Source organism: Marmota flaviventris, chromosome 2, assembly GCF_047511675.1.
Source record: "Marmota flaviventris isolate mMarFla1 chromosome 2, mMarFla1.hap1, whole genome shotgun sequence".
Lineage (NCBI taxonomy): Eukaryota > Metazoa > Chordata > Mammalia > Rodentia > Sciuridae > Marmota > Marmota flaviventris.
Window position 1 is genome coordinate 199451100 of NC_092499.1, and position 66314 is coordinate 199517413.

Sequence of the window (66314 nt, forward strand, 5' to 3'; positions counted from 1 at the left end):
AAAAGTAACAATAAATGTTAATGAGGATGTGGGGAAAATGCTCACTCATACATCGTTGGTGGGACTGCAAATTTGTGCAACCCCTCTGGGGCGCAGTATAGAGATTCCTCAGAACACTTGGAACGGAACCACCCTCTGACCCAGTTATCCCTCTCCTCACAGAACCAATGCCAAAAAACCAAGGCCAAATGACTTCTCTAATATGCAGATGCTAACACACAATAAGGAGGTGGGGTGGGAAAGAACAGAAGGACTTTGGATTGGACAAAGGGGAATGGAGGGAAGAAGGAAAAATAGGAATAGGAAAGATGGTAGAAAGGATCGGACATTACTATCCTATGTTCATATGTGAACACAAGACCAACGCGACTCCACATCACATACAACCAGAAGAATGGAAGTTGTACTCCATGTGTGTATAATATGTCAAAACCCACTCCACCACCATGTATAACTAAAAATAGCAAATAAAACATGTTAAATTCAACAAAAAGGGAAGACTGAGGGAAATATTTGCAATACATATGACAAACCAAAAGTCATTTTCCCTAATATACAAATTGAAGAGAAAATGACAAACATTTCAATCGAAAAGATCTGCACAAGCAGTTCTCAGAGAGTAAATGCAAATAGTCAGTAAATAGAAATACTTCAAGTGTGCTGAGAATAGATTTTAAGTGTTCCCAACACAAAAAATAAGTATGTGGGGCGATGGATATGGCAGTTACCTTGATTTTGTGATTTCACAATGTATGCATGTACCAAAATATTACGTATATACTGTGCACAATATAATACTTTGATACATGTATACATTGTATAATCACTAAATATAAATTCATATATATAAATTTTTTTCAATTATAAAAATATTTTATGAATCAAGATGATCAATATCACTAGAATGAACAGAAAGAAACCTAAAAAGAACATTAAGGCATAGCTAGAGTGAAAGAGGACATAAAAATGACCAAAATGTTTGAGAAAGTGCCAGATAGAATACCTAGAAACCAAACCTGTAACTGCAGTGAAGCAAAAACAAAGAAACTATTTGACTAACAAAGGATTGCTCAAGAAAACAGCAGTGGAAGCCTGAAGACTGCAGAATATTGGGCTCTTAGAAAACAACTGCTAACTTGGCTCAGAATACAGAGTGAAGCCCTCTCTCTCTCTCTCTTTTTAAGAATAGGAACAAACAAAAGTTATTTCAGACAGCAAAAAATGGGAGTGCTAACCACCCACAAGTCCTCACCAAAGGGACTTCTAAAGAAAGTCCTTTAGGGAGAAGAAAAAATCATTCCAGAAAAAAGTCAAAGGTGCAAGAAAGTGTACTGAATTGGTTCAAACTCTTTGGGAAACAGTTTGCCATCAGCTCAAGAAGTTGAAGAGACACACACCCTGTGACCCAGCTACTCCAATCCCAGGTACATAACCTACGGGAATCCCTGTCCCTGTACCCCTGCGAGCACAAGCAAAATATTCATAGCATCTTTTTAAAATATTTTTATTTTTTTAATTGTAGTTGGACAATACCTTTGCTTTATTTATTTATTTATTTATTCTTATGTGGTGCTGAGGATCAAACCCAGGGCCTCGCATGCGCTAGGCGAGCTCTCTACTCTTGAGCCCCAACCCCAGCCCTACAGCATCTTATTCTTAATAGTTGCAAATTGGAAACAATCCAGACAGTCAAATAGATAGACTGCATAGAGTCATAGAGCAGATGATACAACAACAAAAATCAATGACTTACAGCTACATGGATCAGTGTGGATGGAACTCATAACATTGAACACAAAAAGCTATGCCCAGAAGAACACTTTCCAAATGGCTCCTATTATATAAAACACAAGCATATGACGTTAAAAAAGGAACATTTTAAAAATACATACTTCAATTCTAAAAATATAGAAAAGAAGAGCAAGACTTTGTTATCATCAGCTTCCTCGGGAGGATGGGAAGGGTTGTGACTGGGAAGGAACAAGCCAGGGACTTCTAATGTTCCAGATCTTGTTTTACTTGACCTCAGTTAATGAGTGGTCACTTCACAGTAGTTTGTTAGATCAAACACTAATGTTTAATGCATATTTTATTTTTATATCTTTTTCATAATACTTTTGCAAAAAGAAAAAGCATCTTTTCCTGTTTTCTTTCATTTGCACAAATGGAACTAGTCAGTCCGGAAGCCATCAGATGGGACAGATCAAGGTAGGCATCTGCCCCAAGGGGAAAGAAGCCATGGTGCCCCCGTGTGGGCGTCAGAGCCATGATAGGAGAAGGGCATCTCTGTAGAAGGCTGCTGGAACCTGAGTTAGGTAGGAGACTGCCCAGTGGAGGGGTGGGGAGCAGCACAGTTTGGTAAGAAAGGCATCCACCTCAGTGGGCTGGGGAAGGTGCTCGTGCAGGGAAACAGCCCAGGGAGGAATCCAAGCCCTGGAGCCACCTCAGGAAGTTGTTCCCATGGACAGAGGCTTGGCTGTGGGCTTGGTTGTGAAGGAGGAAGTCCATGTGAGAGTTCAAGACCCTGGACATGGTTAAAAAAAAAAAAAAAACTTGAGCAGGGTGACAAGGGGTGTCCATTCTGAGGCCGACAGACATAAAGAGTCAGAGTCCAAGGAGACTGAGGAGGACATCCAGAGGTTAGAGTGGCCTGCCATGAGAAGTCACAGCCAATGAGGAGAGGTTCCCCAAGAATCGGTCTGCCTGAGACGGAGCAGATTGAAGAGGTACCAATGTGTAGGAGCAACCCAACGTGGCTGTCGGAGCCCAGGTAAGGTGCGGTGGGCATCTGCAGGGCAAGTGTCCCAATGTTCAGTCGTCTGAAACAGGGTGGTTTTATATTTTCTCAGAAAAAAAAAATATATATATATATATATGGTATATACACACACACATATACATAAACATCATTTTTTAATTCAAAAGGGAGCGATAATGATGGGATATATCATTGATCATAGTTGCTCATTCCATCCTTCCTTTTTTAAAATTTTTTATTGTTGGTTGTTCAAAACATTACATAGTTCTTGACATATCATATTTCACACTTTGATTCAAGTGGGTTATGAATCCATCCTTCCTTTAAGGAGATTAGGTCCCTGCCCGTTGCCTTGTGATTTCCAGAATCTCTTGATGTAAGCCAGGTGGGTCTCTGCCAGCTCCACTGTTGCTTGCCCTCTGCCATGTGAGGGAGCCAGGCAGGAGCTGCTCCTTCAGCCCCCTCCTGGAACAGAGAGGTGGACGACGGGAACCAAGATTTCTTGAACAAGAAAAATATTGTGGCAAGTCTTGGAGAGCTTAAAGCTACTTGTACCCCAAACAAAAGCAAAGCTAATAAAAGAGCAGTGGATGCTCATTATTTCTGGTAGTTATGTTCTCTAAAGTCACCAAATCAGCAAATACTGAGCCATTGCTCCTGGGAGAAAATACCAGGGTTAGCCTCCTTTAAGCCTCCAGTCACCTTTTCATAAACTGGTTGATGCACAACCTTGTTCTATGTGTGCTTCTGTTTGGTTGGTTCGTTTTATGGTACCAGGGGTTGGGGCAGTCTTCCACTGAGATACCCACCCCCAGCCCTTTCTATTCTTTATTTTGAGACAGGGTCCTGCAAAATTACTGAGGTTGGTCCAGAACCTGTGATTCTCCTGCCTCAGCCTCCCTGGCCCCAGGGGATCACAGGTGTGTGCCACCATGCTTGGCACATGCTTCTATTTAAAGAACTGTGTTTTTAAAATGTTGTTTTATAAACATTGAATCGTGACCAGCAGTACTATCACTTGTGGCTGAATGACGCTCATCTAACACATGTGTTTTCTTGGTAAGGCACATCACAGTCATCTTGCTCTTAGAAACACAAGTTAGCACTTCTGCACCACCCTTGGGGGCCATTTTGAACAGTGAAATCACCAATAAAAAACACAAAAATGTGAAAAGTGCAGCACTAACTAGGCTGTAAAAGGGCCCCTGGTTTAGAGTTTGAATTGAACCAAGGATTCACCTTCAGGTGGGAATGTGCGTGTTGGGTGACTCTGAGTGACGGATTTTAGCAAGTAGGTGAATTTGCAAGTACAGAATTCGAGAGTAAGAAGAACAGACCATAGAAAACTCAAGATTGTAGAAATGAATCCACATATGTCATAAATACCAATAATAAATGTCAATTAATAGGCAAAAATTGCCAGACAGCATTTTTTAAAAATGTAGATTGATGCTATTTAAAAGACAAAAGATATGTACTTGAGATGGCTGAATGCAAAAAGATGGGAAGAAAGCCTAAGCAAATGCGAATAAAAAGAAAAGTATAGTTAGATTAATATCAGGTAATAAAAAACTGATAAAGATCAATTTGAGAGAGAGAGAGATGGGGGATCTCTAGATAATAATGAAAGATTTAATTCACTGGGAATGCATTTATATTTACCTAAATCAATAGAATCAGGATATATGGTAAGCACTGAAGCAATTATAGGCATAATTCAAGAAATCCATGGTCATGTTGAGAGCCCTCAACATTCTCAATTATGGATAAGTCAAAAGGACAAAAAATTAGAGAGATTTAAAATATTTTAGCAACACATTATAGAGCTGTACAGGGAGTGCTCCAAACTCAGCATTTAGAGACTAGCTATTGGAATGTAGATAGCTGTGCAGCAGTTATTTAGAAGGTAAATTTCTTTAGAGAAGCTTACGCACATGCTCTGGCTGGGTTTAGGGAAAGATTTATCAGCCAGACCTATGGAGCTAGTTGTCCTTCTCGAGGTCTTCTGTTCAGGCTCAAAGCACATTCCTGGTTGACTGGCCATGCAGCAGATCACACTATGCCACTGGGACGAAGAGTTGTGAACAAGCTCTCAACCATGAAAACAGGGACTGGGATTGGGTGTTCTCCATGTTGGGGAGCAGTCAGTGGTTGCAGAATTTAGCAGAGTCTTAGTGGGGCCTCACCCGTAATTTCTGCCCATAATTTCTAAAAGCCGTAACCTGGAAATTCACACTGCTCTCCTAGTTCCTTTCAAGTGCAAAATGCTTCTCAGTTTACTACAAGGAGAAACCTCTGCCATCTGGAAAGTCTGGGCCAAAAGGTAGGTTCTGGATGGTATGGATTTTTAACAATGTCTAATCGTTCAACCCATGAACGCGGGCTATCTTTCCATTCACTCCTGTTCTTCAGTGTCTTACGTCAATGTTTTATAGTTTTCAGTACACAGATCTTTCACTGTTTTATTTAAAGTTACTCATCAATATGTTTTTGTGGCACTGTAAATGAGATTATTAATTTCTTTTTCAGATAGCTTATTGTTAATGTATAGAAACACTGCTGATCTTTGCATGTTGATTTTGTATCCTGTAACTTTACTGAATTCATCTATGAGTTCTTTTTTTAAAAGATATTTCTTTTTTAGGTGTAATTGGACACAATACCTTTATTTTATTTATTTATTTTTATGTGGTGCTGAGGATCAAACCCGGAGCCTCGCACATGCTAGGCGAGTGCTCTACCGCTGAGCCACAACCCCAGCCCCATCTATGAGTTCTAATAGCTTTTTTTGGTAGAATCTTTAGGGTTTTCTATAGAAGAATCATGTTATCAGCACACACATTATTTCAGTTCTTCCTTTGTTATTTGGATAATATTTATTTATTTATTTATTTCTACTAATTTCCATGGCTAGCACTTCCTGTAGCATGTTTTTAAAAAGGTGAGAGTAGGCATTTTTGTCTTATTCCTAATCTTAACAGAAAAGCTTCCAGCTGTTCACTGACGAGTGTGATCCTAGCTGTGACGTTGTGCTATGTAGACTACTGGGTTAAGGTACATTCCTTCTCTAACTAACCTATTGAGATCATAAAAAGATGCTGAATTTTATCAAATGCTTTTTCTACATCCACTGAGATTATCACATGGTTTTCCCCTGCATCCTATTAATATGGTGTATTACATTCATTGTTTTTTGTAGTGAATGATACATTTTTAAATTAATTTTTATTTTATAACTAACATGATATTTGTACTTATTTATGGTTATAATATTATAATTTGATATGTGTATACAATGTATAATGATCAAATCAGGTTGAGTAATTATCTCCTCTAATATCATTTCTATGTGTTGAGAAACTTCAAGGTCTTCCTTTCTAGTTATCTTCAAATGTTTAATTAATTGTAGTTATTAGTTGCCCTACTGTGCTCTAGAACATTAAAGCTACTAACTGTATTTTGATCCCATTATTCACTCTCCCTCCATCTTCTCTCCCCATACTCTTCCTTAACTCTAGTGACATCTAGTCTACATTCAACTTTAATGAGATCAACTTTATTTTACTGATTGATTGATTGATTGATTGTGCTGGGGATTGAATCCAAGGATGCTCTACCACTGAGCTACATCCTCAGCACTTCTTATTTTTTTTTATTTTGAGATGAGATTTCACCAAGTTGTGAAGCCTGGCCTCAAACTTGTGATCCTCTTGCCTCAGCCTCCTGAGTGGTTGAGATTATAGGCATGTACCACCTCACCCACTTGATCAACTTTTTTAGCTTCTACAAATGAATGAGAACATGTGGTATTTGTCTTTCTGCAGTTAGGTCCTTTCACTTAACATACCATCCTCCAGTTCTAGCCACGTTGTCACAAGTCACATGATTCATCTTTGTATGGCTGAATAATATTGGGTTGTGCATATATAACATATTTTTGTTTTAATTAGTTATACATGACAGTATTTTTATCCATTCACCTATCAAAGAATATCTTGGTTGATTCTAAAACTTGGCTATTGAGAATAGTGTGGCCATAACGTGGGTGTGCAGGTCTCTTTTTGATGTAATGACTTCATTTCCTGTGGACGTACACCCCATAGTGGCACTGCTGGGTCACCTGGTGGTTCTATTTGTTTTCTGAAGAATCTCCATGTTATTTCCACAATGGCTGCACTGATTTACATTCCCACCAACAGTGTGTAAAAGCTCTCCTTTTTCTATATCCTTACCAGAATTTGTTATTTTTGATATTTTTTTCACAATAACAGTGGATAATTCTTTCAATGTGTCACTGAATTTGCTTTCCTAATATTTTGTTGAGGATTTCTGTATCTATGTTCATCAGGCGCATTGGACTATGCTTTTTATTTTCTTCAAGTGTCTTCTCCTTGCTTTGGTATCAAGGTGATGCTGGCTTCATAAAATGAGTTTGAAAATACTCCTGCCATGTCAACTTCTTTGGAAGAGTTTGAGAAGGATTGGTCCGCGTTTCTCCTTTGCTGTGTTTAGTGGAATTCAGCTTTTGAGCCCTTGGGTTCTGGAATTTCCCTTAATGGGTTCTGGGATTTCCTTTGACTTGATCTTACTGGTTTAATCTCCTTATTCATTGTAGGACTATTCAGATTTTCTATTTCTTCATGATTCAGTCTTGATGTGTTTCTAGAAATTTACCTATTTCTTTTAGGTTATCCAAATTGTTAGCAAATTATTATTCAGTCTTTATCAAAGTTCCAAGGACACTTTTCTCAGAAATAGACAAAACAATCCTAAATTTTTTAAGTTGCCACAAAAGACCCAGTACAACAGAGACACAGCCACATCAACGTTTATTGCAGCACAATTCACAATAGCTGAACTGTGGAACCAACTTAGATGCCCTTCAGTGGATGAATGGATAAAGAAACTGTGATATAGATACATAATGGAATATTACTTAGGATTCAAAGAGAATAAAATCATGGCATTTGCAGGTAAATGTATGAAGCTGGAGAATATAATGCTAAGTGAAGATAGCCAATCCCCAAAAAATCAAAGGCCGAATGTTTTTCTCTGATACAAGGAGGCTGATTCATAGTAGGGTAGGGAGGGGAGCATGGGAGGATTAGATGAACTCTAGATAGGGCAGAGGGGTGGGAGGGGAAGGGAGGGGGCATGGGGTTAGAAATGATGGTGGAATGAGATGGACATTATTATCCAAAGTACATGTATGAAGAAGACACAAACGGTGTGACTCTACTTTGTATATAACCAGAGATATGAAAAATTGTGCTCTATATGTGGAATAAACATTCACACACACACACACACACACACTAAAAATTATAACCGGATACCCTCAATTGTTTGGAAGTCCTGTTCATCTGTGTCCCCCTCCATGTCCCCCCAGGAGCCCTGCTTCTACTAATAGACTGTGGGCTCATCTGACCGGTAATTCTCAAGACTCAGTGAATAGTGTTATCTAGGTTAAATTTCAAACCAAAAGTACAACTTGATCATGAGAACTTAAGAGACACAGGGCCTCTTGTCTGATCTCTCAGGGGACTGAAGAGATGGCACGGTTTCTGACTAGGGAACTCAAAAGCTGAAAGAGCCGTGGGTACTATTGGGCCAATCACTACTTCATTGTTATTTGTTTCCTGTTGAACATATATTAAGCACTGACCATACGCCAGTTACCATGATTTGCTACAATAGTTCAATTGATGCTCATGTCTAAGAGGCAGCTTTTGTTATTATTATTTCCCTTATGAAAAGTTGAGGCTTAGTGACAGGCCAGACCCCACGGGTGGGAGTGGCTGGATCTGGGACGTGAACTCAGGTCCAAGTGCAGGCATCAACTTTTCTACCATCCTGTATTGCTGAGTTAAATTTTCATCCTTTCTCATCTTAATTCCCACAGTAAAAGCAAAGTTTCCAGGTTAGTTATATTATTTTCATTTTCCATATGAGGAAACTAAGGATCCAAGATATGCTGTAGTTAAAGTGACCAAAGCCAAGATCACTGGTTTGGGGTTGTGATCACCACTAATGAAGAGTCCAGGAACTGTTGTAGAATTGAGGGAAGATAATTCTGGGGAGGAGGGAGCAAAGGTGGATACGGTGACATGTCTTCACTTTAGTCACCACATAATATGGCTTCAGGATGCTGGAAGATCTCTGCATAGCTTCCTCAAGATCTGATTCCATGTATAAATGAGGCACACAGAATAAATGGCATAAAGATCAGTCTCTCTCTCTCTCTCTCTCTCTCTCTCTCTCTCTCTCTCTCTGATTTTGAAATGTGTTCTCTCCAAGAGTTACTACAGTAAGATGCTGTTAGTTCTTCACATCTTAAAATAAAAAACACACTTAGATCTTGAAAAGACATATGGAAAATGAGGGTTTGAGTGAGCAGGAGAAGATTATCCACTTACCAGGTTGTCTAGGAGTATCATAGGAGCTAAGCCTTGGAATGCCCCAGAAGGAATAAGCGGGATATTTTTGTTAACTTATGGCCATCTGGGATCATTTTTACTTCTGAGATCCAAGACCCAGCAGGGTCTGCTCAGGCCTTCCAGAAAATCTCTTGCTTATTTCTGTCATCAGTGGAGAAGAAAAGGTGCTCACCAGTGTCAGGGGTTGCCCAAGGAATGACTGTGTGCAAATCAACGCCACAACTGTTCCAAACAAATCCTTTAATCACTCAGGTGTGGCCTTTCACCCAGGAGAAACAGAGTGGACAGGTGTCTGGGTAGGACGAGGCGCAGCACCGTGGCAGAGTATGAGACACCCGGGGAGAGTTCTGGAATGGAATGTCTAGGCCTGCCCCCGTCCCAACGGGCTCCTTTTTCTTATGTGAGAACTAAGGGATTCTGGGGGATCCCCTGGAAGGCTCCTCTGCACACTTTGTGCCTCCTCTGGATCATGCCTAACTCGGATCCCTCTTCTCTCACACATCTGTCTTTCTCTCCACAGCTCCACCTTCTCTTGGAGGAATGTAGCTCTCCTGCTTCTTCTCCCTCTCTCTTTGGAGCAGACTTCTGCATCGCAGTCCAACAAGATCAAAGGTGGGTTCAGAACAGCTGCCGCCATTTTCCTGTGAGAGGCATTCTTGGAGGCTGAGGTTGGGTGCAAAGCTAGTGTCGGCTGAGGTCATCCCTACTGTGGATTCTGAGCCATCACTCTAAGCTCTCCAGATCCTCCCCTGCCTGTTCTCCCCAAATTATTTCCCTAACTTTTCCCAAAATAAGTCTTCCAGGTTTTTTTTAAATTTATGAGTCACTGTGCATGAGCCTGAGAGGAGAGGATCAGTGAGGACATGGCTGCAGTCTTGGGGAAGAGAGAGTGAAGTCAGGGGTTGAGTCAAGGGAGTGCGGTAAAGAAGGAGAAAAGGTCGATTTTAAGGAGACTGGAGACAAAATTGGCCAAAAGCCATGATGGACAGGATGCTGGGGTGATGGGGGAGGATATGCACCCAGGGTAAGTTGTTGGGGACCACCCTGAGCAGGAGCTATGCACACACCGCGAAGTCCTGAATAAAGAGGTACTGGACTGGCATTGCACCCTGCAGGGCAAGGGGACTTGCCTCCGCTCAGATAGCGAGGTGTAGCTCTGGGATTGGACATTACCCAATTGGAGGGGGCTGCCCCTTGTTCCTTGGTAATCCTACACATTTGGCCCTTTTTTTGGATGAATGTTCTTTCGAACAGCCTCCCCAATGAAACCCAGGTTCAAGGCATGTCTCTTTATTGCCCGCCTTGCCTCCTTTGTGGGAGCTGGGTCAGAGGGGCCCCCGTCCCAGAACCCAAAGAAAAAGGTATTTCTCTGTCTTTGTGTGATTATTTCGTGCCAGCCCAGTTCTCCTGGAGTGACCCTGACTGATTTAGTCGTGTGTCGGGGCAGTAAGTGGCTAAGAAGAGCTGGCCAGGGAGGGAGGGGGTTCTATTCTATGTAAAGAACTCAAGCTGATAATCAGGAGAGGAGCCCAATGTCCAAAACCCAAGCAAAGGTTTAAATGGCTGCTGGAAGCCGGGGAACCAACTCTAGTGAGATGATTGGCTTTACCTCCTAATCCCAAGGTTTCCCTTTCTACTTCTCTTTACCCTTTTGAGGTCTCCATATTTAATTTGCCAAACTCTTTCTGTGCCCAAATCTTGAGCAATGGTCCCCAAGTGGTAGCTTATCCCATGGTTCCTACCAACTTGCCTTAGGATTACCCAGGGGGCTTTCTAAAAATTGGGGTCAGAGGCTGTTCCACTCCTCGGTTTATAGCCAAAGGACTTAAAAACAGCATACTACAGGGACGCAGCCACATCAATGTATATATAGCAGTTCAATTCACAATAGCTAAACTGTGGAACCAACCTAGGTGCCCCTCAATAGATGAATGGATAAAGAAAATGTGGTATGTATACTCAATAGAATATTACTCAGCTTTAAACAAGAGTGAAATTATGGCATTTGCCAGTAAATGGTTGGAGTTGGAGAAAACATGCTAAGCGAAATAAGCCAATCCCATAAAACCAAAGGCCGATAAATGTTTTCTCTAATATATGGATGCTAATTCACAATAAGGTGGGGGAGGGCACTAGGGAAGAATAGCGTTACCTTAGATTAGGTAGAGGGAAGTGATGGGAGGGGAAGGGAGGGGATGTGGGGATAGGAAAGACAGTAGAATGAAGCAGACATTATTGCTGTATGTACATATGTGACTGCATGACCAATGTGATTCTACAACATGTACACTCAGAAAAATGAGAAATTATATCCCATCTTTGTATGATATATCAAAGTGCATAAATGCATCCTACTGTCATGTGTAACTAATTCAAACAAATTAAAAAAACTTTTAAAAAATAGCTAAATTGTGGAATCAACCTAGATGCCCTTCAGTAGATGAATGGATAAAGACACTGTGGTACATATACACAATGGAATATTACTCAGCATTAAAAGGGAATAAAATCATGACATTTGCAGGTAAATGGATGGAGTGAAGAATATTATGCTAAGGGAAGTAAGCCAATTCCAAAAAACTAAATGCCAAATATTTTCTTTGATATGAGGATGCTGATCCATAATGGGGATGGGGGTGTCATGGGAGGAATAGAGGAACTTTAGATAGGGCAAAGGGGAGGAAGGGGAAGGGAGGGCACAGAGGGGTAGGAAAGACAGTGGAATGAGATGGACATCATTACCCAAGCACATGTATGAAGACACGAATGGTGTGACTCTACTTTGTGTACAGCTAGAGACGTGAAAAATCATGCTCTATGTGTGTAATATGAATTGAAATGCATTTTGCTGTCATATATGATAAATTAGATGAAATAATTCTTTTTTAAAAAAGGGAAAAAAATTAGGGTCAGTAGGCCTTACTTTCTAGAGATTCCGATTTCAGTCCAGAGTCCTTATTTACTTAAAGATACACAGAGAGTTTTGATGTACACTCCAGATCAGGAACCATGTACTCTTCTTAGCTTTGAGCCATCCTTGGAGGGTGCATTTAGAGAGATGTGATGGGTAAGACTAGCTGAAGAATGCTAAAAGTCTCAGTGGCCCATCCTTGGGGAAGATGTGGGGCTTCTGAGGTGAGTTCTGGGTTGAGAATCCTGGGCCTGTCACTGAGTCACTTAAGCATCCTTTTTGACCTCATTTTTTTTTTTTTTTTAGCTAGGAAATCAGGACGGTGGTATTAAAGTTAAATATGGTCCTTTGAATTCTAAACTTCTATAATTACAAGACCCAGTCCTGTCTAAAAAGATCATATGTCTCTGATTAGGTTCCACTAGAGACATGCTCCATCTCTAGCACTGTATTAGTGCCTGTTGCTGCAGAGCCCACTGTAGGTCATCAGTCTGGCCTGGTGCGCCGGGGTTTTCTGCTCTGATTCTCGTCAGGCTGAGACCAAAGTGTCAGACAGGGCTGCCGTTCTCAGCGGGGACTCAGGGTCCTCTCCCTAAGTGCACTGATTGTTAGCATAACCCTGCTCTTGCCATTTTAGGATGGAAGCTCCGATTTCCTGACTGGTTGTCAACTTCTAAAGGCCACCTTCATTTATTGGCACTTGACCTCCATTATGTTCAGAGCTAGCAATAGTAGGATGGCTCCTCCTCACAGTCTCAATCTCTGTGACCTCTTCACTCCCAACCTTCTTCTTTTAAAGGACCCAACTGACTGGGTCTGACCCACTTGGATAATCTCTGTCTCTTAAGGTCAACTAACTTTGAACTTCACCTACACATGCAGAATCCTTTCACGGCAGTGCCTGCATCAGTGTTTGATTCAGTAACCAGAGGACTGGAATCTTATGGGTGCAACTTTGGAAACCTGTCTATTGCAAGCACTTAAATCAGCATCCATACTTATCCCTAAAAAGGGAGTAAGCAACCACATATCTGTAGAACTCTTACCAGGCTCTGTGATCCGTGTATTAGGAACATCATCCCATTTAATTCTAACTGACCTGTACAGTAAGGATTGCCATTCTCTTTTTTTTTTTCTTTTTTTAAAAATTTTTATTGTTGGTTGTTCAAAACATTACATAGTTCTTGATATATCATATTTCACACTTTGATTCAAGTGGGTTATGAACTCCCATTTTTACCCCGTATACAGATTGCAGAATCACATCGGTTACACATCCATTGATTTACATATTGCCATACGAGTGTCTGTTGTGTTCTGCTGCCTTTCCTATCCTCTACTATCCCCCCTCCCCTCCCCTCCCCTCCCCTCCCCTCCCCTCTTCTCTCTCTACCCCCTCTACTGTAATTCATTTCTCCCCCTTGTATTTTTTTCCCTTTCCCCTCACTTCCTCTTGTATGTAATTTTGTATAACCCTGAGGGTCTCCTTCCATTTCCATGCAATTTCCCTTCTCTCTCCCTTTCCCTCCCACCTCTCATCCCTGTTTAATGTTAATCTTCTTCTCATGCTCTTCGTCCCTACTCTGTTCTTAGTTACTCTCCTTATATCAAAGAAGACATTTGGCATTTGTTTTTTAGGGATTGGCTAGCTTCACTTAGCATAATCTGCTCTAATGCCATCCATTTCTCACACTTCAGATAGAGCCCTAATATCCAGAGTATACAAAGAACTCAAAAAATTAGACAATAAGATAACAAATAACCCAATCAACAAATGGGCCAAGGACCTGAACAGACACTTCTCAGAGGAGGACATACAATCAATCAACAAGTACATGACAAAATGCTCACCATCTCTAGCAGTCAGAGAAATGCAAATCAAAACCACCCTAAGATACTATCTCACTCCAGTAAGATTGGCAGCCATTATGAAGTCAAACACCAACAAGTGCTGGCGAGGATGTGGGGAAAAGGGTACACTTGTGCATTGATGGTGGGACTGCAAATTGGTGCAGCCAATTTGGAAAGCAGTATGGAGATTTCTTGGAAAGCTGGGAATGGAACCACCATTTGACCCAGCTATTCCCCTTCTCGGTCTATTCCCTAAAGACCTAAAAAGAGCATGCTACAGGGACACTGCTACATCGATGTTCATAGCAGCACAATTAACAATAGCAAGACTGTGGAACCAACCTAGATGCCCTTCAATAGACGAATGGATAAAAAAAAATGTGGCATTTATACACAATGGAGTATTACTCTGCATTAAAAAATGACAAAGCCATTCTCATTTTACAGAGAGGACATTGATGACTCAGACAAAGGAAGAGACTGTCCCAAGATTATTTAGCTAGTTAGTGTTGCAATCAGTCTGCCAATGATGCTCCTCCCACTCCACCATTTCTTCCTGTCTTAGAAGTAGGTCAGAATTCCCACCATTGAACTCAGATTGGTCTTGAGTTCACAAGAAGTCAAGGGACCAAAGTCAGGACTCCTGACTCCTATTTCCATGATGTTTCCATGACTCTTTACTAATTTCTTTGATTGCCTCAGATGTTGGAGACAGAGGAGTTAAGCCTTAAAATATTAGGTTTCAAGAAGATTGGGAGCTCCTTAATTTAAAGCAAGGGCCTTTGTCCTTACTGAACCACCTGCCTTTGGGATCTAAGATGCTTTTCCTTCAGTTCTACCTGGGCACAAATTCCGGATTCACCTCCATCTAAATGGGCCAAATGTGGTGAGAGAGACAGCCATGGATCCTAAAAGTAAGCAGAATGAGAACTGGGAATTGAAGGTACAGGATAGGACTGGGACATTTTCATCATTTACCGTTGCCCTGGTAGGAGAAGAGCTTAAACTCCTGGAATGTGAATTTGGACGATTCTTTCTTGTAGTGAAACCTGGAGAGTGCCCCAGAGAGCGGCTCTTCTGTGACATCATGATGCCGGATTTATGCAAATCGGATTTCAACTGCCCAGATTACATGAAGTGCTGCACTTTTGCCTGTGGGAAGAAGTGCATGGATCCATATGAAGGTAGTGGCATTCAGGCTGGGGGCGGAGGTGACTTTTGAGGGTCCCCACTTCTGACTCCATTCAGAAATGGCTGAACAATTCCTTCTGATAGCAGGACAAAGAGTCCCAAGTTTGCATTTTTCTCACTATCCAATTTAACTCTCACCCTTAAGTGTAAGTCATGAGTCTAGGCATGGTGGCCATCAACTAGACAATACTGATGTTTGCCTTCTTGGGTCCAACATTCGATCTTTCATAAACAATTAATACTCTGGTGTGCTCACTGTGTGCTGAGAAACTGTGGTTGGCCCTGTGACAAAATCAAATCTCAGTTAACTTAGGTGCTGGGTTCCTTTCAGACTCTTGGTCTTTTCAAGGAGGTTTCTGGGAACTCATAAGTATTCCTATGCACATCTTATAAGAGTGTGTACATTTGACAGAGATTCATTCGTTCATCCATTCATTCATTCAACTGGTATTTATGGTCGGTGTCCTTTGGCCAAGACTACCAGGAACATACCTGGAGCTGAACAAGTTGGGTTCATTACTGATTACAGGGAGGGAGAATGTCCACTGTGGATAACCATGTGACATCTCAGTAAGCAACTGCTAGAATGTATTACAGGATTTGGTCTTTGGATGATTTGGGGGAGGGCTTTAGAATCTGTACTGTCAGGAAGTGGGGGCAAAGCTACGGCTTGGCTCCTCAGGGAATCTCATCCACAGAGGGAGCAGGCAGAGCGAGGGAGCTGAAACTGGCAGAGAAGCTCAAGTCACTGACGTTAGGTGGAACAGGGAAGTGTTTGGTATTTTATGAATTTCACAGATATCTTGCTTTCTGTCTCACGTTGTCATGATCTTAGAGTGACTTCATTTGATGCAGATGTCCCATGAGATGTTTTATGTCAACAGGGGAACACAACAGCTTACTGATGGGTTTTCAGACATCAGGGACTATTTTTTCCTTCCTATGTACCAGGTGCTTTGTTAGGCACTTTGGATACAGTTCCTGAACAGGTCCTGGCCTCTCAAAGCTCAAAGCAGTGGAGAAGATCAACTCCAAAGTATCTTCAGATGCCCTTCAAAATCACCTTTGCGAGAAAGAAGTGATGTTAGGAGAATTCAGTGGACAATAGTGGTCGTGGAGCTAGGGCCAGAACCTACTGTTTTTGAGTGTGGCTTTTTTCTGACTTGGATGATAACACCATCAACTATGAAAGTCGGGGGGATCCTATCCCTTCTTTTTATGTTCTTCTCTTTTATGTTCTACCTTTTATGCTCTTCCCTTTTTACACCCTGACCTCAGAACCCTGCATGCTACCCTTTAAAGGAGGAGACTGCAGGATGAGACTGCAGCGTTGGTATTATGACTTTAAAAAACATCAGTGTAGAACCTTTATCTATCATGGCTGCCAAGGGAACGCCAACAACTTCCTCAGGCTGGATGACTGCAAGAAGGCCTGCATGTTAATTGGTGAGACCCACATCCCAGAAACAGAATACCAGCATGGTTAGAACTCAGAGTTGGAGGTGGAACTACCTGGGTTCAAGCCATAGCTCCGTCACTTACTGGCTGGGAGGTCTTGGGCCAATTGCCTGCCTTGCTGAATCTATTTTCTTGTGTACAAAATGGGGATGGTAATAGTATTTATCGAATGGAGTTGTACCTCAAACGACATAGTACCCATAAAGTGCTCACAAATTTTGGCTCATGGGAACCAGGCCTACTTTCTTGGAGAAAGATATTTTCTCATCACATCAACCTATTGAGCATCACCTGGAGGACTCACCCAAGAGGGAGGCATAGACAGGCCAGCCTGGAGTCCCAGGGAGTAAGTGAGACACTGAAGGTAGAGAATAGGGTGCGGTGAAGGTGAGAGCTGTGGGTTCCTTCTTTAGTGGAGTGATCATCCGTGGTAATGTTGGGGGACAGAGTCCTACTGAGTTTATGACCTGGACTAAAACCCTGCTTTTCCCACTTAGTGCAGGGGTTTTGGCCTGTGGGAGCTTCAGTTTTCTCCTCTATAATATTGTTACAGTAGCCAACACCTCACCAAATTTTTGGCAGGATGACATATGTTCAAAGACACCAAACCTTGACATGGCAGCTTGTCCAGTGGCATGGGCCCACTAAATGGTACCAATTGAGAGAGATGGTGACCATTCATCAGGATGTGGCACAGTGTGATTTACAAGGCAGCACCAGAATTTCAACCTCACACCATCATCACCAACGCAGAGAGGTAGCTAGCTGCCTAAGAACCCATAATCAGTCAGGAGTAGAGTGCTTTCAATTCCCCACACCCCATGTGCCTGAATGGCCAATGCGATCTTGGGATCTGTCTGGATGGCATCAGAATCAAACATTCCCTGAGTGGGAGGATCTGAGGAATCAGGGTCTATGGACAAGGGCTTGGTCTTTTCTCCCCAGAGCAGCAAGAAGAGGCCATGGGAATGGGTTTGGGCTGGTTTACGGGAAACTTAGGTCTGTGCTCAGTGGTAACGTGTACCTCTAAGAGTTGAACGCACTATTGTCAGTCTGACAGGAGACAGAAGGAAAAAAAAAATCTACCCTCATAGACTTGGCCACCAGATGAGACCCACATAAAATCCTAAAGAATTGATTTAAATACCATCTAGGTCCTAATGACTACAAAGCTGTATCTCCAGCCCAAATCTGAGAGCTGCTGCCCCTCTAACAAGGTGTCACCTTCTCAGTTGGGGTGCTGCAACAGCCTGCCCCAGGGTTTCCCTGCTCGATATTCACCTTCTTTTTATAATCACTATCAGCACAGCGGCCACGACAGTCCTTTCAAAACATGAGCCATCATGACATCCTCTATTGAGAACACTACAATACTTCCCATTTCACTCAAAATAAAACCAAACCCCTTCAAAGGGCTTAACTTGATCTGTGTGAACCGGACATCATCAGCCCTATTTTATACAGAAGGATGCTGTCACTTATTTAGTGACCAGACTGAGACTTTATGTTGGGGCTTCAGATGCTGAGCTCAGCATTCTTTCTACCACATTCCAGAATGCAGTGAGAGAGTGGGCAGGGTAAAGTGATCCAAGTTCCAGGGATTCTGGTTTAGAAGAGAAAGAAAATCTGTTTGAAGGGTGGTGGGATGGTGGGGTCTGCAGGTACTCACATCTGCTCTTGTTTTAGTCAAGAAAGGACAGTGCCCACTCTTCCCTTACACCTCTCGAATGGAGTGTCCAAAGCCATGTAAGAGTGACATGGATTGCCTTATGACAGAAAAATGCTGTGACTCCAGGTGTGGTTTTGTTTGTGCCAACCTCTGGCAAGGTAAGGACCAGGGATGGTAAGGACTTTGAGAAGATATACCTCCCAAAGTCCACTGGGCATGGATCAAGGATGCCATGATACCCCATGAAATGGGAGTCTCTTGAACCTCAGCTGCCCCTTGGATTGACCTTGGAGGTATCTGAGGAGATTTCACCTTTCAATGCCCAACCAGTGCTCCCATGTTGACCTCCTGGCCTCTGGACACTATTGTGCTACTCTTCAAAGTCATTACCACACTTGGTAATCACTCTCCATTCTTCCCCAAGAAAATTTATTTGTTATGATCTCATTCTTCCATGACTTGCAAAGTGACAATGTCCATGGATTCACATACATACAGATTCTTAACCACTAAGTATATTCCTGATAATTCACATTCTATAAGAGGATCTGGGGAAAGACTGTTAGCAAATGCTTTGGGGGTAGAAGCCAACTCTCCCACTCCTAAGGCTGGAGGTACCAATTTCCCCACGTAGACCCAGGGATTAGTAGTGCCTGGAGATACCCGTGGTGTGGTTGCAAGAGGCAAAGCTTTTTCAACTGACTTCAACTTTTCAGAGGCTGTCTGTGCGACTTGGCCAACTCACTTCCCCCTATATGATTCTCAATTCCTATAATTCATAAGACAAGGATATTCTGGATCCACCCAAACCCATTAATTCCATAGGGAATACAGGAATCTTATCAGGTTGGACAAGTCTGGGATGATGCTCTTCAAGTTACTAGCCATGGAGAGTGCCTCCCCCACTCAGTGGTGGGAAGGGAAGAGGCTTGATTAGAACAAAATCCTTTATGGTTTTCCTAAGATTCCCCAAATGTGTGTCTAATTATGATGGAGTGTTTCAAGGTCAAGTGTCTTGTTTTTACTCCATAAAGTCAAACCAGGTTTTTGCCCACGTATGCCTCAGATGTGTAACAAGATTAGTAAACCAATGTGCCTGCAGGATAGCGATTGTCCAGAGGGAGAGAAGTGCTGTTCACGCTGTGGACTGATGTGCTTGGCACCCCGGAAATGAACAGTGAGTGGAAAATATTCTCATGGGAAGAGTAATTATGAATAAGCATAATGAAGAGCTCTTTTGTTGGTCTTGGACTAACTACCTTACCAGACTGTTATTAAGGGTAACAGTATTTATAGGGTTATTATATGTATCCTATCATGTAGGGTTTTCATATATAATAAATTTATATATAATCATATCATCATAAAATAATGATAAACTTGGCTCTTCTTTTCTCCAACTTCATGGCTTTGATATCTTGTCTTCTATTGTAGAACTTCTAAAATAATCTTGAAAATAAAGGCAGTGAGGGCCTAAGATTCAGCTCCTTGGCAGAGCATGTAGTTAGCATGCGCAAGGTCCTGCCATCGATCCCACCACCAAAAAAATAAGAATAAAAGCAATAGTGTCAGTTCCTTATTTTAAAGTCAGTGGCTACTGGTGTGGTGTGTGTGTGTGTGTGTGTGTGTGTGTGTGTGTGTGAAAGATAAATAGGTTTTATGGCACTTATCTCCTTTTTTAAGGTTTTTTTCTTCTCCATTTTCAGCTGCTACTAGAAACGACTGCTGAATTTTATCAAATACCTTTCAAGCATCTGCTCATATAATGACTGTTCTCTTCTAATTTGTTAGCATAACAACTTATTGAATTGTCATATGTTGAACCATCTTGCATTCTTAGAATAACTTTAATCATATTGCTAGTATATTTGCATTCATTTACTGTGGCTTTTTTGGCAAAGAGTTTGTTTAAAATTTTCACTTCTGGTCAAAATAAAAGTAAGTGTTCGTTTGTTTGTTGCTGTTTGGGTCTCGGTACTTTCAAAAAACTTGCATGGGCAAAAATCAACTCAGAGTGGATCAAAGATCTAGGAATTAGGCTAGAAACTTCGCAACTAAAAGAAAATGTAGAATCCAGACACCAACATATAGGTGTAGGAATCAACTTCCTTAATAAGACTCCTAAAACTCAATAAATAAAACCAAGAATCATTAAGTGGGATGGCATCAAATGAAAAAGCTTCTGCACAGCACAGGAAACAATTCAGAATAAGAATAAAAAGCCTAAGAATGGGAGGAAATCTTTGACAGCTAGTCTTTGGGCAGAAGATTAATAGCTAGAATATATAAAGAACATAAAAAACTCAACACCAAAAAACAAATAGCCCAATCAATGCATAGGCAAATGTACTACTCAGACATTTCTTAAAAGAAGAAATACAGATTGCCAAAGAATATATCAAGTGAGCAGAAAAAATGCAAATCCAAACTACACTGAGATTTCTTCTCATCCTAATTAGAATGGTAACAAATATAAATAATAAAAAAAACACCGGTGAGGATGCAAGGGAGACAGTACACTTAGACATTTTGGTAGGATTGCAAATTAGTACAATCACTGTGGACATCAGTATGGAGATTCCTCAAAAGACTAGAAGTAGAGGGGCTGGGGATGTGGCTCAAGCGGTAGCGCGCTTGCCTGGCATGTGTGCGGCCCAGGTTCGATCCTCAGCACCACATACAAACAAAGATGTTGTGTCTGCCGAAAACTAAAAAATAAATATTAAAAAATTCTCTCTCTCTCTCTCAAAAAAAAAAAAAAAAAAAGAAATAGAAACACCACATGACTCAGCAATCCCACTCCTTAGTATTTATCCAAAAGAACTAACATCAGAATCCTATATAGCCATTCCTGCACACCAAAGTTTACAGCAGCAAAATTCACAATAGCAAGTTATGGAACCGGCCTAGGTGTACGTCAACAGATGAATGGATTGAGAAAATGTGGTATGGATACACAACGGAGTTTCATAGAGCCACAAAGAATGAAATGGTGTCATTTGCTGGCAAATGGATGGGACTGGGGGACTTCATGATAAGTGAAAAAAGCCAGACTCAGAAAGTCAAGGGTTGAATATTTTCTCTCACATGCAGAAGCTAGAGAGAAGAAAAGAATTAAAAAAAAAAAAAGGATCTCACAAAAACAGTAGAATAAAGGAAGGGAAGGGAGCAAAGAGAACGGGGAGGAAATAGAGCATCAAGAGGAACAAACCATGTATGTGCATGTACAGATACATCACGATGATCCCACTGTTCTGCACAGTCATCATGCACCAGTTTTTAAAAATAGAAGGGAAATCAGTCAAGTTAGAGGAAGGGGATCGGGAGGTAGGGAAAGGGGAGGTACTAGAAAATGAAATTCTGTTATGTGCATGTATGAATGTCACAATGAACACCACCATTACACGTAATTATAATGCACCAATAAAAAGTTTTACAACTTGACCTATGATGTTTATTAAAGATTATAGTTGCTGACAACCAAAAAAAGAAACTTGGTTAGAAAACTTACATACTTTTTCTGAAATCTGAAAATTTTTGATAATACATAAGTTCTCCATTCTTTGAAGACTGAAGCCAGTATTCCACTCCCAAGCATCTAACCATGTTTCTTCCACAGTGGTCTATTGTAGCAATTTTTAAATACTTCACCTTACAATCTGTGCAGGTTCTCTACCTCCTCATCTGTGAATTTGAGTCTCATATTTTCCTAATCTCTATATAATTATTTTCACATCATTAAATTTGGTTAATGTTTCCACCCACCCATCTACCTGCCAACCATTCAGTCCTTTTATTCACCTGTCCATCCTCTCTCGGTGCATCCAGGTACCCATCCCCACTTACCATCCCTCTGTTGACGTACCTTTCAACGTATTCCTTTGCCCACCATCTATCACCCCTATATCCATCCTCTTACCCTTCTTTCTCATCTGACTTTTACCAACCTGGTTGTCTATTTTATGTCCAACCTTTAATCCATCTGCTTATTATTTACCTCTCTCTTCTTTCTCGTGTGAGCATGCACACACACACACACACACACACACAAACACTCCTTCATGTACATCAACATATTTATCCCACTACACTGATCTTCCCTCTGTCTGTCTATCCCACCATCCAATCAAACAACTTCCATCAACAGACCTACCCACCCGATCACTAACCCTATATCCAGTCCAACCCACTTCACCCATTCTTCCATCCACCCACAATCCTTGCATTCACGCACCCAGAGAGCCATGCTTTCCTCACCTCTTCCTACTCCTCTAACCAACCTCGTGATATGTTGTCCCCTGAGGGACACACATCCATCCTTCCTACACTGATCTCCTCCATCCACCTACCAACCCACTCACCTATCCACACACACACCCATCTCAACGTATCCTCCTCTATTCACGATAGGCTGTCTCCATTGGTGGACACACGTCTGCCTACCTTTCTACACACTGCCAATCCCCCACCTACTTCGCCCATCCCGCAGAATGCACTGAGTATTTATTCTGGGCACTAGGTTCTAGACACAGGCCCATTTAATGGACCTCAGAGCTTCTTACACATGCAACTTGGCGATTCAACTAGAGGCACGTGGAACAACACCGAAAGACCCTGACAGGAAATCAGCCCAGGAGACAGGTCTTGGTCCATTGAGAAAGCAGGAGAGGCCAGGTGGAGGCCAGGGTGCTCTGGCTCTCCCTGGAGCTCACATTCATGAAGTCAGAAATCATGCAGAAGTCAGACCGGGGCAGAGTTAGGGCCATGACCCTCAGTGAGGGTAGATGAAGGAAGAGCAAGGACCCAGGTGGGTCCCTACCCAGCTTTCTCCAAGAAAGTAGACGTTAGCAGGGGCCCAAACCATGAATCATTCCAAAACTCAAAGACACCCATTTCATGTTTAAAAAGTGAGACCCATGGGTTGGCCGGGAAATCAGATGAAACAGAATGTGATAGAAAAACCCAAAAGGGTTTTAATTTATTTTAAGAAAATTAAGAGAAGAAAGAAGCCTTGACTGGGGCCCCTGGGAGCCACTGGGAGATCTGTTGATGCTGATTCTTCAGCTTCTGTCTCTACTAATGATCTCATTCATTCCCTTGGACTCAGCATTCTTTACCTCCAAGTCCACAGTCAAATATCATATCCACACTTCATCAGAGATTCCCTGATGGCCTCTGGCAAGGACGTCCATGCTCAGCTCCCTCTGTCCTCGTCTCTGACACTCATGTGCGGATGACACTCAGCAGCACCCTCATTTCTCTGGCCCTTGTGATTCCAAACTGTAAGACAAAGCAGTGGCACCAGGTGGCCCCTCGGAGCCCTGCCACCTAGGTACTCCATGTGTTCCTCTCCCCTGGGCTGAGCTTGGTGGAAGCAGAAGGAGGGCAGCCCCGCCCAGGACATCTTGATGGCTCACCAGAAATCGCATTCCCTAGCCTCCTTCAGTGAGCCTGCAGAGTTGGTGGGATGGGATTCCCACGGGACCTTTGCTGTGCTCTCCTAGATTTTGTGGCCATAATAGTTACTCACTGATGATGAGGCTGGTTTTTTCTGACTTTTCTCTGTCACATAAGAGAGTTTTGAGAACAAGGGTTGGCACAATAAGGCAACTCCTAGTCAGGAAAGAAAATGGGAACCTACAGGTAACTCACTCTCTGAAGAGCGCCTCTCTCCCCGCCAGCAGCCTGGCTAAATGGCTGTGGGTGTGTAGCTGCAGCTCTCCAGCAGCCTCCGTCCAGTCGCTCAGTGCGCAGTCAGCAACTCTGCTGAGTCACTGAACCACAGTCTCGTTTTGTAGCTTCTCCTCCGACGAAAAGAGTTTGCATCAGATGTGACAGAGACTCCCAACAAGCCCCTGCTCTCCAAGCAACGCGCTGTGACCAGCACCATCTGGGGACTGTTATCAGCCTGAGCCTTGCCAACACCCCGCTCTGGGGCAACATCTTTACTCGTTGGCTTTAGTCAAACATGAATGACCCAAAGACAAGAGCAGAGGGAGGATGATGGGAAGACGCAGCGGGAGGGAGAACCGGACACCCAGGCCCTGGGGGGCCCTCAGAAAAGAAGAGAAAAAGCTAGGAACAGAGAGGCACAAAGAGACAGATAGCAAGAGATGAAAGGAGACATTGTCAGCGGGGAGCGGAAGGGGCCAGTGGCTGGTGTGTGTGTGTGTGGAACAGAAAGAGGCCAGGCACACTCCCAGAGTTTCCAAGATAAGACCTGGGAAGTGGCATTCACTCCGAAGGTAGCCTGGAAAGTGTGAGCCAAGCTCTGCCCACTCGCCCTGCTGGAGCGGAGGGCCCAGCCCAGCGCAGCCAGGGCTTAAGGATCACAGGAGACACTTCCCCCGAGCTCTGGGCTGTCCATGCCAGTCAGCCCCATCTCATGGCCTTGGGAACTCGGTGTTCCTGACAAGAAAGGGGGTGGCTGGCTTTTCTCCAGCTCTCGTCTCCAAGGTAGAGGCCCTGAAGGAACAGGCTGGCTACACAGCCAGCATTTCCATGTTCTGGAACCATCTCTCCTCAGAATGGAGCCTTGTGGACTTCTGAGAGTCCTGGTGCTCTTCATCCTCTTCGTGAATGTCCAGGGACCTGGTCTAAGTGACCGGTTCTTTCCCAGTAAGTATTGGGCCTCTGTCTTGCCCTGGGCAGAGGAGAGTTTGCTGGGAGGGGGGGACCAGGAACAGTCCTGAAGATCTGGGTTGCTTCCTCCATCTTAGCCATGGCCCTGGGCTGGGAGAGGAGGGAGAGGAGTCTCTTCTGTGAGGGCAGGATCCCAGACCTGGGCAGTTTGGGGCAGCGGGGTGGGGGGGGGGGGCATTAATGGATCTGGCAATTATGTGAGGGGTTATAGAAAGCTGGGCAGACTAAGGGTCCTTCTCCCACCCCCCAAGAAAATTAGATCCTTTTCTCAGGATATCACCTCAATCTTCTCCCGTTTTTTTCCAATGTAGTCCTATGAAGTGTCTTTGCATCCCCAAAGGGTTTTGACTTTGGAGTAAGAAGAATATCTGGGAGCCCCTTTCAATGTAAGACACTAATACTCCATGAGTATATAAGTAAAAATAATAATTGTTAGCATTTTCTGAACAATCAGAAAATAGAGATTTCTGAGTAGAGATTTAAAAAAAAAAAGCATTCTGGAGTCATACAGAGGGGTTAAATCCTGACAGCCATATAACCTCTATATAGATTCCATGTGCTCCAGTTTCCCGATCTGTGAAATGGGACTAATCATGGAACTGACCTCATAGAGCTGCTATGGAGGTTAAATGAGGTGATACGTTTTAAATACTTAAATGAGTGTGTGGCTTATGGCAAATGTCACTCAGATTGGAGCTTCACACTGGTCTCACTTCTTCCTCACAACTCCCTAAGGCCAAAAGACGTTACAAAGGAAGAGAGTAGCTTCAGGGAAAGTGACAGAACAGTGTTAGAATTCAAAGCCACACTGACTCCAGAGGGCCACCAATCACTGTATGATGTCTTCCCCCAGAGGAACTCGCACACCCCGGCTCGCAGCGAGGCACAAAAGACCAGACCAGCTTAAACCTGTGCCCGTCGTTGGCAATTTGCACCCCCCCACCCCGGGGCATTTGCAATGTCTGAAGACATTGGGTCGTCACAACAGGGAGGGGTGCCACCCACATCTAATAAATTGAAGCCAGGGATACTGCTAAATGTCACCTGAGCAGGACGACCCCACTCCCAACAAGAACTCCCCAGCCCAAATGTCACCAGTGGCTGAGAAATTCTGCCTTAGAGGGACTGGGGCAGGAAGTGGGACGAAGGACCAGGGTGGGAAGGTAGAGATGAGGAGTAGTCAACAGAGGGACTGTGTCGGTGGGGCTGGGAGACACCCAGGGGCCCCTTGAGGAAGACTCCTGGTGACAGAATGAGAGCAAACTTCCCGTCTGCCCAGAACGGGGTTGGAAGAGGGTGGGCAGTGACCCTCCAAGGCTCACACTTGCTCCTCCCCCAGAAAAATGTCCCAGAATCAGAGAGCAATGTGAATTCAGAGAGAGGGACCTGTGTACCAAAGACAGGCAGTGCCCGCACAACCAGAAGTGCTGCGTCTTCAACTGCGGGAAAAAGTGCATTGACCTCCAACAAGGTACCTTCAGAGCCGGGAACACTCCACCCACGCCCTCGCCCCCTGCCACCTGGCCTGGGTTGTCCCTGGTTCACGGAGGGCTGGTCTCCGGGCAGGACTGCTGGATGTGGGAGGACTGGGATTTAGATTTATTACTGCTCCTAACATGTTGTACAACATGAATAATGTCCTGATCCTGTCAGGTAATGTCTGGGCCTCAGTTTCCCCAGACAAATGATGGGTGCAGCAGTGAGACTCAATCAGCCGGCTTCTTGGCCACTTTTCACCCTTATGATTTTCTGAGTCCTCAGATGGTCCTTGTTGTCCTAATATATACCGATGCTCTTTGTTGTTGCAAGTGACAAGAATTTTCTTTCTCCCCCTTCCCCCTCCTCCAGTATTGAGCATTGAAGCTAGGGGCACTCCACCACTGAAATACGTTCCCAGCTCCCCCGTTCCTTTTCTGAGACACGGTCTTGCTAAATTGCACAGGTTGACCTCAAACTTGCGATCCTCCCACCTCAGCCTCCTCAGTTGCTGGGATTACAGGAGTGCGTCACCATCCCTGGCTGAATTAAGCAATTTTCTTCCCTGTTTTTGCTTCTGAACGACTACCTCTTGGCCTATATAAATCCAACTTTGCACCAGGAAACCTCCCCTGACTTCTCCAGACCAGAGGGGGTTTCCTTTCCATCTCCCTGGGCTCCAAAAAAGACTATGGAGGATTCTTTAGTCATTCATTTAGCTAATATTTACTGAGTGCCTCTAAGAGGTATTCCATTTTAGTCCATTTTCAAATCACTCTAATGAAATGCCTGAGGCAGGCTGACTTTATAAATAAAAGAGGTCTATTTAGCTCACAGTCTTGGAGGCTGAGTCCAAACATCATGGCACAGGCTCTAACAAGAACCCCATGGCAGGTGGGGGGCACCTAAAAGAGAGAGAGATCACATCACCAACAGAGGCCCAAATAAAGACTGAGCTCCCACAGTCCCTTCAAGGTCACATCCTCAATTGACCAAGGACCTACCACTAGGTCTCACCTCTTAAGGGTATCACCACCTCCTGATACCACTATCTTGGGGAACAAGACACCAACAAATGGACCCCCGGGGGCACACACTTAAACCATGTTCAAACCACAGCACCCATAATAGGATCTGACCTGCTCATGGTGGTCAGGGAGGATAGGAGGGGCTTCTCTGGACAGCAAGCCTGGAGTTGAGATCCAAATGAAGGGTGATGAGGGTGGGAGGGTTTTCCAGGTACAGGCAATGGCACACACAGAGACTCAGAAAGCAGGAAATGAACAAGATCACGGCTCACAGAGAAAAGATCCTAGGTGTGAAAAGATCCAGCAATTCAGGTCTGGGGGCCAGATTATAGTCTCATCCTGATCCTAAGAGCCATGGAAACGCCCTGAGTAAGGACAGTGACATCCCAGGTTTGTGGGGTGCCTGCAGAGTGGGATAGGGAAAGCAGAGGAGTGGGGCGTGCTAAAGGGACTCAGAGGAGAGAAAAGGGTGACTTGAACTAGGAGAAGCTGGGTGTAGAGATGTGCTGGGAAGACACTGGGAGGCACATGGGCCACATGCACGCACGACGCGCTGCCCAGACGCCTGCAGGTGAGAGCTTCGGAGTTACTCTCTGAGCCCCAGGTTGGACCAGATTTTTTATCTGGAGCAAATCAACAAATTTCCCTTTTATTCTGCCTCAATTTCTTCAGATAACAAAGATTACTTTGAGGATCAAATAAATGGATGCTCCCAAAGTGCTTAGAGCAATGATTGGCATCCTTATAAAAAGGGTCGATCTGAACATAGGCACACGCACAGGAAGAAGGCCACAGGAACATGGAGGCACATGGCAGCCACCCAACACCTACTGACTTAACTCACTTGTCTTTCTTGACTGGGAACCCCTACGCCATAGGGACTGTGCCTTGTCGTTGTCCCTTAAAGTGTTAGCACACAGGGCTAAAGTGCCCAAGGACACAGTTCAGGGCAGGAGGCATTTGGTTCCACCCCCAACATTCCATAAAGTTCTAAACTGTGCCAGGCCACCTGCTAGTCACTGGAATTCCAAGATGCAATCAGACTCAATCCCTGTTCAGCCCAGAAACTTACTGTGTCAGGAATGAGCCTGAAGATACGAACAGATGATAGGTGTACACACAAGATTCAGAAACAAGGTGAAGAGATGCCGACCGGGTGCAGGCACCTGGGATACAGAGTGGAGTCAGGAGGGACCCTAGTATGCTGAGTGAGGCTGAAGCATGTAGATCAAGGGGGCCTGAGGCAGGGGGAGAGGCCTGAGCCAGGAGTGGGAGCCAGAGGATGAAGGGCCTTGTAAGGGTGACGGGAAGAATTTGTCATGAAGTCAAGGTAGGTCTTACCTTGGCTTGGACTTCAGATCCATCAGTTCCTTCTCCCTGGCATGAAGGATTGGTTGGAGGAGCCAAGACTGGGGGCAGGGATAGCCTCCACTGGAGGATAGCTCAATAGCCCCGGTGTGAGATTCTGGGGCTTAAGTTCAAGGAACTGGTGAGAAGTGAGCTATTAGGTGGTAGAAACAAACAAGACTTAATGGCTCAGCTGTGAAGATTTGCCTTCATTGAATTCATAGTTTGGTTGGGACCTGTATTCTTGGCTAGGGTTGTTAAAACAAGGTAGCATGGGTGGATGGCCTAACCAACAGTACTGCCTTACAGTTCTGCCGGTTTGAAGGCCAAAGCCAAGTATCAGCAGGGCTGATTCCTTCTCAGGATTGTGGGGAAGAATTCTGCTCCATGCCTCTATTTTTCTGGCCATCTTTGGTGTTCCTTGGTTTGTAGACACATCACTCTGATCTCTGCTTCATGTTCCAGTGGTCTTTTTCCTGTGCATGTGCCTGTGTCCAGATCTACCCCTTTTTATAAGGATGCCAATCATATGGAGTAGGGTCCACCCTACTCCAATATGACATCATCTTAACTAATTATGTCTGCAACAATCCTGTCTCCGGGGACTCGGGCACCTGTTCTGGGATCTCTTTGCAAATGCATGTAATATGTCCACAGAGCCGGCTCCCACAGTGGGTTAGGGAAAAGGAGCAGTTCCAGTGTCATTCAGGGTGGTTGCGAAGGAGAACATGGCAGCTGTTTCATTCCAAGCTGAGCACTGCTGAGTTCTCAACTCTGAGGTCTCTCTGCAGACATCTGCACTCTGCCAAAAGAAAGCGGGCCCTGCATGGCTCTGTTCCGTCGTTGGTGGTACAGTAAGAACAATAACACCTGCTATGGCTTCGTGTATGGCGGCTGCCAGGGAAACAACAACAACTTCCAGACCAAGAGCATCTGCCAAAATGCCTGCCAACAAAAAACGTGAGTCCTGGGGCCCCGTTTCCCCTTGTCACTGGAGCCATGCCGGGAGGTCCGGGTGTTGATTGATCCATTCCAAGGGAGCTGTGTCCTTGGCAGACCAGTGCCCACAGAACCTGCTCCAATCAGGAGAGAAGACTGCACCTTGCAGAGGGGAGTTGGGGCTTCCTGGGAACCGAGGGTGGGGAGGGACACGGAGGCCAATCAAAGCCAGCAAATGCCAGGGGATTCAGGCAGCCTGAAGGAAGGACAGAGGTGGTGCAATTTCAGAAACCAACTAGAAAGGCCACAGAGCACCCACCTGGCACCGGTCACGCTGACCAGCCCGTCCTTCCCTGCCATGGGTTTTCTCATCAGAGGTCTTTGCCTCAATCCAATCTCATTCATTGTTCCTTGAAAGAAACTGACAGCTCCCAGTGCAAGCCCAGTGTGGATCTCCTCCTGTAGAAAGGTGTTAAACACAACCTCAAGTTCAAAGCCAGCTACGTTTTATACCTATGTCCTCAACAGGCTTGGATTCCTGAACGGATAAAGATGCATGGGGACAACCGCCAGGATTTGGCTCCAGCTCCAGGCTCTGTGCACCTGAGATGCTCCAGGTTGACCCCCACTGTTCCCCGCTCAGCTCAGCTCAGCCCCCCAACTGTTCCGCTCTGCTCAGGGCGGCAAGGCCTTAGAGCTTCCCAACTGTGAACCCCAGGATCTGCCTCCTCCCTCTTCCTCTGTGGCCACCTCTTTTTATGCATAATTCCTTCCTCGTGGATTCCATCTCTCTGCCTCACCCCATCATCTCTAACTTCCAGAAATTCCTGTTTGCTCCTATGCAGCTCCCAATTTGTTTTCAATAAAGTGCTTGGTTTCATCCTGTGCCTCTGAGGTGGAGTGATTCACATCTGTCTGGTATATTACACTTTGCAGACAATAAACCGAGGTTGTTGAAGCTTCCAGTGACCCCATCTGAGCAAGTGGGGACAATGAGAACCTTGAGAGTTGAGAGCTCCAGGGATATTGTTATCCTCCTCCATTTCTTAAAAATAATAATAATAATAATAAAACTCATAAGGCAAGGGTCCAGGGACATTGCCTTAACTTGAATGCCCCAGAAACTGACCTTGGGACAAGGGCGGGGTGCACATATCTGATCTAGGAGATGTCACAAGCACAAGTTGGGAAGGAGAGGAGTCGATCATGAGTTGGTTGCCACTGAGGGAAACGGTAACTCAATCCTGCCAGATGCCTTCCCAGGAATCCTGTGAACCACACAGAACATACCTCCAAAGTTTCATCTGTCGCTATTGCTGGGGAAGCTGAGGTGCTGATCCACGGATTCCCACTGGATTCCTGGAGCATCAGTTCCCTCACTCTACCCGGTAGTTCCACATGCAGCAAAGAAGCTCCTGAGGAGCCCGAGAAAACCCTGAGGAGAGAAGTAGGAACTCTGACATTTTGAAATGGGTGGCTCGGTGTGCCCCGGGTGTTATTTGCCACAAGCAGGAACACCACACCAATACACACTACCCCATGGATGAACCTAGAAAACCTTACGCTGTGGGACAGAAGCCCAGAATGACAGTTGAGTCCAATTATGTAGAGTATCCAGAATAGGTTAATCTATAGACATAGGAAGAGCTGCCAGGGGTTGGAGTAGGCAGGGAGGGGGGATAACTAAGGAGTGACTGTGCCGCAGTCTGGCTGGGCATAAAATAACCGGGCCACCACGCTGCCTTGTAGATTCAAACAGCAATTCTTTATTCCCGAAACTCTCACCAGCACTCTACACGCACATTCTGGGAAAATTCACCCTCCACCGGGCTCTGCATACCAAATACTCTCAGAACCCCGCGAGAACTCCACGGGAACTCCAGGAGCAGCGCCTGAGACAGCAGGATACGCCCTATTCCCAGCAGGATCCTCACTAAACCCGGATCCACCCTGGTCCTTGAGCAGGGTCACCTTTCTCAAACATTCATGCAATGTCACTGCAAATGACCTGGTCCAAGGCAAGCCCATGTCCACAATGGAGAGTCCTCCCTCTAAGCAACACGGGGTAGGCTGACAAGGAAATTGCCATGCATCATTCCTACTTGGCTATGGCTCTCAGCATGACTGCTCACAGGTCCAGGGTTTTAATTTAAAGTGACAAAAATGTTTTGGGATTAATGGAGAGAGTGGTCACACAACTTTGTGAGTGTGCTAAAAAAAAAAAAAAAGTCACTGGATTCTTCCCCTTGACATGGTCGATTTTACATGATGTGAATTCTACCTCGATTTAAAAAACAGATTAAGACAAAATGTTCTCTGGGACCGACTGTCTCGGAAGCTGCAGGTGAGACTGAAGGTCAGCCCAGAGCGTGCTGGGATGGAGCAAGGCCTTCCCCTCTGCAGTGCCTGCTCATGCTCTCTTCTTATGCTTCAAGACTTAGGTCAATGGGACAGTTCAGGAACTAGCAGTGGGACATTCTTCAGGCCCTCCAGCTGCACTGGTTTTCTGAAGGTACAAGTGCATGGTTTTCTTGAATCTCTTTCTCTAATTTGCATCTGACATTAGAAGGTCTCTGGGAGCTCTGGTCTTCTTTTCTGCTTTCAAAATCGCGTGACCTGGACAGACTTTCTCGGTGGACTCAGTTCAACTTGGAATTCATCTTTCCTCCCCACACTGACTCACAGCAATATCTTTGCTCCTTGACAACAGCTGAAGCAAAGGGGAAGCGGGCACAGCTGCAGACACCGGTAATCCCAGCAACGTGGGAGACAGCAGGTGTGTAAGGGGGTGGGGAGGCTGAGGCAGGAGGATCCCAGGTTCTAGGTCAAATTGGGCAATTAAGCAAGATCCTCTCAAAATAAAAAATGACAAGGGCTGGGGATGTAGCTCAGTGGTTAAGCACCCCTGGGTTTACTCCCCCAGGACTGCAAAGAAAAGAAAAAATGGACCCAAGAAAACAGAGAGGGGGAAAGAAGAGAAGTGACCCGGACAGTGAAAAAGAGTCGTTGAAAAGGGACGGGAGGGGGGGGGGGACAGGAGCAAGAAAAAAACACAAAGGGACACAGAGAAGAAAAAGAGAAACCGTGAGAAAAATAAAGCACTAATAGAAGTACCGGGAGAAGAGTAAAATCAGAAAGATGAGAATACCCTCAGCCTCCACATTGCCCCTGAGATAAGGAAGGTTCTGGAGCTGTCCACGCCTTCTGCTGGGGGCATCTGGAATGTCACTCCGACCCCTCCCCCTGGTGGAGAGAGCCTGGGATCGCGAGGCCTGGGGGAGGGAGTATGGCTGGCTGGCCTCCAGGCTTGTTTCTTAGAGTGTTGGGCTGAGCTGGGCCGCCAACGCTCAGAGGCAGTGCAGAGAGCAGCGTTCCTAGTTTGGGTGACATCGGCCAGCACTTCCTAAAATGGGACTCTTGGGACTTCTACTATTCCTGGTACCGTTCATCCTCCTGGGGGGTGTCCAGGAACCTGGGCTGGTTGAGGGGTTATTTTTCAGTAAGTATTGGGGACACAGTCCCTCTAACGTACAGAGAGAATTTGAAGGGGACAAAGGACAAAGAAGAGCATCACAGAGGAATGTTTTCCCCACTTCAGCCTGGACCCTGGGCAGGACAGAGGGGCAGTATTTGGAGTCTTTATTTCAGCCCCCTTCCTAGGGGGAACCCGACTGTAGCAGTTCCCCACCCCCACCCCCACTGCATCCCGAGGGGTTCTTCCTGTAGGTGCCTGGACCCCCTCCCATAAAGTGTACTTGAGGAACTAGATAGCCAAGGGACTTTCCCTTGAGGACACCATACTCCCTAGCAGCACTGCACTGACTTCCAAATTTCTCCACTGAAGCCCCAAATAAGTTTCCCCACTCCCCCACCCACACCCACAAAGGATCCTTGCCTTTGTGGTAAAGAATTATCTCCCAAAGTCCCTTGCAATATTGAAATACAAAGATTCCAGGATTAGTAGCTAAATATACTGAGCACTGGAAAAGCTGCGGTTGGCAGTGAGTTCTCAGGAGCCACATGCTACAGGTTCCAATCCTGCCTGCATCTTTAATAGTCGTGTAACCCTGGATGAGTTTATATAGCCTCCCTATACTTCAGATTCCTGCTTATTAGATGTGAATATTAATAGTACTTACCGAGGTATTTGGAATGAGGATTAAAGAGAAAAGTTCAGGTGCATAGTAAGTACTTCATCAATACATTATTATATGGTCCCAGGCAGCTGGATGATGGCTTTTCAAACTTTGTTGCATCCGTCTTTGGAATGACCCTCCTGGGCAAATGAGGAAAGGAAGGTTCAGAGAGGGTGCCTGCCATAGGAAAGGCTGTACAGAATTTTGAAGCTCAGCCACCAGATGCTCAAATGCAGATCTCAATTAGCAGGAGCTACAGCGCCCCCTAGGGGAACCTCCTAGAGGAGCATGTTCTCCTCCCAGGAACCTTATACAGGTGGTGGGAGAAGGGTTGGGAGTGGGCTTAGGGATTAGGTGATGAGTCACGAGGTGGGGGATGTGGCTAGTGTTGTGAGAATCCTGAGCCCCCTGAGAGTTACTGTCCTCCTGGGGCAGGAGAAGGGAATCAAGCTTCCCCAACTCTGCAGAGGTGCCCTGCGCCTGGGAAGGGGGAGAGACACCCACTTCCAGGCCTCAAGGAAGCATATCTTCTCCTCTCCAGAGTCGTGTCCCAAAGTCAGAGTAAAATGTGAAATCGAAGAAAGAAACCTATGTACGAGGCACAGGCAGTGCCCAAATAATATGAAGTGTTGCATGTTCAGCTGCGGAAAGAAATGTTTAGACATGAGAAAAGGTACCTACGGATCCCCTGAATGAATGCAGCCCTCCTTCCCGCCTCCCACACTGGCACTGTCCAGCCCCTTCCCTGGGTCACTGAGGGCCGGAGCCTGAACAAGTCCTGATGCATCTTCTCCTTGACACAAGTCCCATCAGTGCCGGACTCGGGAGACCTGGACCATATCCTGCCCCTATTTTGTATGTGATGTGAGCAATGTGGTTTTCCCTTTCTGGACCTCAGTTTCCTTTTCCATAAGTTACTTATGGGTACTGAACCACATGGTCTCTGGGCTCCTGTTTGGTGATCTTCTGAAATGCCAAGTAGCCACCAAAGTCTGGTCAGATGCCAACGTCACATCAGTTTATGTGATCACCATAAGAGATAGGTGGATGGCTGGTATTTCCTGGCATTTGTCCCCAAGCCTCTCTGTTTATATCAATCCAGGAAGGTTTCTGGGATCACCTTTGACCTCCTACACTCTTTCCTCTCTGCCCCATATCACTGGGCTCCAAAGAAGACCATCAAACACTATGCATTCGTTTATTCATTCAACAAATATTTGAGAGGACCTCTGTCACCCATGATGGGCTTCACTTGCTTGCTGTGGCCAGGGAGGGCAGGAAAGATTTTTCTATGACTGGGATTCATGGTTCTGAAAGATGGGTGGTATGCAGGCAAAAATTGGAGGGAATTTTCCGGGCACAGGTAACAGTACAAGCAAAGGCCCTGTGTTAGGAAGCATCATGCTCAGGCCTTGAAAAGTCAGAGAGCGGAGAAAGCCTGAGAGGATGAGAGATGAGGCAGATGGTGCTGGGCTAGCAAGGAGCACAGGGTCTGGTCTTGATCCTAGGAGGGGGGGATTGTCTACATCTGAATCCCTTATCATTTGCCTGGCTTCACTTTTGTTATCTGCATAGTGAGAGCAGTAAGAGGGATAGCTACATAATATTAAATGTTAACATATATTAAATGCTAAGAATATGACTGACATTTTAATAAGTGCTAAAATCGTTTTGATGTGGTCTAGACCGGAAGTGCTAAAGGACTGTATTTATACCTCAGAGCACAATGGACAAAACAATTGCTTATTAATCCTTATTCTTTATAGGCTGGGCATGGTGGCACATGCCTGTAATCCCCGTTGCAGGAGGATTGTGAGTTCAAACCCAGCTCGGCAATTTATCGAGGCACTAAGCAACTGAGTGAGACCCTGATGGGGATGTGGCTCAGTGGCCAAGTGCCCCTGAGGTCAGTTCCCATTACCCACCCCCCCAAAAAAAATAAAAGCTTCTTTATATTCAGGATACATTTGTTTAGACTGTGAATACTCCTGAAACATCCTCTCTATGCCAAATCTGCTAGAACGGCTGTACCGAGCTGGCATAAGACACAATACCCACTCTAGAAAACCTTACATTTTCATAGAGGAGTCAGAAAATGTGAATAAACAATTACACTGAAGTGATAAATGTGTGTCACAAAAGTGATAAATGTGCAAGATTTAGAAGCAATAAAATAAAAAGCAAGGAATAAAGAATGAATTGAGGAAGGGCATCACAAAGATCTGATGCCTGGAAGGGTTTTGAAGGATAAATAGGAGTGCGTCTAGTTGGTGGGAGGGGGACGGATACTTGAGCAGGGCAAAGGCAGAGGTGGATAAGACCATGCTGTTCTTAGAGCAGGAAGTTAGAAGGGGTGAGTGTGAGGGGCAGCAATGAGATAAAGCCAAAAAGAGGGTCTGAGAGACACTTCTTTTTGGGGGGTCGGGTGCAGGGGATCAAACCCAGGGCTCATGCCAGCAAGGCAGGCCCTCTGCCCCTCAGCTGTATCCCAGCCCAGGAAATGGGTTCTGGAGTCCTTCTGGGTAGAACTTTGTCCCCATCCCTGTGGATCAGTTCTCTGGACACCGTGTGGAGTAGATGGGAGAAATGCGCAGATCAGTCAGTAGCCTTTCAGGACAGTCCTGGAAAAAGATAATGGTGCTTGAATTAATAAAATGGTAGAAAGGGAGAGAAAGGGATGCTATTTACTCTCAAAACCCCGGAGCTCTTCGTTGCTCAGATGTGGAGGAGGCACAGCAGAAGGGTCCATGTGGCCTTGTCACATCTGCTCCTACCACAGCCCTGTAAGATGAGCAGGGTGGCGTTTTGTATTCCCATGTTCTGTTATCACTATTTTATTGGTTCTTTTTGGTGATCATGACAGTAGAATCCATTTGATATAACTATACAAGCCAGGAACATGTCCTGTTCTAGTTCAGACCCCAGTGCCTCTCCTCTCCTTCCCTTTCCCCACCTTTTCCCCTTCCCTCCACTGATCTCTCGGCCTCTACCCACAGTATCCTTTTAAACTGATTTCTGTGGATGTACAGGAAGCCAAGAACCAGAGAGGTTAAAGCAAGCGGCCAAGGTTTACACTGAATTGGGAGCCAAGTCCCGAGATAAATATGCCTCACAGTAGGGACAAAGAGAGCAGTGGCCGGAGGCAGGGAGGTGGACCTTGCCCAGGAGACCAGCATCCTCACTGCTGTGCTCCGTGATCTCCCTGCAGACATCTGCAGCCTGCCGAAGGAGGTGGGGCCCTGCATGGCCTACCTCCCGCGCTGGTGGTATAACAAAGAGACCGAGCTCTGCTCCAGGTTCATCTACGGTGGTTGCCAAGGGAACAACAACAACTTCCAAAGTGAGGCTATCTGCATGGTCGTCTGCCAAAAAAGTTGTAAGTCCTCGGGGTGGGGGTGGGGGGCGTCTCAGACTCCCACGCTCCACCGAGCACCTGAGAGATGTGGGTGCTGGTCCTTTCCAAGGCTGCCGCAGGCCCGGGGCTGACAGAACCAGGGCCGATCAGGAGATAAGGGCACGTCTTGTGGGAGGGTAAGTAAAAAGGAGATTTGAGAAAAAGAGGTTAGGAAGGAAGCCTGTAGGCAGAGAGAGTTGGCATGATGAAGTGGGAAAGGGGGCGGAGACAGAGAGAAGGCCACCAAGCACTGGGCGTCATTCCTGACCCAGTCATGGCAGGGCCACTTCTCATCAAAACCCCTCACTACTTCTTTTCCTTCAAGAGATGGTTGAAGGCCACGGCAACCTGAGGTCCTTTCTTGTCCACACGAGACACCTTGGGAACACTTAGGGTTGCCATTACTATTGTATCACTCTGTGACAACATGATAAACTGGGACTCTGCTGGGCAAATCAGAGCACCCGATCCACTCTGTGGGTCCCCAACCTCAACTCGCTTTGGTTTCACTTCCTGCCAAAAGATGTAAAAGTGACCCCGCTCCTCTTTCCCGTTTCCAAGCATCCCGCCCTTTCTTCTGCTGTCTTGCAGACTCGAATTTCTGACAGGAGGAGGAGGAGCTGAAGCCACCTTTGGGGTTTGCTTTGCAAGAGTCTCCACGTGGGCCTGACCCATGCTTCACATTGGCTTCCACTGTCACCTTCAGCCACCCCGGTGTTGGCTGCTCCAAAAACTGAACCCCAGGACTTGCTCACTCCCTTTTCTCTCCTCGGCTTCTCTTCAAACATGATGGCCTTCACCCTTTGGGCCTTCCTCAGTGTGAGACCCTATTTCTTCAACTTTCAGGATCCCGAATTATTCCTATGAAGCCTCCAGTTTCCCCTATTAAAGTGTCTGAGACCCCGTAGCCTGGTCTGAATGATTCCATTGCAACCTGCAGGTCTTCACGTATACTCATCTCTCCGTATACGCAGTTTCAGAGAACAAAAGGTTTGGGGGGGTTTTCCAGTAACATCAAAAGGAGAGAAGAGAATGAAAATCTGAAAAACTGAGAACTCTGTGACACAGCTACCTGGTAAAATGGCCCTGAGATGCTTAAGCAGAGAGCCTGAGAAGATCTGGGTTTTGTATGATCTAAAACTGATAAACTAGGAGTCCTTAAAAAGCCAAATATAAGTGAAATGCAAAAGAGGAGATTATTCACAGGGAAAGGAACTCACAAACAATTGCAAATTTTAAAAATACCACAAATTGCACAGAATCCATAGAAATTAATTGTTTATTAATGTTTTACCTTCCTGACATCAATTTCTTTAACAAAACCCAATTTCTAGAGAGAGCATGGAAAGATAAGTCCGTCTTTCATTCAACACGACTGATCAAACATGGTTTTGTATTTTTATTTGGATGATAGTTGGGATGCATAGACCCTGTGCTAGGCTGACCCACCCTTAATATTTACAAGCTTGGGTGCTAAAAACATAAGAATTTTAATAAATTCTTGTTTGTGTAATCCCATCAAAAAAGAAAATATCCATGGGCTGGGGTTGGGGCTCAGCCGTAGAGCATTCGCCTAGCACGTGTGAGGCCCAGGTTCCATCCTCAGCACCACATAAAAATAAATAAATAAAATAAAGCCATAGTGTCCAACTACAATTAAAAACTAAATATTTTAAGAATTAAAGAAAATATTCATGATAGAATACCGAATTAGCAAGGATGCTCTTACAGTAAAGAACTTCTGAACAGCCTTCCATAAAAACTGTTTTTTGTTTTTTTTTCTATTTGTAATTTTATGCACCTGATATTTGGGAGAATTTTCCAGAGACTTGTTTTTCTGGCTCAATACATGTCAAAATTTGTTTCTCCTCCTCAACTCACAGCCTTCTAGGGCCAGGTACATTCATATTATGATGCCACCTCAAAGTCCCAGGACATAGTGTCATGGCATCAAGGGAAATTGACAGGGGAACAAGGGAGTACTCTGCAGCCATTCCAACACCACCTGGCCAGGAGAAGTGTGACACGAGTCAGAGTGGGCAGGTAAGGCAGCCTGGCTGGTGATGGCCAGCATGATGTCACCAATCATTTGACAATGTCAATGGATAGCGAGAGCCACCCTCGGAATCTTAGAAGAGGCTTGCTCAAGTGAGGAACTCCGAGGCTTGAGCTCCATCCATCTCATGGCCATCTGTCTCTAAAAGGGCTCAAGGACTTGTTTTCTGCGGCTTCAGTAAAGGGGACAGTTTCCCAGTGTGATGCAGAAGCGCCACCATAGTCAATGATTAACGATTTCTGAAAATGCCATTAGAAAACAACACACGAGAGCCACTTAGGAGAGGGAGGGGTTCAAGATGTGGAGCCTTCAGATCTGCTAAATTGCTGTCCCGAGAGGCGGGCCCAGACTGGGTAGGGTGGAGGAACACATTTCCCATCTGGGTTGAAGGCGGTGGGCTGGTGATGTTAAAAGGGACTTAGAAGTTCAAAACCTGTGACAGCAGAGGAATTCTGCCAAATCTGATAAGCACCTGAGCACCCTCCAGTCCCCGATTGGAGTTGACACACATGAATGACTAGAATAAACTGCTCTGTCCCGGGAGCCTGTGAACCAAAGAGGCCCTTCAAAATGGCCAGAGCGTCTCGGGGCTGATGGTATCTGCTCACCTGTTCTGCTCAGGGGTGAACTCAGAACACCTGCTGAAAGGGACGCCTCAGTGGAGCTAGAGGGTCCGGTTCTCAGTGCTGACTGTGGGGTGTCACTTTTCCCTTTAGACCCCGGAAGATATGTCAAGTGGACCCTGTAGGTGTTTCCCAAAGTACAGTGCAGACCAGGCCCCTCATCTTCCTCTCCTCCTTCTCTCCTCAGAGCTGCCTCCAAAATCAGAAATGCCGAGGGGAAGCCCAGATGGAGGTCCAAGGCATCCTGAGCTGAGAGGCCTGGAGAGCTCCACCAGCCCCAGGGCAATTTCTAGTGGGAAACGGACTTGTCCGTGACCACACAGAACATTGGTGGCAAAACGGGAACTAAAATCCGGGTCTGAAACATGGCCAGGTGTTGCCAGATCCCGCAACCGGAATCTGGAAACCAGGGCTGTTTGTCATCTTGCTTTTTAATATTCATCATCTGCGTCTCATTCCTGCAGTTGAAGGATTCCCTCCGGGGAGGGGGGGAGTATTTCAGTATAGAGCTGAAAGGGCCAGGCTGTCCGTCGGGGTCCAGTAAGGAACACGGAACCCACACCAGCATTCCAAACAGGGAGGGGTCAACACGGAGAACTGGTTGAAGGAGTCCCGGGAGGGTGAAAGGAAAAAGGAGAAGCTGAGTCACCCCTCACTCCTAGATTTAGGAGAATACGAGATTATTATTGGGAGAAGCTAGAGTTAATAGAAGGGACCCGGGTGCGGCTGGCTGACACCTCTGGCGAGGACAGAGAGGCAGCAGCTATGGGGCTGGAGCTGTTTCCTCTCCTGTGCTGCACCTGGTGTTCAGACCTCTGAGGGCTGAATGGTACTTGGCCCACTGGGTGGGGAGGTGCAGTTAGCTGGTACTAACTTTGGTGGGGGTAGAGGGAGGATTTGCAGTTCAGCTGATTTGGAGAGTGCCAGAAGAATCCAGAGACTGTAGGTGTAACAGTTTTCTGCTGCTAGATAGAAATTGGTAGGAGCCAGAAACCGGATGGATGAAAGCCCGTTGTCCCCTTATTTCACCTATCACTGTCCTCTCAGTGGCTTCCATTCTGAGTCCAGCTTGAAGCCAACTAGGAAAAGATAAGGAGAAACCTAGTGGGCTGAGTTCCGCTCCCAGCATCATGAAAAAGAATACGGAAGGTTGGGCTTGGAGCTGAGGTCAGTAGATAAGTCACCAGCATGTTCACTTTCCCAGCCTCCCTTGCAGCTAGGAATTGGGCACTGGACTTAGGCTGTCAATCAGACACACCTGACTCAGACAGTAAACTGAAAGCTAATAAGGAAAAAAGGCAGAGATGATGGAGAATTCATTGTGATGGCAGCAACTACAGCAGACGGGTCTTCTCCTGTTTCCAGGCAGCAGCCGTAGCAGAGATGATGGTGATGGCGTCAGTGGTACAAGATGGGTAGCCAGTGCCCAGTGTCCTGTTGACTGTGGCCCTGGCCACACAGCCTTCCTCATTTCCACCCATTCTCCTGATCTTTTTCAGTCTTGCAGGTGATTCTGTAAGTCACCCCACTTTTGTGTGTGTGCCACCAAAGCAAAAGGAAATATTTGGTTAAAATATCAGACTCAAGCATGCACAGGATTAGGACATCTTCTGACAGAAAAATATCACTTCCACGGTAAAATACATGTTGCTATGTGGGTGCCACCCCACACACTTTTATACAGGAGTTTTAATCCAATTGTCGAGTATTCCCAGGCAGTGGTTAGCATTAATTTTGGATCTCTTATAAGACCTGAAACCTATCAGAGGCCATCGCTGTACAAGCCAGCCCAGCTTTCTCCTCAGCAGACATGGACATTTTTCTGTTGGAGGCAATCACCAGGTGTTGAGATTATTACCGTCTGGCGACAAATGGACCCTACTTTTCCAAAAGAATTCTAAGGCACAGTAGACTAGGAGGAGGTAGACTTCCTTTTAGTGCCCGAAGCACAATTTCACAAAATAATTTTGTCAAGATATCCTGTAAACCAGATCCAAAGCTGCTGTCCTCTCTTCAATTTCATCAGGAGGGAAACGGAATAAAACCCGTTTTACCGACCACTTTCCAGCAGCGGCTTCCTCATCAGATTTCCGTCTCCTGTATGTGACTGAGAAGTTCCTCTTTCTCCATCGGGTAGCCACTTTTCCCCCATTGTTCACATAACTGTTGCAGCAGAGCCCTGATCTCCTTTCCCGAAGAAATGCCCCCTTTCCCGATGTCGTGGTCACTGACACACAACGGGGGGACTGACCGCTGCAGTTCCGGTAGGAGACAGTGCTCACCTTGATACTTGAGCCGTCCACACACATGGGCCATGGTGACAGGCTCCCTAGACTAAGTGCCAGACACATGTTAAGTCTCGTCACATGTCGGAACACTGGCTTAAGATTTTACCCTCACATCTGGACGATCCTCACTCTGAATTTTTTTGATCAAAACAAGTAAAGCCCAAATGCACTTGTTCTAGCGGTGAAGCCGACGTGCATTTCTACTTACATCTATAATAAAGTCCTGAGTGGGCTTCAGGGGTCTGGGCTATCTGCCACTTTCACTAAGTCCTTCCTGTTTTTAACCAGAAATAAGCCAAGATTTTTCTCTTCTTTTGAAATCTCCCAACCTCATCCAACTTTGTCATGTCACCCTGTGTTCTGAATAGCGAGGCCAGGAGACTCACTGGCTTTGGTGAAAAGCCTTTCACGTTTCCACTGACCTGTCAAACTCTTCCAGACCGCGTCGGCAGGTAAGCCTGCGTAAGTGCCACATCAAGATCGTAGAGGAGGTGAATCAAAAGGTTTACGTGGTTACCTGTAAGGATTTTCTTCAGTTCCACCCAAATCCTCTCTCCTATATCCCACCCAAGCCTTTAGCATTTTCTGTGATCACCTCCAATATCTCGGGATCATGGTCACTAGGTCTGCCTACAATTCTGCCCTAAAACCTGAAATATCCTAAAATTCAAAGATAATCTTGTACTCTCTGTTTGGCCTTTCCAACAAATCACTTTCTTATTTTTAAATCTGCATAGCCATTAAAGAAATCAAATAAGGTCTCATCAAAACCTAGAAACAGAGAATTCATAGTGAGATCTCTGCATCTTTCTGCAGTCAGTTAGGAACTCTACCTTGGCAAGTCTTCCATCCGTGACGATATCCATACGTAGTGTGGTGGTTTTAAAATTTTCTTCATGAGGCTGTCAGACTCTTCAATCCTTCCGTGAAAGGGGACTGGAATTCTGGAGACTGTAACTTCATTGTAAAGAGATGCTGCTTCAGAAGGCACAACCTACTCCAACTGCAGCACAGGACCAGGCTGTGCCCAGGACATGGGAGCCTGAACATCTGGAGAGAAAGTCACCATGCACACTTCGGCCCGTGCCTCACCGCCACACGCCAAAATACCCCAATTTTTAAAAATAAATTTATGTTTAAAATAACCAGAGTTACATTTGTGTGGAGAAACCCTGACTACTATGGGGGGAATGGCACCTGCCACCTGAAGGGACTCAGGCTAGAAATCCCAATGACATGGAACTTGTCATTTCTTGCATCAGAAAGAAAAATAGATGGATTGACGTATGGATAGAGATGTACAGATGGATAAACAAATAATAAAGAAATTGCAATAGAGGGTTCCCATGATAACCCCCTGGGAGATCTTGAGCAGAAGTGGACCTTCATGGTTGTCTCTAATCAGGGCAAGGGGGTCAGGCGTTTGACCAGTTGTTTGATATTGGTGATATTGGATATTGGGAACTGACCCAGGTCAATACTCACAGAGAAACTCAGTTGTGAGCCTTCAGGAACCAATGGTCCCAGCAACTCGGGGAGTGAGCGCCTCAGTCCTGAAGGGGAATCCGAGTGGTGATCCCTGGGACCCCATGGCACGACACACTAAGTGTTGAGATCTTGTAGGTATTAGATCTGGGAGTTCTGAACCCTATCCAACTTCTTACTTCTTCTCTGAGGGGGTTCACAAATTTTGGAGAAAACGGGAGCTAAATGTGAAACAAAGTCCTACTGTGAGATATATGGGCAAGATTTTTTTCATTAAAATGGAGTTTATCACATGGCTTAGCTCTTAGCTCCCACCCTACATCTGAATTTTGAAGCGAGACATTTGGACATGAGTGCTCATGAGGAAAGAGAGATGGCCTACCTTCAAAGTAGGTGACAACTTGTCAAGTGCAATGGAGCACACCTGTAATCCCAGCAGCTCGGGAGGCTGAGGCAGGAAGATCATGAGTTCAAAGCCAGCCTCAGCAAAAGCAAGGCTGTGAGACTAAGCAACTCAGTGAGACTCTGTCTCTAAATAAAATACAAAAAAGGGCTAGGCATATGGCTCAGTGGTTAAGTGTCCTAGGTTCAATCTCTGGTGCAAAAAAAAAAAAAGTGACAATTCAAATGCATATATAAATTCATCATCCAAATAGGACATTTCTGAGAGCCTGCGAAGGTACTGTTTAAAATGGCACCAAACCCAGTGGGTTCAAGACAGACAATCCAAGGAAAATAGGCTGCGTAGTGGCCCTAGTAATTGTTAGGCAACTTGCTCATGCAATTGCGAACTGTGGGAAAATGAGAGCAGCAGTTCTCAGGTGGGTGGCAAGCAGCCTGAGCAAGTGCTGAGTACAAATGCTCACCTTAAAGTCACAACAGAGAGCAGCCACGGGTACAAAAACACATGGGTAAATGCACACAACACATGTGTATACATATCGCACCTCCAGAAAGTAATGGAACCACTTGTATTTGAGGAAGAGGCTCCTTACAGGGTAAATGTATCCTAGATACTTATCCAAGGGAAGGGCTTCCAGTTATGGTGACCTAAAAACGCCAGGTAATTCCTCACTACAGAAATCAAGTATAAAACTGAATAAAAGCATCAAAAACAAATCAAGGCACTGGAAATTTACCAAAGTAAAACAGCAAATTATGAAGCTTTTATTCTTGCATGACAGTTAGACTTCAGTTTCAAGAATCTTAATGACCCCATGTAGATTAAACATAAAGAAAACCACACTTAGACACATTAGAATCAAACTTGGGATGAACAAATAAATATTTGAAAAAACTACAGAAAAATGACTCATTGTAATGGCTCAGTTTTCATCAGAAACAAATGGAAATCAGAAAGCACTGAAATGTCAAAATGCTGAAAGAAAAAAAACTGTCAACGAATGAATGATTCCTTATATCCTTCAAAAATAAAGGTGATATACTATAATACAACAAGAGCTAATGTCTATCAAATATGAAGAACTCCCAAAACTCAATAGTGCACAAATGATTCAATCAGAAAATGGGTCAAAGATCTGAACAGATATTTTTTCCTAGAAGGAGATGCATATGAAAAACACATGAAAAGGTATTCATCGTGATCGGACGAATGGGAGATGCGAATTAAAATCACAATGAGATATCACTATTTGCTGTACATCAAAATGTCTAAGTTTTAAAAAAAAAAAAAAAAAGAGTGACAGTAACAACAAATGAGGACAAGGATGCAGAGAAGCCGGATCACTGTTAGAAATGTAAAATGGCACATCCCCAGAAAACAGTGCATTTCTTATAAAACTAAGTATTCCTTTATCATACCACCCAGCAATCTCACTCCTGGGCATTTATCCAGAGAAATGAAAACGAGTGTTCACATGAAACCCGAACGTGGATGCTCGTGACGGCATTATTCATCATGACTCCAAACTGAAGACAGCCCGGATGTCCTTCAACAGGTGAGGGGCTAAACAAAACCCGGAGCTTCCATGGACCACTCCCCACACCACAGAGGAACGAGCACTGGTGGGGGGAAGAACCTGGACAAATTCCCAGGGAATTTTGCTGGGGAAAAAGCCAATCCCCAAAGGTTAAATTCGTGGGAGTCAATTCATTTAAAATGTTTAAATGATAAAATTTTAGAAAGGAAGCCCAGGCTTGTGGTTTCCAGGCACTATGATGTGGCACAGGAGATGGGCGGGGAGGAGGAGATCATGGTGCGAAACGACAACATTGAAGATCGTTGCCGTATGGACTGTTCGGTGTCAGGGATATGGTGGTGGATACGCAAATCCACACAGATGACAAACCCTAATGGAACTAAGTCCTTACATGCACCCCCCACACACAGGAGTTCTAGTAAAACTGGGGAAATCTGGATGAAATCAGTGGATGGTCTCAATGTCAGTATCCCAGCTGATTCACAAAAGAGTATCATGGGGGGAAATTGGATAAAAAGTACGAGGGATCTCTGCATTGTTTCTTACAACTGCATGTGAATTGACGATTACTCACCTAAAAGTCCCAAGGAAAGAAAATAAAGACTTCTCCATATCAACAAAAATCTGTTTATTTCAGACCAGACCAGACTGAAATTACCAGATGGTAATTTGGATTCACAAGAAAGAATAAAGAACATCAGAAATGGTAAATATGTGGGTGAATACAGAAGTGTGTCAATGATACACACCCACACCTGTCTGTAGCCAAGCCCAGGATCCCTCTGCCCCACCAGACCCTGCTCTCTATGCTGTGAGTTCTTTCCTCTCCTTCCACCAGACTCCGTTTCTAGGAGGAATAAAGACCAAAAGTTCACAAGAGCTGATCAAGGAGAATCCGGTCTGCCTGGGATAGGAAAAGTGACAAACGGCCTGGGTCACACTGTGGGACAGAGACCCTTGCAGGAGAAGGGGCTGGGAGGACTGGGTGTGATGACTTAACCAAGGCTTGAGTCTGAGAAACTTGGAGTTAAATCTAAGTCAAGCCACCAGCAAACTCAGTAAACCTGGGCAGGTCTCAGACCTTCCCCAGATCTTGGTTTGCTCATCTTCAAAATATGCGAAACAATAAAACTTGAGCTGTACGGTGTTTATCAAGATCGCAGAAGGTGACTTTATGTAACATGCATAACACACTGCCCAGTATGAACAAGATGTTCCATAACAATCAGGATGAGCACTGTTATCAGTGCACACAACAGATGCCTCTTTATATGCTCAACCACTAAGATGCAAACCCTGGAGGGTCACAGCTGCCAGGAAAAGGATCAATCTGAACCCCCCACGATAGGAATTCCCCATATTTTATGATCAGTTTCCTGAGTTCTACAGACATTGTCTGCCCTACTCTAGAGTCCCTATTTACATTCAAGCCATTAGTCATAGAATGCTAAAAATTATCCTGTGCTAAAAATTCCACTTGAATTTCTGAAAGCACGAATCGAATCTATTCTTAAAGTGGCCAGCCCTATTTTTCCACTCTGAACATTTATTTTATCTTATTTTTATTTCATTTCACTTTGATACTGAGGATTAAGCCCAGGGGTGCTCTACCACTGAACTATATCCTTACCTCTTTTTACTTTATTTTGAGACACCATCTCAATAAGTTGCCCAGGTTGGCCTGGAATTCAAGATCCTCTCCTCTCAACCTTCCGAGTAGCTGGGATGACGGGTACGTGCCACCATGCCTGGTTGGACATGTATTTTAAACATATATAAAGTAAAAAGTAAAACAGACCCTATTGGCATGTAGGTGGCCGTGATAACTGTACAGAGCCTGGCCCCTTCCTACCACCTGTTCTCCTGTTTGATAAGATGGGGATGACAGTAATATCTGTCCAAGGACTTTTCATGAGAATTTACTTAGGCAAAGCAGCAGACGGCCTGACATCTAGTAGGTGCACATAGGATGTCCGTCCCCTTTCTCCTTCTAGAAAAGATGAAGGCTTCCCCCCAAATGGGGAAGCTGTTCTTTAAAATCCTGCCTTCATCTGCTTCTCCCATCCCTACACCACCATCAGTGGGTCGCAATCAAAATTAAGTATTCTTTACACTCATGCCGTACATGTGGCTGCCATAGGGTGAGACTCCTTTGGTAAATGCAAGGTAACTAGCAAGACGTGCCTGCCAGCTTCTGTATGTGCCTTTAATAAATGTTGTCCTTGGCCTCCATCTTCTGGAATGACAAAGACACTGCCACCGGCTCATCTGCGGACAGGCTAAGTCACTGAGTCATGATCACATCTCCCCCAGGGCAACCTGGGTACACAATGCCTGCTTTTCAAAGACTCGCAAGGCTCATTTGACTAAATAAGTACAGGCACCCCTCATCGAGCACTGCCTCCCACTGTCCTGAGACGTTAACACAATGTTAATGATGAAAAAAAATTTTTTAGTGCTGGGGATCCAACCCAGGGCCTCATGCATGTTAGGCAAGCACTCCACCATGGAGCTACATCCCCAGCCCAGTGGTGGAAATATTTGATATTTTTAGAAAATATTTATATCCATAACTCTTCTGTGGGGTGTCCTAACCTTGGCACAATTAACACTTGGGAGATAACTCTTTGTTGTTGGGGGGAGGTCCTGAGCATTGGAGGATGTTTAGGAGGACCCCTTGCTCTACCCATTCCACTAATACAGGTAGGTGTTCCTCATCCTCAACCTGTGACCATCTAAAACGTCTCTAGACATTGCAACTGTCCCTGGGCTGAATAGTGTGTTAAAGGCAGCTCTTCGCTCCCCAGCTAGCTGCTCCAGAAGAGAGAGCTCGGTGGTGAGCTCCCCACCAAGAAGCACCCATAGGCACCCCTGCCTTTCCTTTTCCTGAATAGTAAAGATCAGCATATGATGAGAGGCTTGACCAAGAAGCACGTGGACTGTAGTTGAAAGAGGCAGTGGCCAAGGAGTGAGCATCATGGCTTCAGGGGGTTTCATGTGCAAAGGTGGGAACACATTGCTGTAGGACTCGAATATGGAGCTGACCCAGTCAGCACGCTTAGCTGCAAAAAAGCATCACGCCACACACACTCGCAAATGGCACATACCTGTGCATGCACCTCATACGCACAGAGCATTTGAATATTCATTGAATTTTTGCACCAATTCTAGGAAGTATACTAAGTTAGCATAATTAATCTGGATTTATAGATTAAAAAAAGAAAACACTGAGGCTCAGAGAAGATAAATGACTAGCCCAAGGTCAAGAGTAACCGTACTAGAATCAACTAATGTGCCCATTAGAGGCAGACTGGATAAAGAAAACATGGAAGCTCAATGATCACTACTCAGTCTTTTTAAAAAGAAAGACTTTCTGTCGTTTGTGACAACACAGATGTACCTGGGGACATTACGCCAAGGGAAATATGAGGAGCACAGAAAGACAAATACGGCATGATCTCACTTATTACATAATCTAAAAAGACTGAACTCAAAGCAGAGAGTAGAATGGTGATTACCAGATCTGGGGAGGGAGATTGGAGACCCATTTGCCAAAGGATACAAAATATCAGTTGGATAAGATAAATAAGTTGTGGAGATCTAATGCACAACGTGATGACTATAGTTAATAACAATATATTGTACACTTGAAAACTGCCAATAGGCTTTAAGTGTTCTCACTGCAAGTGCAAGTATGCGCACACACACACACTCACACACAGTGATAGGTATGTGAGATAATGCATATGTTAAGTAGCATGTTAGTCAGGTCACATAGACCAAATTTTTGTCAATTAAAAAATAGGTGAGGGGGCTGGGGCTGTAGCTCAGTGGTAGAGCTCTTGCTAGCACATGTGAGACACTGGGTTCGATCCTCAACACCACATAAAAATAAGTAAATAAAATAAAGTCATGCTGTCCATCTACCACCACAGGAAAAAAAATATTTTTAATATAAATAAATAGGGACTGGGGATTTAACTCAGTAACAGAGTGCTTGCCTAGCTTTCCTGGGTTCAATCTCCAATACTGCAAAAATAAATAAATGAATAATAGTAACAAAAGAAATATGATGATGATTAAAAAAAAAGAAGAAGAGTAGCTGAATTCAAGGACAACTTCAGACTTCAAACCCAAGGTTCATTAAGTCCCACAAAGCCATGGCAGCTTTGCCTTTCAAAAACAATTGGATCCAGGAGAGGAGTCAGGTGGGAAATGTGCTGGACCCTGGACTCAGGACTGGGATGTGTCTCCAGACAGAATGACACCCTGAACCACCCAAAGCTGGGCTCTCCTTTCACCCTGAGCTTTTACATTTCTTTTTAAATATACTAAGTCTGCTGTTTTTCCAAGGGGGTAGCCATTTCTGACCTCATACCATATATGTCTGCTGCTTCCATAATTCCCTTGGAGCACCCGGATAGTACAGAGGCTGCACCTGACGCTCTGCCCAGTGCACTGAGGGTACTTGATGAATATCTGTGGATTGAATGAGAGACACAAAAGCATTGGAGTGGGCAAACTTGGGTCTCAGGCCTGGTTCTGAAACTTGCTATCAATGGTCAGGGTAGTTCAACCTCTCCTCATCTACAAAACTGGGTATATCAGTTCATTTTCCTTTGTTATAGCAAGGTATCCAAGTCTATGTAACTTATTTTAATATTTTTTTTTGTACTGAGGATTAAAGCCAGGAGTGCTCTACTACTGAGCTACATTCCCAACCCTTTTTATTTTTTTGTTTTGTTTTGCTTTGTTTTGAGACAGGGTCTTGCCCAGGTTGACCTCAAACTTGTGATCCTTCTGCCTCTGAGTCTCTGGGATTACAGGTGTGCAAGGTGTGCACCACTGTGCCCAGCTGTTTAACCTATTTTATTTTAGTTCACAGTTTTGGAGGCTAAAGTCTTTCAAGATGAGGTGGCCCTCTCAGTTTGGCCTCTGGTGAGCACCTTCTTGGTTGTGTCACAATATGGCAGATAGTGTCTCGGCAGGAGTACATGTGAGAGGGCACAGGGAACATGTGCCCTGGTAAGAGAGGAAGCCTGGGCAACTTAGGGGCCAGGCGTCCTCTCTCCACAATAACCTGCTGTCAAGGGAACTGACTGGGGTCTCACGAGATACCATTAACCTCTTCCAAGAGCAGCACCCCTGTGACCTCATCTCCTGACCGTTAAGCCCTGTCTGTTAAGGCTCCCCCACCTCTCGACCTCACCTCACTGGGGACCCCATTCAAACCTTAAGCAACACACTCAACCCATATCCAAACCATAGCATGGGGTCCTAAGTCTCAAGGATTTCCTATGTAGATTCGAGAGACAATGTGGAAAGCATATTTCAATTTACAAAAAAAAAAAAAAAACAACACAAATTAGAAATTTTTTTAAAAAGAGGTTTTTCCATGGTGCCTGGCAAAGAAAGGCATCTGGTGGGTGATTTAGAATTGGTAAAAGGGCTTTTCACCCTGCAGTGGTAGCAAATTGGCTTTGGTGGCCAGATCAGATAAGTTAGGAGGAGAAAGGCAGAACTGTGCTCGGGACACTCTGTTCCAGAGGAAGCTACCCCCGTGAGAAGCAGGAATTAGGAGGGAATAAGCAAAATATGGGGTCATCCCCACCCCTTTTTGGTCCCCTTTCTCTCTAAAAAGGCAGTGCTAGGCTGGGCCACCGCTGGGCGAGAACATGGGCTTCCAGGCTTCTCTCTTACTTCTCCTGGTTCTCACCTGCCAAGAGCTTCAGACTCAGTCAGAAAAAGGTGAGTGTGGAACGTGGGACCTCAGAGTGTCGGGACTAGGACAGAGGCGCAGCTGCACCGAATCCGTTCCTCACCTCACACTTACATGTATGCTGAGCTTGTGTGACGTGCAGCCGCCGTCCTGGGTGCTGGGGTTGAAGCTGGAAGCCAAAGGTCCTGCCTTTGTGGAATTCCTATTCTAGTGGGAGAGAGGCACATAGTACCTATCACACATAATAACATGCTAGGTGATAAGGCGTCACAGGAAAAGTACAGCTGGGAAAGGGGGCTCCAAAGTCTGGGCTCTTGGTGGCCCAGATTTAAAGGTGAGAGATTTGTTGAATCAGCTTTCCTTACAGGTAGGGGCTCCTTTCATTATCCCTCGCCCCCCATCAGCCTGCAGGTGGGGGAGGAGGCAGAGCTGATCCTTTCCCTCCAGGGCTGCTGTCTGAAATGCTATCACAACAAAGGTGGCTGGAGTCCCCGCACACCTGTGCAGCTGGTCTATGCCGGGTTTGATTCTAGGTCCCCCGCTTCCCAGCAGGATGCCAGGACAGGCACTTGATCTCCCTGACCTTAGTTTCTTCATGTAACACTGGAAGTCATAATAGCTGTGTGAAGCGTAAATACAAGGATAAAGCCACTCAGATGGTGACAAGAACATGAAAGGAGAGTACAAAGGAACTTATGACACAGCCCCAGATGCGTTCCTAGTTATTGTTCTCTGAAGACAAATATTTACTGAGAACTAAGAGCCAGGCCCCCGTTAGGCACTAGGACCGCAGAAACAGCCGGATGACATTCCTGGGCTCAAGGGCTTTTTTGGCTAAGAAACCATCTAAGAAATAATCACCGTTTATCAGTGATTTTTATTGGTTATCTCTAACCTCTCAAAAAGCCTCAAGTGTGGATGTTAGAGACCATTTTACAGTGAAAGAAAATGAACGATAGCTCATTGTTCCAAGGTCACCCAGCTAGAAAGTTACTGAGTCAAGTCTAAACCCTGCTCTCAGGTTCAAAACCTACCTTTTCCCCAGGGGCTGTCTGTTCTAGAACTGACCATGAGAGAGACGGAAGCCTGGGAAAGCTTGCTCTAGGAAATCAGATCTTGAAAGGCACCAGGAGATGTGAAGTTCAACTTCTTTTTTTCTTAATATTTATTTTTTTGTTAGACACAATACCTTTATTTTGTTTATTTATTTATTTCTTTATGTGGTGTTGAGGACTGAACCCAGGGCCTCCTGCATGCTAGGGGAGCACTCTACCGCTGAGCCACACACAACCCCAGTCCCCCCTTCCACTGAGCCACAACCCCAGCCCGTGAAGTTCAACTTCTTAACATTACAAACAAACAAATGTACACTTGAGCGGCAGCCTCTAGTATGAGATTGGCCCCAAGTGGTGAAGCGATTTGGAAAAGTCACTTGGCCCCTTGGTGATCACAGTTTTACAGGGTGCGTAAAGTGAAGTTTGAGCTAGAATAAAACCACGTGGGTCGATTGGAAAAAAAATGATGAAGTGTGGGATTTGCACTCCTTCGGGCAACTTCTAAAAATGGAATCTTCAACTTCCGTGGGCTGGAAAGGAGAGGGACGGGGCACAGCTGCCACGCCAGCCTCACTCTTGTGCTCTGGGTCATCTCAACCCCTGACAAAGGGGTTTGGACCAGGGGAAGGGGAAGGCCTGGCCGCCCTCAACTGCTTTCTCTCTGTAGATCCGAGCATATGCAATCTGCCTCTGGAGAAGGGCTCCTGTCGCGCGGGCTTGTACAGATGGTATTACAAAATGGAGGAAAACCAGTGTGAGCCATTTCTCTACGGGGGCTGCGAAGGAAACGACAACAGGTTTAGGGAGAAAATTCTGTGTGAGGAAGCCTGCAAAACCACGTGACTTCCTCACGAGGACACAGCCCGCCACGGAGTCAGGATTGCGCCAGGGCTGTTAGAGGCATTTCAACCCCCCTTCATAATGAGAGATCCGTTCTCCCACCCCCAAATTCATTGTCCCCACGTGTTCCTAAGATCATTTCATCTCTGGGCCTGAAATAATACAAATGTGGACATCACGTTTAAAGTCTCAAGAGTTTCTTTGTAAAACACACACACACACACACACACACACACCGGCACAAAATCTTAGAGAGCCATTCACAGCTTCCTGTGAATCACTGCTTCACCCATTGGAAGATGAAGCTTTGGAAGGGGGAGGGGAGTGAATGTGGAAACCTGGTATTTAAAGGGCTTAAATTAGATAAGGAAAGGGTTTCTGGAGTCTTGTGACACGGATAAAGGAAACACAAACTGGGAAAGGAAGGGAGAGAAGGGAGGGCTTGAAGACATTTGAGACCACTTTTAAATGAAAATGAGTGAATTTGTGTGAAAGCCCCTGTCCACTAGGCCATTCCACACCTTCCTGCCACACGGGAGAGGACTACAAAGCCTGGTCCTAGGGTGCCTTGGTTTGCCTTAAGCAAGGACAATGGCTACTAGTTGGAGGGAGAGGAGAAAAACATGAGGTTCTCTTTTCATTTATTTCGAGAGGAATCAACGAGACCCAAAGATGGGGACACCCCTAATCCCAAAGTGTCCCTTCCCATGCATTGCAAAGCTCTCCCCATCACTCTCTCAGACTCCCCTGACCTCAGGGCTGGAGGGCAGGATGGAAGCAGGCAGGTTCACCTGGGCATCCCCTTCACCTGCCAGGCTCATACAAGGGCTCTCTTCAAGCCCACACGAGCTCTTACCCACTGTCCAAGGAACACTCACCGTCATACAGCCTGCCAGGCACTGTGCTGTGCTCTGTATGAGCAACACATACAGACCTCAGAGTCACTCTGAATATTAGATCTGACCTCCAGTGGCGCCACCTTCTTTCTGTGAGGTCTTGGGTAAGTAACCTCTTGGAGTCCCAGTCTGTAACTTGGGATGGTTATTAATTATTCTGAGGATTCTGAGAAGCCAGGAGACCTCACAAGCCAAGTGTGTTTGGCACATGGCCCATGCTGCTGCTATCACCAGATGCCCAGCTGTGAATGGGAGTGACTTTGGAGGCATTCCATCTCTTCTCTGACCTCTTTTTCTCATTCATCACCTTTGGACGACAATGACCAACCTCACAGGACGGGTGCACGCATTCACCAGGAAAACACTGACATGTGGAGACAAGGCCTGAATCCATGGGTCAGAGCTAAGCCCTCCCCGGACTTCACGCCTGGACGATCTGGTTGCCCCACCTACCCCAACCCAAGTGTCAGGAAACAGGGACAGGATGATAAGAACAGAAGCTATGACACCACCAATGCTGAAAGCAGTCACTTTATTGGCGGGAGAAGGGAGAAGCCATGGTCAGCCCAGGAAGGAGTGCAGAGGCTACCAAGAAGGGAGGGTGGCCATGAGGGGGCCGGATGTGTGTCTAGGCAGAAGCTTCCCCTCCCCACTCCTCAGGCTGGTGGTGGCTGGAGCTGGAGGAAGAGAATCGTAACAATAGCATCAAAAATGACATCCATCACACTGGACAGGAGTAGCAGCCACATAAATCCTGGACCGACTCCTCCCAACCCACCATCCCACTCATACACAGCAAAGCTTCAACTGCTTGCAATTTCCTGAAGGTTCTAGATCCATCTCTTCTGCTTCTGATCATCCCCAGGACGCACCTGGGTATATCCTGTCCTGACTGACCACTGTGGGCTTCCTGAGGGACGGTGGGCATTCACCCCGCTAGGAATCCCTCTACCACCAGGAACTGCCATTGTGGTGTCATTGCACACACTAAGCTGAGATGAGCTGATCAAATAGATCTCAGTTATTCACATTCTAGAAGCAAAACAGTGGTGGCTCAGGGAGGTGAAAAGGCCAGTTACATGTCAGAGCTGAAATTTGAACCTGGGTCTTCCTGCCTGCAAAACCCACCCATGTGGCTGACACCATAGGAGAGCTCTGGGCCCTGGGGAAACTATGGCTACCTCTTAACCACTAAAGAGCACATTTTGAAACAGCAGGACCTGGGGCAGGTCCTCCCTCTCAAGGCTTCAGGTCTCTCCTCTGCGCACTCAATGGGTTTCATCCGTGACCTTCAGGTTCCTTTGCTGAAATTGTGTTCAACCAAAGGGCACTTCCAAGTTCCTCTTGTTCCCTCTGCCTGCGACGGCTGCCCCACTGCACTGCACAGGGCCACCTACCTTTTACTCACCTTTTAGTTGTGGCTCAGGCCACCGCCCCGGGAAGCCTCCCCCCATTGGTCTGCTCCATCTGTCCACTGCCCCCACCCGTCTGTGTGATGTTCCTGTTTCCCACGGCACCAGGAGCTGACTATGGGCACTGGGCATGTCATCCACCCATCCGCCTCAGCTCCTGGGCTTCAAGCTCTGGGGATGGGCAATGGTCACTTTTGTGTCCCAGCACCTGGCATGGCTGGTGACACAGGGCAGGATCACCCAACGGGCCAACTAAGCGTTTGGTTTGTTTCTGCCCCACCTGCCTTCACCACATTCCATCCCAGCCACCTCTCTGCCCTGCCTGCACCCTGATCCAGGGCATCTCTCTCCCTGAAGTCCCGCAGGGATGCTCCTGCCTTAGCATCTACCGCTCCCTGTACCTGATGCTCCCTGGACATCCCCACAGTGTCCTCCCTCTCTTCCCACTTTCTTGGTGAGGCCTTCACATGGGTTTCACTGTGAAGGCCTCACCAAGGCTGTCCCCTGTCTTCCCCTCCCCTGGGCCCTTTCTCCTTGTAACATGCTGCAGAATCTGCTTGCTGACTTACTTGGTTTATCACCCACTGGACTGAAAACCCCACCCGAGAGACATTTTTGTCAATTTGTTCATTCATGGAGCATCCCCAGAGCCCCAGAGTGGTCAGAGCACACGACTCAACCAGTAACTGTGAATGAATTAAAGTAAATAAATAGTCCAACGCGTGAGCTCCAGAGCATGTGCACAGGTCTCCCTCTTCAACCCGCTGAGGGTACCGTCGTCCTTGGATTTCGATGCCTGACCTTGCTCTCTGCCCACCTACCTCAGGGGTCAGGTGTGACACAGGACACCTTTCCGCAGCCATTGCGGCAGCATTTCATGGGGCCAGTACACTGGCTGTCCTCCTGGCACTGGTCCTGGCAGATGCCAAGCTGGGGTAAGTCCACATTGGGGCAGGAACCTGGCTTCTCTGGGTAGAAAAAGGAGTAAGAGGAGGCAGGTCAAAGGGGGGACAGAGAGGTGACAGCCATAGCAGGATCCACCACGGCCCCTCACCCTGACTCATAAACAGCGGAGCTGCCTTGGAATTCTGATTTTGGGGGCCTGAGCCAGGGAATTCACTTGCAATTCCATCCTTCTGCTCCCAGATGCCTTCAGAATCATAAGCCCCCAGTTGAGTCCCTGCTCTGCCGTTTGTGGACTGGGGCCAGAAATCCCTCATGCCTCAGGTGTCAGTGTCACACACCTCAGGGGGTGGTTGCAAACGCAATGGAAGCAAACATACATTGTTTCTCCCCCCAAAGAGCAAACTACTGTGTAATAATAATGAGTAGTTATTAAAATGACTTCACCCCTGCTGTCAGCCAGGCTTTATTCCAAGCACTTGACACATATTAGCTCATTCCATCCTCACAAAATCCCTAAGAGAGGAGGAGAGGCCTGTTAATAGTTCCTCAGGTTGCAGAGGAGGAAAGTGAGGCAGAGAAAGAGCCCTCTGGCTCTTCCTGAAGTGCCCCAGGGATGCTCCTGCTTTCCTACCCACTCTGTTAAGCTTCTCTCCCTAACAGAGAAGGTTAAGTTGTCTAAGGTCACACAGGACTGAGGCAAGATTTGAACCGCAGGAAATCTAGCTCCAGAATGTGTGTGCCAGCCCCCTGCGCACCTGCTGCTAAAACCAGCACCTGGCATGGCTGGTGACACAGTGCAGGATCACCCAATGGGCTGAGCACACGAGAAGAGGACACTCAACCTTCTCTTCACTCACTTCCACTGACTCACTGCCAATCAAAATCACTCAGCACCGTGGCCCTCCATACTTAATGCACAGATAAAACCACACATCCTTACACACATGCACACTAGAGCAAACACTGCGGAGATGTGCTGTGTGCTCTCTATGGAAACCTGTTATCTCCTTTAATCTTCACATGAACCATTCCATTTCCATTGTAGGGGATATTCCTTTTTTTCTTTCTCCTTTCTTTTTCTTTTATTTATTTATTTATTTGGTAAAAGGAATTAAACTCAGAGGCACTTTACCACTGAACCACACCCCCAGCCTATATATATATATATATATATATATATACACACACACACACACACACATTTTTTTTTCTTTTGAGTCAGAGTCTTGCTAAATCGCTTAGGGTCTTGCTAAGTTGCTATGGCTGGCCTCGAACTGGCAATCCTCCTACCACAGCCTCCCAAGTCACTGGGATTATAGGCATGGGCCATCACACCCAGCCATAGGGGATATTTCTAACCCTATTTATATCATGCATGAGAAAAACGTGGCATAGAGAGGTGCCACCCAGCAGCACCCTGCTGCTCAGGAGTAAACTAAGACCTGAGCCCAGCCTTCTATAATACACACACACACACACACACACACACACACACACCACTCTACTTCTGGGTCAGGGAGAAGGAAGCCAGGATCAGCCAAATGTAAAATTAGGCCCAAAACTTGTTGATTAGCTGCAGGGGACCTCAAGCCTGGTTGACAGAGTCCTGACTCCCTTACAAAGAAACCCATTCCCTTGAAAAGGGCAGAAGCTCTCAATAACAGGTGGCCCTGGGACTAAAAGGGTATAAACAGGGAAGAGCTCTGTTAAGTACACAGAATGTCCCCGCATCAATGGGACACTTCGAGGTCCACTTCATTTAGCCCTCATATCAATCCCACTGTGCAAACAAGAAAGCAGAAGCTCAGAGATAAAGCACCTTGCTCAAGATCACACACCTGGAAAGGCCAGGGCTGGGATTCCAGCCTCCGGGCTCCTCCCCGGCCCAGGCAGCTCTCTGGCCTGTGCCTCGTTATCCACCCAACAACACCTCTTGCCCCTCCACCTGGCTCTGCCTCTGACCTCCTCTCCCAGTCCTCATGTCTTCTGGTCCTCCCTCTCAGGTCCACACTACAGGTCTCCACACCGAGATGCTGCCCCCTAGTGGGCAAGCCCGCCTCCACCTCCCACTGCCCTCCTCACAGGGTCCAGGGTCTCCCAATTCCCAGCTTCGGCTGGCATTTTGATGGGGAAATAACCAAGAGGAAAAATCGCAGAGGCTGTATCCTGGGTAAAGACCAGTAATTACAGTACCTGGGTCTCCCACGTCGCCCTCCCACGCGCGCCCCTTCCCCCCAGATGGTATCCCTGCTTTTCGTGTTTTTCCCTTTGGGAAATGAGAAGCCCGGATTCCATGCCAAGGCCACATCTCGCCCTGATCAGAGTTCACAGCCTGGTGCAGAGGGTAGCGCCCCAGCGAGCACCCCGACGGAGCACCTCGGCACCCTTTCTGGGTACTTCGGATGGAAGAGAGAGATAAATTTAAAGATTAAGAAGGAGGATAAGGTGCCCAGGGAGAGGTCCTGGCATTCTTCAAACCTCTCGGCTAGTAAATAGCAAACACAAAAAATAAAAAATAAATTTTAGAAACTTGAACTGTCAGCCACGGGATGGCAATGCGACCTTAGGCAGGACCGTGGCTCCCTCCGCGGCTCGCGTCTACAGGTCAAGATGTGGGCTCCTCTAATCTGGGAAGTTTTAGAGGGAGGAACCTGCGAGTCTCGCCGGCCCGGGCTGCTAGCCCTCTTCCCCAGGGTTGGGAGGCCCAGGGGAGGGCAGCTGAGAGCCGGCGCCCGGGCCTCCCGCCCAGCTCGGAGGCCGCCCGGGATTCCCGCAGGCCCCTGCCGGCTGGGAAGGAAGCGCAGCGGGTCCCCAGGCTGCTCGGAACAACGTCCCGCTGCGCGTTCCCGGAAGCCGTCATGCACCCGAGAACCAAATGCAGCCAGGGCGAGGGGACCGCCCTCGCCCTCCGCCTGGCTTCGGCGACGCTTTGTCGCCCGCCGCCCACGCGGGGAGGACGGCGGGGACGCATCTGCTTCACCCGCCTGGACCTTCCCGGGTCCCCGGGTGCAGGGGCGCCCTCCTTCCCAGAACGCGGTGCTCCGCCTCCCGCATCCTCCGCGGCCCCGCCCGTCCCCGCCGGGTCGCCGCGGGGTCACCGTTGGGAATGGAGCACACGCTGCCGCAGCCGGCCTGGCAGCACTTGCGGTAGTCGGCGCAGTCGCTGTCCGAGAGGCACTCCTTGGTGCAGTTCACGTCCGCCGGCAGCTGCGGGCACACGCCCGCCCTCTCCCCCGCGCCTGCGGACGGGCGAGGGCAGGAGGAGGGTCAGTCGGGGGCCCCAGTCCCAGAGGATGCCCGCTTCCTACTCTAAGGACCCCCAAATCTCAGTTCCTTGGCCTTCTCACTTTCCGGCCCTGGGGACCCTCTAAAAGCTCCTAGAGGCCCACACCACCCCAGGGGTTCCCGAACCCTGGGAGTACAGGAGGTCCCCAGGCGTGGTTTCAGATCCTCAAATCTCAGTCCTCAGGGGACTGCACGCCTGAGCGCCTGGGAGCCTCCTGCGTCTAGACGGCTCCCCGCTCCAGGGCAGCCCCGTCTCCGCCCTCAGCACCCGCCCCGCCCCTCCAAATTTTAGCCCCTGGTAGTCTCACCACCTCCAGGACCTTGGCTCCACACCCCGAGCTCCAAGGGTCACTAGCTTTAGGCCCCAGAGATCACCAAATCTTAGTTTTCATGGGTGTCCCCACTTCCGCCCCAAGAATCCCCACTTCCCCAGCCCCCAGGGAGGCTACACCTCTGCCTGACTCCGTCTTGCGCAGGTGGCTCGGCCCTTTGGGCACCCGGCCTTTCCCCGCCCCACTCACCTGTAGCCGGAGGGAGGCCCAGCAGCAGCAGTCCAAGGAGGAGGGCGGCGGCCAGCGCGCAGAGGCGAGGGACAGGCATCGTGCTGCGCCGGGGCGGGGTGCAGGTGCAGCGGCAGCCGGGTGGGGGGATTTAACCGCGCGCGCGGGGGGCGTGGGGCAGGGGCGGGGCCGAGCTAAGGGGTGCGGTGGGGGCCTAAGAGCCCAATGGGCACAGCGGGAGCACTGCCACCTCATGCCATTTCACAATCCCCCGGGATCAGGTGTCACTCTTGGCCCCGGTGGGAACCAGGAACCTAAGCAGCTTCCAGGCCAGGAGCAGCTCGACCAGCTGCAGCCGGACCCTTGTCCACTCCCCCCTCCTTTCCTCCCTCCTGGGGCCTGAGGGCAGGGTAGGGCCGCGGGAAGCCAGCGCAGTCCAAGCCCAGGGCTCCACTGGAGTCCTCCTGGAATGTCCAAGGCTGAGGGTTGGAGGGGGAAAGAGCAAGGCCACAGGGAGGCAAGAGACCTTGAGGATTAAGTGATTGGACTTGGGGTCAGATCCCTGTTTAAGGATTGGTGGTGGAGGGCTGGGTGGTACAGGCTGTAGAAATGGCGCCTGTCGGTGATAAATGAACCCATCTGACAAGGAACATGCCCGCGGAGGTGGAAGACTGTTAGCAGTTCCCAGCCATACTGGGTGCATTTCTATTGAGTCAACCACTCAATCGGGGTTGACTGCCACCAGGTACCATGCTCCTGCGCTCATGGATCTTCCCAGCAGCCTTTGACAAGAGGGTTATTCTTGCCAACTGGATATGATAAAGTGATGTACAGAGGTTTAGGACCGCCCCCCCCTCACCAAGGTCCCATGCAAAGCTGTGCGGACAAGTCTATTTCACCCCAGATCTCTCCCTACAGGCCTTGTTTGGGGCCTTTTTTTCCCACTCCATCGTAAATATTCGCCGGGTGTATACACACATGGGCACTTGGGATAGAGAAAGTAGTCCATAGGAATCACTGAGCTCTGGTGTCTAGGTTTGACACACCTCCATCACTTTCCACCCGAGGGTCTTCAAGTGACTTACTTCTCCATTCAGAACGACCATTTTGTCATCTATAACATAAACATTCATCTACAACATTAATGTGCCTGCCGTGGAACACGTATGTACTCCTGGTAGGTAAGTTCACACTGATTGACATAGGAACCCCAGGTCTGGCACACAATAGGTGCTACATAAGTGGCCTCTAGTGCTCAGTAACAGGTAAGGAGACTGTCTAGTACAGCCTCCCCCCCCCTCCCTCCACATCTATGGCTTCCATGATCTTGCATTCAACCAACATTGGATGAAAAACGCTTGGGAAAAAAAATGCACCTGTACTGAATGTGTACACACTTGTTTCTTTCCACTGTTCCCTAAACAACACAGTATACACCGACTTCCATTGCATTTACGTTCCAGTAGGTATTCTAAGCAATCTATACAGGATTTAGAGTGTATGTGAAATGCTCCCAGGCTATATACAAATATTGCTCCTTTTTATATGTAGGATTTGAGCATCTGTGGGTGGATATACACAGGGATCCGGGATACTTAGGGACAACTGTATATACTGTTAGAATCCAGGGTGGTAAATGTCAAAATGGTTGCCAAGGGAGTTAGAAAGAAGTGCCTTCAAACATTTTTCTTGCTCCAGTAATCTGAGGTTCTGGAAACCCAGTGAAGTCTTTGCTGCTGGTGGCTAGAGGGGTCAGGAACAATGAAAATCAGGAGGACGGGTGAGTAGTTTGCTGATGTGGGTACAATGAGCCACCGTTCCCATGATGGGTGTCCATGAAAGAGTCTGAGAATGTCTCCCCCAGCTTCCCAGGCCCAGCCTCAGCCCTGGACACATGCCGTTGTAGGGAGGGGCCAGGACTATTTGCTCTGAGCTCAGAACAGTCAACAGCCATGAGGGCGAGAGCCAGGGGGAGACGCAGCCCTGGGCAAACTCCAGACACTCAGGGCACGGCAGAGGACACTGTGGTGAGCCCCTGGGTTCAGCCTGTGGCCCAGCAGGCTGCCGTCTGATTGTCCAGGACCTATCCAGCACCCCCTGGCCAGGAAACCGCCAGCCTCGCCCCTCCCACCTCTTCAGAGCCCCCCCCCCCCTTGCTGATTGGCTCACTCTTAAAAGAATGCGGATTAGTGTGAGGCTCAGGAAGTGGGGTGGGGTGGTAGAAGGATGGAAAGAACATTTCATAGGTCGATGGCATCAGATGTTTAGTTTTTGCGGTGTCAGAGCCACAATATGAAAAGTCATATTGTTTTCTCTTTTGCATAAGTAAAAAGAGCAGAGACTTTAAAACCAAATGCATCCCGGTCTCACGTTGGGGTTAGCCATTTTCTGGCTGTAACTTTGAGGAGCACTTCACTTTTAGGACCTACGTCTTCCTCCACAAAATGAGCATCATCATGACATCTCATAAGATTATTCTAAGGATTAAAGGGAAGAACAGAGACCAGAGGCAGCAAATCCAGCTATAGCGCATGTATTGTTAGCCCACACAGTACATTTTTAAAATTTAAATTAGTTGCCAAGATTTAAACGTGGGGAATTTCACATAAAAATAAACCTCTTTTTTCTCTTGGAAAAAGAACAAGACCTGGCAGCCCGGTCCTGCAGCCTGTACATAGCAGCCCTCAGTTACAGTGTGGGTCTCAGAGCAGCCTGTGTCAGAATCACTTGGAGGGCTTGTTCAAACACTGGTTGCAGCACCCCACCCCACCCCCAGAGGTTTTGCAGTTTTTGGGGTTTCTGTTTTTATTTTTGATACTGGAGTTAGAACCCAGGGGTGCTTTACCACTGAGCTACAGTCCCCATTCCTTTTTATTTTTTATTTTAAGACAGGGTCTTGGTAAGTTGCCGAGTGTTGCTAAATTTCTGAGGCTGGCCTCAAACTTAGGATCATCCTGCCTCAGCCTCCAGAGTCACTGGGATTATAGACATGCACCGCTGTGCCTGGCACTCCCCTGAGTTTTGATTAATAGGCCTGGGATACAAATGTGCATTTGAGAGGTTTCCAGGTGATACCGCTAGTTAAGAGACCACACTATGAATGTTGTGACCTAGAGTTAAATGAAGCCACTCTCTTTATGAAAGAAGCATTCTTTCCATTTCCCCATTATCCCCACCGTTCCTTATTGTCTCACATGCCCTGCCCCCAGCTACTTCAGTTGATATTACCTGCTTGTCCAGAGAGGGCATTTACCTTGTAACCTGTGGATGAGCATGTAGTAAGTGCTCAGTAAGCTTGCATGTATGTAAAAATCTCACGGAGTATCTTACAGGTAAAGAAGTGGAGATTTAGATAGACAAAGTGACTGACCGAAGGGAACACAGCCAGTAAATCAGAAGGAAGATAGCAATACTTTTTGCTCATGCAGTCCCAGTTATTTCAGTATCACACACACAAACGCATTTCCACACACAGAACTATCCAAGGTTAAAATAGATGATACATCCAAAACTTTGGACATGACTTTATGAGTGTTAAAGCAATATTTATCAAGGAAGAAGAGGAAGGAAATAGTAAAGGAAAGAAGGAAAAGTTTATAAAGGGAGGCGATGTTAGTCACCTGTAGCCACGCCTACTCTAAAGTGGCCGTAAACAAGTTAATGGTGAAGATTTGAGAAATTCCCAGGAACTAACAGCTGTCTTTAACTATACAATGGAGCCTTGTCCTCTTGAACTGTTGGACTCAATCAAATTTCATTTTATGGAAACCTCTCTCTCTCCTCTCTTTCTGGGGATATTGGCTATTTTGTTTTGTACCTACCATCTGTTTATCCTTTTTCTGATAAAGTGCCCTGATTTGGGTTTGGCAAAGTGAAACTTTGTCTACCAGGATAGTAGGGCAGGGGGGACTGTCAATCAAAGTGCCTGACCTGTCCCCACAGAATAGCTGGAATTTTCATCTTGAACAAGGAAGGACAAAAGACCTGAGCTCTCTCAGAGGTGCCCGGGGAAGGACTCAGTTCTTCCTTGTTTACCATCCTTTCCAAACCAGGTTTTTTAGGTTTCCCTTCAGTTCTGTGAGCTAACCCAAATCAGTTAGCGCTCTTGGTTACAAGTATTCGAATTCAGCCCTAGCTAACTTAAAGGAGCTGTTAGGAAGAGAGAATGGATACCCAGTACATCTCCACACCATTGTCATAAGTTTCTTTGTTGATCAGTGCAAACTTAGCAACTGCAGAAGTAAAGAGGTATTTATTGGAGCCTTCGTGATTGTAACTCAGGAGACACAGGTTCAGAGAGCTCTGAGTCAATGTTCCAAAGAAGTCAGGGCTTAAATGGGCAAACAGTAGAAAGAGGTAGAATCCCTCTGTAGGGAATTCTATTGAAATTGAGGAAGATCGGGTACTGAATAACAGAGGCTAGCGTGACCCATGGAAGATAAAGAAAAGAATGTTCATGCTTAGTGAAAACTGTCCATAAAGCAAAAGTCCCGAGACCCCTCGATAGGCACGTTGAGTCTCCAGGCACCTGTTCAAGATGCCTGCGGTCAGAGGGCAAGGGTAACCAAAGTTCACATTCCTAGCACCAGTTTGAAAAGTGCACAGGGACGGCTTCCCACTGGCCTCCTGAGTGCATTTCGAAAGGCTCCTTCAATGTTGCTTTCATCGTGAATTTCAGTACTGTCTGGTCTCGGCTTCCTACAGCCAGTTGGTTTCTGTTGCTAGTAACCAAAGTGCGCTGACTCCCTATACCCAGGTCACCGTTAGGCTCCCCATTTCTAAATTCAGTGGCTTTTTCTCCAGCCTCCAGCCTCCTCTACTTCACAGTAAGGCCTTCCTGGAATATGGAATAAATGTAACAATGTTCAAACCGAATCCTTTATTAAAAAAAAAAAAAAAAAAGTTGTTTTGCATGGTTTCAGTGCAAAAATCCATGAGGAGCAGAGAGCTTCGTTATTTGAAGTATCTTGAGTCTCCTCTTGTGGCTCTCCAGGGCCTTTAAGGACAGTTTTAAACCTCTTGTTTGGAGGACAGCTTTGCAGTCAGAGTCTTGAGTTGCCAACTCCTGCCATCGTAGGCTAGGTGACCTTGGAGAAGAGTTTAGCCCTCTGAGCTCCGGCTTCAGGAAGATCCCTGTGCCGCCTTGGCATCCAGTTCCGACTCAGTAAGTGGTCATGGGTGTCCCTGTGTCACACCTCGCTTCCCTCAAGGATTCTCTCCACTCCCGACTTCCACCTCCACCAGAGGACAGGGAAGTCACTCTGCCACTGTTGCCCTCTGTGGTATCCAGCAATCCCCTCACCTCCTCTGGGCCTGTTTCCACATATGTAAAATGTGGGCACCTTTAAAGAGCTGTTTGTGATCATGATATAAAGCACCAGCAATGTACCTGGCACATAGTAGGTGCTCAGTCTGTGTCGATTTCCATGCCCAACCCCTTCTCTGAGTCTGGGATACTCAGTGTCTTTTCCCTTCTCCTTCTTTCTGCCTCAGTGGCGGGTTTGCCCACTGTCGGAGCATTTCCGCTCAGGTGTCCTGTCTGCCCCAGCTCAGCACCTTCCTCGGTCAGAGCAGAGCCCTGTCTTCCTGTCGCACATCTCCCCTTCCGCCTTCCCCTCTAGCCTCTCCTGCAGGACGGGCGCTCCTTCCCTCCAGCCCGATGATGGCATCCCTGTGTCCCCACTTAGGCGCCCCACAGGCCTCCCAAGCACAGCATCTCCAAGGCCACATTCTCTATTCCCGTCACCGCCTTCACCTGCTTCTTCCCTCTCAGCAAACGACAACCCCGTTTCCCGGGTGCTAAGGCCAGAAAGGCTGACGGCCGTCCTGTCCTCGGCTACTCCCTCTCTCTTCCCCAGAGCAGTGTGGGCAGCCCTGCTGGCTCTGCCTTCAGTTCTGCAGATCCTTCCAGAATCCACTGCCTCCGCCATCCCATCTGGTCCAAGCACCTGTCCCTTCCCCCGCCTTCCTTCTAACCCTGCCTCTGCGCTGCCTCCAGAGCAGTGCTGTCACACGCAGGCCGGACCCTGGTGCTCCTCTGTGCCACACCCCCGTGGCTCCCGTCTCATTCAC

The 66314-nt window shown here is 46.5% G+C and overlaps 5 protein-coding genes and 1 pseudogene across 5 annotated transcripts; 4 read left to right on the forward strand and 2 right to left on the reverse strand.

Moving 5' to 3' along the window:
• The first annotated feature begins 5022 nt into the window (after positions 1-5022).
• Positions 5023-19449, forward strand: Wfdc8 (WAP four-disulfide core domain 8). The gene is made up of 6 exons (XM_027954170.1): positions 5023-5081; positions 9716-9807; positions 15001-15141; positions 16427-16594; positions 18293-18433; positions 19310-19449. The coding sequence occupies exons 1-6, from the start codon at positions 5023-5025 to the stop codon at positions 19447-19449; spliced, it is 741 nt and encodes a 246-aa protein (XP_027809971.1).
• A 5018-nt stretch (positions 19450-24467) lies between these two features.
• Positions 24468-30587, forward strand: LOC114107028 (eppin-like). The gene is made up of 4 exons (XM_027954312.2): positions 24468-24893; positions 26257-26388; positions 29560-29728; positions 30236-30587. Exons 1-4 carry the CDS (start codon positions 24641-24643, stop codon positions 30255-30257), a joined length of 576 nt encoding a protein of 191 aa, XP_027810113.1. The 5' UTR covers positions 24468-24640; the 3' UTR covers positions 30258-30587.
• A 2528-nt stretch (positions 30588-33115) lies between these two features.
• Positions 33116-37842, forward strand: LOC114106953 (WAP four-disulfide core domain protein 6A-like). The gene is made up of 4 exons (XM_027954171.2): positions 33116-33206; positions 34385-34516; positions 37052-37219; positions 37829-37842. The coding sequence occupies exons 1-4, from the start codon at positions 33116-33118 to the stop codon at positions 37840-37842; spliced, it is 405 nt and encodes a 134-aa protein (XP_027809972.1).
• Positions 37843-41998: 4156 nt separating this feature from the next.
• Positions 41999-43254, reverse strand: LOC114106954 (CCA tRNA nucleotidyltransferase 1, mitochondrial-like; annotated as a pseudogene).
• Positions 43255-51304: 8050 nt separating this feature from the next.
• Spint3 (serine peptidase inhibitor, Kunitz type 3) lies at positions 51305-53246 on the forward strand. Its single transcript, XM_027954172.2, has 2 exons — positions 51305-51377; positions 53071-53246. The coding sequence occupies exons 1-2, from the start codon at positions 51305-51307 to the stop codon at positions 53244-53246; spliced, it is 249 nt and encodes an 82-aa protein (XP_027809973.1).
• Positions 53247-54654: 1408 nt separating this feature from the next.
• On the reverse strand, positions 54655-60345 carry Wfdc2 (WAP four-disulfide core domain 2). The gene is made up of 4 exons (XM_027954369.1): positions 60264-60345; positions 59556-59696; positions 56373-56519; positions 54655-54816 (listed from the first exon to the last, which is right to left on the reverse strand). Exons 1-3 carry the CDS (start codon positions 60340-60342, stop codon positions 56374-56376), a joined length of 366 nt encoding a protein of 121 aa, XP_027810170.1. The 5' UTR covers positions 60343-60345; the 3' UTR covers positions 54655-54816; position 56373.
• Between the last annotated feature and the right edge of the window lie 5969 nt (positions 60346-66314).

Bases quoted from the DNA above. Each gene is read 5' to 3' on its own strand.
- LOC114107028 (XM_027954312.2), top strand. From the start codon at position 24,641: ATGCCAGTCAGCCCCATCTCATGGCCTTGGGAACTCGGTGTTCCTGAC. The intron at 24,894-26,256 runs GTAAGTATTGGG...CTCCTCCCCCAG, and splicing joins AAGTGACCGGTTCTTTCCCA to AAAAATGTCCCAGAATCAGA. The intron at 29,729-30,235 runs GTGAGTCCTGGG...TGTCCTCAACAG, and splicing joins AATGCCTGCCAACAAAAAAC to GCTTGGATTCCTGAACGGAT.
- Wfdc8 (XM_027954170.1), top strand. From the start codon at position 5,023: ATGCTTCTCAGTTTACTACAAGGAGAAACCTCTGCCATCTGGAAAGTC. The intron at 9,808-15,000 runs GTGGGTTCAGAA...TCTTTCTTGTAG, and splicing joins GCAGTCCAACAAGATCAAAG to TGAAACCTGGAGAGTGCCCC. The intron at 16,595-18,292 runs GTGAGACCCACA...CTCTTGTTTTAG, and splicing joins GAAGGCCTGCATGTTAATTG to TCAAGAAAGGACAGTGCCCA.
- Wfdc2 (XM_027954369.1), bottom strand. From the start codon at position 60,342: ATGCCTGTCCCTCGCCTCTGCGCGCTGGCCGCCGCCCTCCTCCTTGGA. The intron at 59,697-60,263 runs GTGAGTGGGGCG...GCCCGTCCGCAG, and splicing joins GGGCCTCCCTCCGGCTACAG to GCGCGGGGGAGAGGGCGGGC. The intron at 56,520-59,555 runs GTGACCCCGCGG...TTTTCTACCCAG, and splicing joins CGTGTGCTCCATTCCCAACG to AGAAGCCAGGTTCCTGCCCC.
- Spint3 (XM_027954172.2), top strand. From the start codon at position 51,305: ATGGGCTTCCAGGCTTCTCTCTTACTTCTCCTGGTTCTCACCTGCCAA. The intron at 51,378-53,070 runs GTGAGTGTGGAA...TTCTCTCTGTAG, and splicing joins TCAGACTCAGTCAGAAAAAG to ATCCGAGCATATGCAATCTG.
- LOC114106953 (XM_027954171.2), top strand. From the start codon at position 33,116: ATGGGACTCTTGGGACTTCTACTATTCCTGGTACCGTTCATCCTCCTG. The intron at 33,207-34,384 runs GTAAGTATTGGG...TCTCCTCTCCAG, and splicing joins GGTTGAGGGGTTATTTTTCA to AGTCGTGTCCCAAAGTCAGA. The intron at 34,517-37,051 runs GTACCTACGGAT...ATCTCCCTGCAG, and splicing joins ATGTTTAGACATGAGAAAAG to ACATCTGCAGCCTGCCGAAG.